General features: G+C 36.3%; 6 protein-coding genes and 1 non-coding gene across 11 annotated transcripts; 4 read left to right on the forward strand and 3 right to left on the reverse strand.

Moving 5' to 3' along the window:
- Window positions 1-58: 58 nt before the first annotated feature.
- Window positions 59-140, forward strand: TRNAS-AGA. The gene has a single exon. It is a non-coding gene; the product is annotated as a tRNA-Ser (tRNA).
- A 35,289-nt stretch (window positions 141-35,429) lies between these two features.
- Window positions 35,430-36,590, reverse strand: LOC116137463. Its single transcript, XM_031423154.1, has 3 exons — window positions 36,370-36,590; window positions 36,104-36,252; window positions 35,430-35,472 (listed from the first exon to the last, which is right to left on the reverse strand). Exons 1-3 carry the CDS (start codon window positions 36,493-36,495, stop codon window positions 35,430-35,432), a joined length of 318 nt encoding a protein of 105 aa, XP_031279014.1. The 5' UTR covers window positions 36,496-36,590.
- A 280-nt stretch (window positions 36,591-36,870) lies between these two features.
- LOC116137466 lies at window positions 36,871-40,108 on the forward strand. 4 transcript variants are annotated; one of them, XM_031423161.1, is made up of 4 exons: window positions 36,871-37,057; window positions 38,030-38,095; window positions 38,603-39,733; window positions 39,840-40,108. In XM_031423161.1, exon 3 carries the CDS (start codon window positions 38,664-38,666, stop codon window positions 39,678-39,680), a length of 1,017 nt encoding a protein of 338 aa, XP_031279021.1. In that variant the 5' UTR covers window positions 36,871-37,057; window positions 38,030-38,095; window positions 38,603-38,663; the 3' UTR covers window positions 39,681-39,733; window positions 39,840-40,108. The 4 variants fall into 4 exon arrangements, with proteins under 4 accessions (XP_031279021.1, XP_031279020.1, XP_031279019.1 ...); XM_031423160.1 differs by having other exon boundaries at window positions 38,030-38,079; XM_031423159.1 differs by lacking the exon at window positions 38,030-38,095.
- A 4,184-nt stretch (window positions 40,109-44,292) lies between these two features.
- Window positions 44,293-47,081, forward strand: LOC116137465 (deSI-like protein At4g17486). 2 transcript variants are annotated; one of them, XM_031423158.1, is made up of 4 exons: window positions 44,293-44,533; window positions 45,662-45,949; window positions 46,338-46,418; window positions 46,555-47,081. In XM_031423158.1, the coding sequence occupies exons 1-4, from the start codon at window positions 44,383-44,385 to the stop codon at window positions 46,683-46,685; spliced, it is 651 nt and encodes a 216-aa protein (XP_031279018.1). In that variant the 5' UTR covers window positions 44,293-44,382; the 3' UTR covers window positions 46,686-47,081. The 2 variants fall into 2 exon arrangements, with proteins under 2 accessions (XP_031279018.1, XP_031279017.1); XM_031423157.1 differs by having other exon boundaries at window positions 46,552-47,079.
- Window positions 47,082-48,785: 1,704 nt separating this feature from the next.
- Window positions 48,786-52,535, reverse strand: LOC116137464 (acyl-protein thioesterase 2-like). The gene is made up of 9 exons (XM_031423156.1): window positions 52,498-52,535; window positions 52,264-52,378; window positions 52,027-52,063; window positions 51,821-51,890; window positions 51,425-51,529; window positions 50,253-50,403; window positions 50,085-50,167; window positions 49,210-49,303; window positions 48,786-49,121 (listed from the first exon to the last, which is right to left on the reverse strand). Exons 1-9 carry the CDS (start codon window positions 52,526-52,528, stop codon window positions 49,034-49,036), a joined length of 774 nt encoding a protein of 257 aa, XP_031279016.1. The 5' UTR covers window positions 52,529-52,535; the 3' UTR covers window positions 48,786-49,033.
- A 2,426-nt stretch (window positions 52,536-54,961) lies between these two features.
- LOC116137469 (probable receptor-like protein kinase At5g20050) lies at window positions 54,962-56,404 on the reverse strand. Its single transcript, XM_031423164.1, has one exon. The coding sequence runs from the start codon at window positions 56,326-56,328 to the stop codon at window positions 54,967-54,969; it is 1,362 nt and encodes a 453-aa protein (XP_031279024.1). The 5' UTR covers window positions 56,329-56,404; the 3' UTR covers window positions 54,962-54,966.
- A 3,724-nt stretch (window positions 56,405-60,128) lies between these two features.
- On the forward strand, window positions 60,129-63,726 carry LOC116137467 (protein arginine N-methyltransferase PRMT10-like). The gene is made up of 7 exons (XM_031423163.1): window positions 60,129-60,335; window positions 60,425-60,617; window positions 60,696-60,801; window positions 61,555-61,744; window positions 62,417-62,602; window positions 62,708-62,791; window positions 63,150-63,726. Exons 1-7 carry the CDS (start codon window positions 60,129-60,131, stop codon window positions 63,324-63,326), a joined length of 1,143 nt encoding a protein of 380 aa, XP_031279023.1. The 3' UTR covers window positions 63,327-63,726.
- Window positions 63,727-63,801: the final 75 nt, after the last annotated feature.

Here is a 63,801-nt window from a genome sequence, read left to right on the forward strand (position 1 = left end):
CTCTCGTTAATAATAAATAACGTTTAAATATTTAAGAGTGATGATAAGAATTCACCGAGTGGGCGTGCCGGAGTGGTTATCGGGCATGACTAGAAATCATGTGGGCTCTGCCCGCGCAGGTTCGAATCCTGCCGCTCACGAATTTTTTTTTTGAATTTTATCTCCTTGTACTAGTTTACTCTTTGGTTAGCACAAACAGTCTTCTAATTCGCTCATTTTTGCTCATTATTCTCTGTTGGCAAAGATTTGGGTTACCACTTTAGAACTTTTGTAAGGACTTGGACTAGACATAAGAGAGCATTATTAATTACTTCATCGTCTACCATGCCTAGTAAAGATGCTTACATTATGCTTGTTACACTATTCATATTCATGACCGTACGGGCATTTTGGTTACCCTAATGTCTCATCAAGTAGTTAAATTATTTATCACTTAAGCTTGTTAGCTGAAGAAATTTTCTCAAAATCTTTCATATAATTTTTAATCACAACTTATGATTTAAAATAAACAATAAAGATTGGCTCACAACTCAATCTTACAAACGTTCTCTCACAACCTAAACGTAACAGTTCGTAATTAATCAGTTCGTAATTAGTCAGACATAAAAATTTATCAGAAACCAATTGTGAACTGCCACGTTGAGGTTGTGAGATTAGATTGTAAGTGTAATATTACCTAAAACAAATAAATATATATAGTGTATCCAGATACAAGGAAACTCGACACCATCAGCTTGATAAGCACTTAGCCTACTTTTCCAGTAATGGGCCACGACCCATTTTACTTTTGTTGGATTGTGGTTGTATACTCAGAAAAAGTTTGGAAGCATAGGCTCCGTTTGGTTTATTATTTCTTCCCATATTCCCAAAATACTTGTTTGGCTTGTTATTTGAGAAATATTAGTATATTTTTTAATTACTTTTAGACGCCTAAAGTTTATTAATTTCATAAATACCTCTAGAAAAAAGTTTAAAAATTAATAAAAACACCCCCACCCGCCTATACTTGCTAGATTCTAGTGATTCAGTGGTAGCCAAAATCTGTCAGAACGGCCTACAAACGATCGGAACTGACAGCTAAAGAAATGGTCGTCATTGTCTCGTTGACCACAACGACGGCCATACCCGCCAGATCCGACCGGTCTGGATTGTAACGCCATTTTCAGGCCAGATTCCGGTGGTGGTGTCCGAAATCTGGCACTATGGGTGGGTGGATGAGTGGGGGTGTTTTTGTCATTTTATAAAATTTTTATATATTGGGGTGTTTAATTAAATTAGCAAACCTAGGAAGTTTTTTTTTATAAATTTTTAAATTTTATCTCGTAATACTCCCTATTTAACTACCCAATATTATTCCCAAAACCCTATTTAAAATAATAAAACAACCGGACCCATAAATGTTAGATTGTTTACTGTTTTCAGTATCTTTATCTTGCACATTCTCAACGAATTATTTTGCAGGACTTTATCTGGTATACAGTTTCCTTGAAACTGTGAGTATGAGAAGAAAAAATTTGAAAGATTCATGCGCTAGAAGTTCTTCGAAAGTGAAAGAAGTGGGGGTTTATATTTTCAATTAGTATAAGCACATCTTTCTCCAGAGAGTGAAAAGAGAAGACCTTGAATCACACTTGTTATTAATCTGTTTTTTGACAGGCAGCTTATGGGGCCTGAGAATCAGATCAACTTCATCTGCTTCAAATTCTCCTCTCGATATCAGCTAACTCAACCTACAGCTTTTATGGCATCTATTTAAACCTGAAAGTACAAGAAAGAGAAAATGTATAATGCAGATTCAAGCAGCCATGTAAATTGAAATAACTTGATAAATTAATTACCAGATCTTGGGGGCACCAAATTTCACAATGCACTTCCTAAGAAGATTATCTTCTTCATCCGTCCATGCAGCATTAAGAATTCCTGAAGAGCCAGCAATATATAAAGTATAAACCCCGAGTAATATTTGTTATCAGAGATACGTATTCAGCTCACTTAACCCAAGTTTTGCGCCACCAAGACAGCAATCACCTGGGTCTAGCTTCTTACAAAGCTGCGGCCTGTTACATAAATCATCTTAAATTAATTGTAAACTTTAAATGCATTTTTAGTAGTTGATCAAGGTCAATACAAATTAATTATTCTAATTAAAAGATTTTCATGGATCAAATACTAGTAGTATAACTATATATCTATGCACATGTTGTCTAACTTCTTACATAAAGCTAATAGTGTTGGCTTCTAACATGCAATAATACAACTTTAATTGAACTGTATAAATGCATAATTAGTAGTTGATCATCAATAAAAATTAATCTTGAAAGAATTTCATGGATCAAATAGTTATATATCATGTCTTATTCTTGTGACTAGTAGGGAACGAAAACTGATGCCTAAGTCAAAAAAATTAATTTAGATCTTTTTATATCTAATAAAAGATTTTTTTTTTTATAAGTTTATATTGAAATTTAATATATATATACACACACACACATACACACGCACAAATCATTTTTATTATTTAGAGAATACCATTCATTAAAAAAATGAATAATAAATATTATTTCATTATATTTCAAATATTTTTAGATTTTTCAACTAAAATAGATAATCTTATGTATAATATTGGAAGGATGTGTTGAAGAAAAAAATTAAAAGAAGAGAAACAAATATTAGAGTTTTGAAAAGAAATATTTTAAATAAACTTTCATTAACATTTAATTAGAAAAATAATCTTAAAGTGATAATATTTTCTCTAAAAGGAACTGTATAAATATAAAGAATTAGCCTTTAGTAATAGCTTATGGTCGTTGATATTTAACAAGAGAAAAAATAATATTATAGATATTATTTAAAAAGAATTAAACATTTTTTCGTCTTAATTCAAGAAAAATAAGTCAATTAAATTTATAAAATTATTAAATACGTATTTTGAATGAACCTTTTAAGTCAACGGATTTTAATTACTAAATACATATTTTGGGGCCTTTTAAGTTTTAACTCAAGGGAGGCCCAAGTACAAGCGCGAAGCACATAATACCATTTAATTAACGGCCGAACGACTTGTGCATACCCAAGATTTGCCATAACGATAAGTTGATACCCAAAAGATTTTAAAACGATAAATAGGTACCTTCCGTCATGTTCTGTTAATAATTTCTGTTTATTAATAGTGAAAAGACTAAAATGCCCCTGGAAGTTTGAATTTTAGTTTTTTATAAATTTATAAATTTCTAAAAAACCCCCTAAGTTTACAAATTTAACTAAATACCCCAATATATAAAATTTTTGTAAAATAACAAAAACACCCCCGCCACCTGCAGTGCCAGATTCCGGCCACCACCGCCAGAATCTGGCGACGTGAATTCGCCATTGAAGGCAAACAGTAGCTTCAGTTGGAGGGTGGGTTTCTCGGGAACAGAGAGAGAGAGGTTCTATTCATGGCCAAGATGGTGGTTGGTGTCGTACTTCTGCTTATTATAATGTGTGAGGCGGTTTGAAAGTTTGGGTTTGTTTTGACTAAGTTACGTTGTTGCCATGATATCAGTGTGGTTTTCTGTTGGGATTTGAAGTATATTTATTACTTTATACCCTTGCAACTGTTTTAATTACCGCTTTTTGTTTGTCTTTCGTTTGTTTATAAATTTCATATTTTATGCTGTATTCGTCTAAATAATAGTTGGTTTGGTCGTTTGTTACCAACCTAAAGAAGCGCAAGATATAAATTATTTGCTTCTTTACCCTTGCTGCTGTAGATATGACTACGAGCTTAAGAAATGATATCAAAATCTGGTCCAGAATGCTTTTTGATAATATATATATATATAATCTATAAAATTATAGTCCCATTAAAACGATTAGACTATGATCTTAATAATAAAGAGAAAGAATTGAGAACATTGAACAGTTGATAAAGAAAAATAATCACATGAGACTAAGTATGAGATTCAAAATAGCTGTGGAAACGGGTAAAGGATTTGTCAAATCCAACAGTTTCTAATTTTATGCATTAATACATAAAGGGAGAAAATTCCAAGCTTCGTGTCTATTTCTATATCTAATTGTCTTTGTACAGTGCACTCACGGATCATACCATGTTATTCCAAAGCTTTCGTATATTAATGGTTTTCAATTTATTTTTTAATTGGTCCATTCAGACCCTTCAATAATTCAAATTGGATCAACATAAGTCTTCAATCTTGCATCAATTGTTCGATAGAAATAAAATTAAATAGATTCAAGAAATTTAAGTTGACATGGCGCCAATAGCATGCCAGCCGCATAGTATCTTATACTGTACATCACGTTTACATATTCTCTAAAGTCCACGCTGGATAGCTGTGAGATTTGGAACGTGGCCCAATTTGGGATAGAATTGATATCTCTACAGCCACAAGTTAGTGATGGGCAGAGTCCAGATGATTTAATTGCATACTGGAGCATTGAGAATACCGTAGCCGTGTTTAGGCCTTTCGGTTAAGGATCCACAGCCACAAGTGAGCTTTTGGTCAGAATGGGCAGTTCCTCGGATGACTGCCACGTAACGACATAAGGGTCTAGTGAAATGTGGGTCCATTTTAATGCTTTTTGTAACACGGGGAAATTACTTTTGGGCATTTGTTGGACAACGTTTTGAGTCAGATTCTCTGTCAATCCTAGTAACTGCACAAGTAGGTCAGCGTTGGACATAAGCCCACATCGAATAATTATCATTTGGGATGGACCTTCACGACTAATCAGGAGCAAACCAAACAGTTAGATTGTTTATTCTACAATCGACTAATAAGATAAAGTCGAAATAATTTAAGGTAAAGAATAAGTTTTAAGTATAGAGATTCTTGATTGTAGCTCTTCATAAAAGGTTGGAACATTAAATACAATTGGGAATTGAATGTGGTTATAAAAGGAGTAACAGGTCTGAATAATGCAAATGGACAAGCGCATGGGTAGGGGACTGATCGTTGAAGGTTGCGCAATGAATTAGTTGCCACATATATGATATGCATACAATGAATCATGTTTCACAGGAAAAATTGACGAGCTGATATAAAGGTAGGAGTATAGTTTCCACTAATGTACAAAAACGGAGTTGGATATTGATGAATCAATCATTTGTATGGTTAAAATAACGTATAGTCATTGGAAATTGGATCTCAACATGATCCAAAATTATAATATCATCACCACAAATATGTAATTGAGTTAAGGTGTGTACCAAACAGATATTAATCATAAAAAAAAAAAAAAAAAAAATTTGAATAAGGCAAACAGTTTGAGCTGGGACCTAAGTATGCGCAACAAGTCATAAATCAACGAGCCTACAATAATGTATACTTATGTATTAGAGTTATAAAAACGAAGTTGTATGGCATCAAAAAGTGCTGAAAAGAAAATATCGCCCCATTCATTTACACACGAATTTGGTTCACATCTGACATATTTAGATTAATTAATTTCAGTGGAGTAGGGTACATTGTTCTGTATCGTCAACGGATTACAGATTGATGACAATAAATAAAACTAATAAATTGCATGATTTCATCACCTTAGAACACCTTTATCTTATGAATCTACCGAAATCACAGAGTGAGTGGCAGCCTAAACGGAAATCACACAAGTTTGATGGCCGATGGTTATCGTTCACGTTCAAGGCTTTATTGATTCAACTAATCCTCCATCACCTCACATGATTTTTAGGCACTTGATAAGCTGCATTCATGGTCTCTCCTCTACTTCAGGATGTGGAATCTGGAAAAATAGATACGAGAGCGTGGAAATTTGCATACGCCACTTAATATTGTTACTGGATCTTTGTTTAAAGAATGGAACACACTCAACTCCCTATTGGCAAATGTCTCCAGCCTGCGTACAGCACAGTGTTACCAAACAACTTAAAAGACAGATTGTTGCCTTGACAAAGAGAACAGAACTGGATTACAAAGAATTATATATTAATACTCCATTGTAGTTTATTGACGCACATATAAAACGCAAAATGCATACAAGCAAGAAGAGTCTAAATGCCTGTTAGAAGAACTGGATTAAAAATCATTCCTGGAATACCTCTCCCCCCTGTTAAGGTGTTGTGATGGTAGTAAGGAATCCAAATCCATGATGTTGTACATAGGAAACATGGTGAATAAAATAGAACAATGCCAGACAATCTGATGCTTTCTATCGCATTGGAGGTCAACTCTTTAATCCTTTTAAAATATATAGTGCAATATTGTCTAATTATTTGTCCAAGAACTTCACCTACTCTACTATGTGGGAGATCTTTGAAGTAAATGTTCACTGACCTGATACCTCTTATTAGGGGATTTGAGAAGATAGCTTCAGGTTAGGGATCTGGGATACACTGAACGCTACCTGCCCCCGTTGTATCCAATACATACAGTGCGTGGACCTCCACGGCCAAGCAAGACAGATGTAGTTAGTGGTGTATGCTTGACAGAAACATGACAAATTGAGAAATCTCAAATGGATCCGGCTCTGGCATCACATAACAGTTTTCAATGACAAATGTGAAAAAAATCTAAGATTTCAACCATAACTATAGATTTATTAACGAAGATTTCAGTTTGGTGCCCAACTAACATGTTGTTTCTTTGCTTTGGCAGACACACTATCGTTTCACAATGTATATAACTGAAATATATAAAGACAGAAGACAGGTATTATGCGTTCAGCCCTCCAAGTGCATAGAGCCCTTCCCCAGGACAGTTCAGCAGCGCGCACCCTCTGTTAATATTGAAATATATGTTGAGAAATCATCAAATCAAAGTCCAGCAATCTCCATAAAGATTAACAGAAGCAAAACATAACTAATCACTAATTTATCACCGGCTTGTTATTATGAAAAAAAGCATGCTGAACATCCAGTATTTCCAAACATTTAGTTAAAATTCTTTATCATTTTTTATTGGACTTACCTCTACTCTGGGACTCTGCCTAGACATATTTTCCCTCACCCTTATTAATTGGAGAAACTTATGAAAACGAAAATACAATGTAGAGCAACTAATTTCTGATGTGAAGCTCATTTAATAAAATTACCACACAACAAGCAAAGACCTAATCACAGAGGATTCTGACAATTAAAACTATACTTCATAAACTACAACTGAAAAGGAAGAGATGACTAACATTTATTGTTGGGAGGTAGCCTGCTCCGCATCATCCTTATTTTCCATAACTTCTCTCAGGAAACGAAACTCTAGTTCGGAGAAATGGCTTTCCAGAAACAAGGAACACCCATGGAAAGAAATAAGCAAAAAACCTCACAAAAAGTGGTATATTTGCAAACTGAAAATGTTTACAGAAACCCAAAGCATCGAACACATAAAAAAAGAAGAACAAACACGCACTGAACCTGTTACCCATCACATGTAGGACAAGACAAAGGGTGATAAAAATAGGGCTCAACAAAGGCGGACCACTTTATAGTTGCATTCCTTGTCTAACTACATTTATAAAATCCTTTCCCTTTACAAGACCACAAGGCCCGCGACTTTTTTCATCAAAATGTAAAGCCGACTAAAAACCAATTCACAACCTATCACAAGAACCTCAAACCAGGAACGAAGTAGTGCTTAGAGCAAGACACGATGTGTCTCATTTAGTTTTTACCCGTTTTCGCTTCCGTGACAGGCCGAAGGCCGCACCTAGTGTAATCGTGAAAGCAAATGAGGGTGACAAATCCACCAAGATTATTGTAGCTTGTGCCACAAACTGCAGTGATTTGGTACATCCGTCACACTTTCACTCTCTCCACTTTTCTTCGAACAATTCAGATTGCATACAAACCGATTCAGTTTATCTGGCAGTTGACGACGCACGGGTGAGCTCTAGACTGTATTTTAGAAATGTACAGCAAATCGCACACGCTAGGATATTGCTATCCGTAAAAGTGCCCGAAGTAGTAACTGGTTCAGTATTCAAGGCTGTTCTTTTGAATTTCAACTTGCTGCGTTTATCTACAAATAAAGTATTAAAACTTATGTTAAAAACAATTCACAATCTTAAAAACCTAAATACATTAAAATTACTGGTCTGCACACGTCACTACAATCGAGACAGATGTTAGCCCTATATCTTGTCACATCTTTTCTTCATTTTAGTTAGTAGATGGAACAAATGATCATCCCTTCTCTCTGGAAATCTTACTATAGCACTCTAGCATATCCGGATTGAATCTTAGCTCATCGGCCGTTTCACAGTTGGTAACCCTGATCTAACTCCAGCACCTATCCTATCGATGTCTCTTCTCAACTGAACCCTTCGGGTCTGGTTTCCGATCTCGATTATGTTTACCCTCAATCGCCGAGCACTGATTAGCTAGGTTTTATCGTGTTCTTATCGGATTCGGCGAATTTCCATGCTATTTGAATCCAATTGGCCATGGGACTTATGCCAGTTAAATTTGGCTATTAAACCCTTTTGATTCCCAGTGCAACGAAATTATCGATGTGCCGGCGTAGAGTTCAAAGTGATTTCGGCAGTTTCTTCGTTGCGTTAATGTTGGCCGAGATGCAGTTGATGATGGTTTGTGAGTATGGTCTTTTCAAGGAGGTGGTTAAATGTGCGACTGATTTATTCTGTAGTGGAAATCCGGCAATAGATGTGATATGATTTAACGTCAACGCCGCTGCTAACGTTGCTGCCAGGTAGTTGATGTATAGCATGCAGTGTACGTACTCGACCGTTATGCATTTACCTTTACGTCTCTAAAGTTTTCCTGGCATAAAGTGAATCATCGGTATAGTATATAAACTAGTGTAATGTAGCTTCGTCACCTAGACTGCGTTTTAACCGAAGACCGTCTTTTTTTCAATGCTACAGACTAGGGCCTGGGTAGTAAGGGCGAGCGCTGAATACAAAACTCGCAAAAAAAAAAAATTATCCATAAATAAAATACAAAAGATGACTGCACAGTACGGGATAGCCTATTTTCCTTACCCAGATTCTCTTTAGTCTCGTTTACTAATAGGGCTACTGGCTATCCGTCTTGTCTCGAAATTTCTTTTCGAACTTCTAATTAGATTGGCCTCAATCTGTATCGACATAAAGTTATCTGACGTTAGTTGATTATCTAATGTTGATGTAGATTGTACTTCATCACTATTTGACCTGGTCTGTTTTCCTCTTATTGTGTAATTTTCAATCTTCGAGAGTTTCTGGTTTTTGGTTCTCCATTATCTGCCGAGGCTTGGGATTAGTTATTGATTTTGGCACTTCGAGGTGTAGAATTGGCTGTTAAGACTTGTTCAAAGTTGGTGTGATGTTGTCTTGCTTGCGCAGATTACATTTAATGTTATCCATTCCTTGTTTCATGGCCTAATAGTAAGTTAACGTTGGCTTCATGGTGAGTTACTGAATTCTGTATTGTCATTGTGCCTAATTTATGACAAAATTGATCTTTAATGATTATTCTAATAAACTGTTTGTAGTAGTTGTGTGCCAGTATAGATTAGCCTTGGTACTGGTATCTACAGTATCAATAGTCTATTGAAATATTGTAGTATATGCTATGACTTGTATGGTAGGCAATTTGCGGGGTCTCATCCAATCTATTTGGTTAATATGAGCATTGCGGATTGCTGTCTGTTGTATCTTTAGCAGACCATGCTGTTTCATAATATTGCCTTTAGATGTTTAGCCTGGAAGAATTGCTCGAAAAGGCGATTTGTTAGGCAATTTGATATGTGGGCTATATAGAACAGGAGTGATGATAGTCTTCTAGTTGCAGACTTACTTCTAATTTTGTTCCTATTATAAGATTGAATCTCTATATTGCTGCACGTTCTTGGTAGTCATTGTTTTCCTGTGACACATATGTAAATTGCGTTTGATTGTGACTTTTATGTACTGATGGGACAGATCATGTCTGTATTAATTGACCACGTTCTTGCAGCATTCATGGTCCTTCTATATCTGGGTAAACATGATTCTGGTGCTGCCCCTCACTGCTGACTCGAATGGAATCCACTCAAATATTCCATGCGAGATCTGGATTACATTGTTATGTCGTAGAGTAAGATTTAGATCACTATTATATAGATAATATTTCTGCATGGAATTGTTTCCATTAACTGGTACTTTTTACTTGGATAAGTTTATATTCCTGTTCTTGGTATATAGCTTTTATTTTCTGTCACCTGTTTCTATGCTCCTTGTTCTTCGGTCATGCTTATTAGATGTAGCTTTTTTTGTGAATTTAGACATAAGCATGCATTTTTACATTTTGGTGAGATCTTTTGTGTTTTGATTTTATTCAGTTGCTGCCTTTGATGGAGGCACTGGACTGGTAGAGTGGTTGGGATCTATAATAGAGAGCTCAACAGGCCAAAGGAGAGAGAGGATCGTTCTGTACTCTTTTGAATGAGATGAAGACATCCCTATCCATGCCGCTCTATCTGTCAGAGATCTTCTGCTAAATCCCTTCCGAAATGAGGAAAATTTGGAAGGAATGGGAAGATGCGAGGTGCCTGTGTGTAATGAACATCCTCATAATGCAGTTCTTCTCTTATTTCTTCCATAGAAGGGGTCCGGCCTACACTGTGTGACACAAGCTTAACCGCCCTCCAACTGTCTTGTCAGTTTCCGGAGTCATTTGCTGAAACCTCATCAGGATATGCTAACCACATCCAAGAAGAAGACCCAACCCTACAAACTCATGTCTCAATGTTACTTCCGAGAGTAGCAGTTACGATTGCAAGAAGAAAAGTGAGGAAGGTGCCTCAACGCACATTCTGTGTCTTGTGAAAGAAGCGCCGGGGGGGGGGGCCAAGATAGTGTGCCACTTTGCCGTGGCTCATTTTAAGACTGGAAGTTGTGGAAGATGCTCGCGTTTATGATGAAAAGGAAAGGTCGTCGCTTACTGTAGAACATTGCATTTCAAGTGGCACCTACACAGATCTCAGAAAGCATGCAGGCTGTACATCCTTGTGCGGACCATCAGAAAGCTGACCCGAGCGGCAGCATAAATTGGAGAAGATTGGGGCGCAGAGAGACCTTGGGACTGCTCCACACTCACATCTTCGTTTGGAGAGGTAGGGGCTGATATGATAGTAGTATTTATGCCGATTGATGATGGGGGTTGGCTAACTGTATTTTTCTCATTAGAGTCTTTAGACCTGGGTCTATCCAAGGAGAAGTAGCTGCGGTCCAGTACTTCAAAATCCAGAGCAAACTGAGTTATTAGGAGGAGATCATACCCGACTTTGGGGGAGAGCTATGAAGGAACCCAGGATCTATCTCCAGAGACGACGATAAGACTCTTCGATGGTGGATCAGTTCCACTTAGGCGCATAGTGAGGCAAGGCTGGCAAACAACTCGACAACCACCTTAATGGCTATCCTTTGCTGCATCTGTAGAATCTTTTTGTTGAAGTTCCACTGTACGAAATGATGCAACTTCTGTGCCTTTTTTTTTCCATGTATTTGCTGATGATGGCCAATCAGTGAGAAACGGGGAGGTTTGACTGCTTGTGGTGTGTTTCGAGGTGGTAGCACAATGGAGATAAGAGGAAGTAATGCTCGACGTGTTTGGTCATTTCCACACCTGTGGAAAGACTTGTTGGAGCGTTGATGGGATACTTATCGGAGATTGTGTAAAACAATGTAATTTAAAATGACTTATTAATTCACTAAATCTTTTTGTCTGAAGTAGCTCTTTTCTTTTACTGTGCTTGTTGGTGCTGCTTCTTTCGGAATTGGCTCTTGAATGTGTTTAAAGAAAAATTTATTAATGTTGTGCCGTTCAAACTTAGTGGGCCAATTGGAGTGGTTGCTATTCAGGGGTTGTTGGTGGGGGGTTATGGATTATTGGGTTTAAGTCATCTATACTTACTGTATTATCAATTGGTGATTATTAGTAATATAAGTCTCATGTAATCTTCTAAATCCAATAGTGGTTACGTGTTGAAATATGTTGAGGTAATCTATACCTTTTTCAAATTTGTGTAAGGATTATTTTAGGCTATATTCTTTTTTTTACTTTATCTTTGATAATTATTTCCATTCTCTCTATTAATAAAATTTAATAACAATCTGTCTTATTTTAAATTTATTTCATGAAATCTTGTTTTACCATTTTCACCTTATTTAATTATTTTTTTGGATAAAAATACCTCTTTGAAATCAAAAACAAATTTCAGCTTACCTCGGCATTCACCCACTCCTAGCCACCTGTTGTTGCTGTTGGCAGCCAAAACCAGCTAGGCTTCGCGGGAATTGATTGGAAGTCACGCGAGTCGTCGTGACAACCATATGTGATGCAGAGGCCCGATATGGCCACCGTTTTGTAGATCGATCTATTTCCAGCAAGATTTTGTTGCCTATATCGGCCAGTTTCAGCAGATATGGCCAAAACGACTCAATCAGGAGCCCGCGTGTCCGTGAGCTATCACGGCGACTTGCGGAGACTTCGAGGCTGGGGAAGCAAGGGGGCTAGTACCATGGCAATGGTGGGGGGACGGGACGCTGGTCTCATTCACGCGTACCATCCTCGCCTCAAAATCACTCCCCCCCTCGCCCATGCCCTTACGGGATGACAGGATTCCCTTCAAACCCGGCTCAAAGGGGAACGTGAGAGGCCGTCCCCACCCTGTTATTTTAATATAAAAACATAAATTAATTTGAAACATTACCAACACATATAGTTAATTTTCGGCCACATAACACCACTATAATAATCGTTTAAACATAATATAACTAACAAAACGGTTTTAGGGTGTTGTTCTTGTTGCTTAATTGTTTAGGGTGAGGAGAAAATTGGGAAAATAAGTGTTATCTATAGGGTAGATAATTGTGTAATTAAGTGAAATATATAGATATAGTGAAAAAAGTATATAGATATATTTTTATTATATATAGCCGGTGGGAGCGAGGGTGGGGTCGGAGAAGGCAATCACCCACCCCCGCCCCCCCATCCCCGTTGACGGGTGATTAAAACGCCCCCTCAACCCTCGATCCTCCTGAAAACCGAGCTCCCTGCCCCTATGGGACGGGGCAGGTCCCGTAATTCCGGGAAACATTGCAGTGTCCACGGTGGTAGGGTGGGGGTGATTTTGTATAAATTTAAAGTTTGTATAAAGCGAGAGTAGTTTTAGCTAAATCTGAAATTGGCGGGTAAAAGAAATTAATTCACAAATAATATAAAAATATATTTTTAAGATTTAAAAGTGGCATTTAATAATTTAAAATAACAACATACCAATTTATCTCCCTCTAACCACATATTAAATATACATACTCACCACAATCAAAAACATTTTGTTTGTAAAGATTCATAATAACTTGAAGGTAATATAAGATTCCTAGTACTCAACATCCTCTACACAAACGTCTCCCATATTCTGGACAACACTAGGTTCATTAAGGAATAATGATGTTAGGGCCTATTTTCAAGGAGATGAGGATTTTGTATATCATATCTCTCCTTGTCAATATACACATTTGTTTCCCTATTTGGAAAATTTATTTATTTGTATTTAATATTTAAAATGCTCTCTTAGTGTTGTTAATTTACTAACAACAACAAACAAAAAGTTCTAAATGATTAAAAAACTTCCAACCACACACATTTCGATTTCGACCACCATCGCGGCAGGTGGTCGAAATCCTGGTATAATGGGGCATTCACGTCGCCTTGATCTATGGTAGTAGCGTCAATCTAAACCTTTTGGGTCATTCACCATTGATCTGCCTTGAAGCCAGATTTGGGCGAGCTAAGTCGTCAACTGGAAGCAATATGGCCATCGTTGACGACAACGCGGCCAGATCTGCCTCAAACAACTAGATTAGCTATAGATTGGCCTTTCTAGTAGATCACAGGGCTCTAGCTAGAAAATGTTAAGATAGGACACGGGACCGACCAGACCCTGGCGGGGTTGGTCTGCCAATACGGGACTCCAGCCACCTTCAATGATGGTGGCTGCTGCTTGGTATTTAATGGGTGGTTGAGTAGTTTTGTTAATTTTCACGTTATTACAATGGGTGTTTTATTAATTTTCAAATCCTATTCGTAATAACCACCCAACTCTTACTGTTTTCAAAAATCCTATCAAAATAAATAAGGGGCGTGTGGTTCAGGAAGTTAGATTACTGGGAATGTTGGATTACTGGAAGATATTTTGATTACCTGGAAAGATTACTGGGAATCTTTAAGAAAATGTGTTTGGTTAGTTAGGGGGTATGTTATATTAATATGTTGGTTTATGGGGAAAAATTGGGGGGTATGTTTTAAATACTAAAATGTCACCTTTACAAATATAATATAATACTATTTTTATTATTAATTTTGAATATGTCTTTTTTAACCCCCCAATATTTCAGATGTAGTAAAACACACCTGCTTATATAAAACGCTAATTTATAAGAAATCACCCCCGCCTCTGCCGCCACGCAGAACACTGCGGAAGTCTCCGGAAAGTCCCCATCAGCACCTCACCGGGACAAAGAGGCTTGATATGGCCGTTGCTGCCCATTATGAATGGCCGACAAAGGCATATCAGGCCAGATCTGGGCAGAGATCGGCCGATAATAGGCCAGGGATCTGGCCGTTACAATCTGGACTGATCAGGGCGTGGTTCGGCCAGCAATATGGGCCGAAAACGGCCATAACGAGGACTCCACGGAGCCTCCACCGAAGCGTTCTTTCCTGCTCTTTAGGGACTACGGCGAGTTTCCGAGGCGTGGGCTTTGGTGTTGTTGGCCGCTGTAGGCGGCGGTGGGGGCTGGGGCCAGTTGGTTGGGGTGGCTGAGTGCAGTGTTGTTAAATGTTTTAAATCAAGGACCTTATTGTCCAAAAATTTTAGTTAAATAAGGGTAAATGAATAGGATATTATTAAAATGTATTTTAAAAAGGAGGGCATTATTGTCCAAAATTTTATTAATACAGGAGTAGAATTGTAACAAAAAAAAGAATAACATCTGGTAATCTCAAATACCTAAGAAAATGGAGTAATCAGATTAGCGCCCATATTATCCAATAGTATACTACTTTGTATTTTGAAGAGATTCCGTACATATTCGTTATATTACTTGAACAAACTGCAAGTGATAAATCAAGTTAATATCAGTGACATTATCCCAATAATACGATATTACCGTCACCAACGCCCCTTAAAAACAAATTACCCTGGCATAGTCCTATTGCTTTACCAATAATGGTTTTCCTGTAATATGTCCATTTAAGAGTAAAGAAGTAACATGTGAACTGGTTAACGGTACAGTGATAAATAAATGATATCGAAACGATCGCAGTAATGTAATATTCAAATAATACAAAGCTCGTGGCATTTGATGGAAAATCAACGGACATAGACTTTGACCATGTGCAGATAAAAAACCGCCGCATTGGTTTGAAAATAAGATAAGGACGATTACACATTATACACAGGTGGATTTACTGATCAAACGCAGGCAATTTAAAAAATTTAAAAGCACATGCCACGTTGATGTGCGTTTTGTGTAATCCCAATTCTTGGTGTTATGACTTTTGGTCCCAACTGTTCTTCTCTTGAATAATGTGTAAGAAAGTTGTGAAATTTTATTTTTATCTTGACTGTGGATTACAACTCTTTTATCGAATATTAATTAACAATGTATTTTGTGTCGTTTTTTTTCTTAGTATATTAGCTTTTTGGGTTAAATTGTCACTTATTAAAAGGAGCATTATTGGAGTACGCACCATTATTGGTACACAATATACAAATGATCTCCCACCGTCTTAGCTATACTCTATTTACCACATTTTCATTTTTTGTAAATATATATCTTTAAAAGAAAAAGGAAAAAAACCCCCGCAAAAAAGAAAAAAGGAAAAAGATGGTAAAGAAAAGAGAGAGCTAACTTTCTTTTTCATTCATTTCCTCAAAAGTCCCAAACCTTTCTGGACTGTCCAACTGCTCGGAGAATGGAGACGCATCTCTGAGACGAGAAAGAAGAGATTTGTAGTTGCGGGGCCCTTTAGAAGTTTATTTCTTTGTGGAGTAGTGTGAAGAATAGTTGTATGAGGAAATGGGATCAGCAGCATATCCAATTCCACTCTAGAACATGATAATGTGACAACAGTGGACACCCAGGTGGTTTTTAATGTTTACGATCTCACCCCTGTCAATAATTATCCCTATTGGTTTGGTGTTCGGGATTTTCACTTCCGGCATTGAAGGTTGATTCTTTTTGCTTGAGTTGGGTTATTCTATGTGGTATTCACGTTCTGAATTGTTTTTCACTCTTTTCGCTTTTAATTTTACAGCTTACTAATTTGGGATTTGTTATATTTGTTAGATTCTTATGGGGCAAAGTTTTTTTTTTTTTTTCCGTTTGCTGATTAAAGAGTCAAAAATTTGAATTCATGTGGTAATTCAGACTTCAACTGTATGGGGGTCGGTGTTGCATGATTGATTTTCATTTTTTGCATGGATGTAGACATGCTTCTCAATGTTTACAGTTCATCAAGCCTTCTCTTCTTATTTTTCGAAAAAAAAATGGGCCAAAAAAAAAGGGGAAGTTTGAGGGCTGGTCATTGATGTTAAACTATTTTTTATTACTGTAACTTCCCTATGGACTTTATTTAACAAGAGCGAAAGAAGTTTTAATTATCGTGCCTAAAAATCTCAATCTTGAAGCCAGGTAAAATTTGTATGCTTCATCAAAGCAATAGAGTCAGTTGCCTTGAAAATATTTGGTGCCTAAAACAATGAGTTTTGGTTCCAGGTTTGAGTGCAGAAATGGTGAGTTGTTTGGATTCAACAGGGACAAAATAGTATTTGAATTGGGCTAATGATTAGAGCCTCAGACAATGGATTTAAACTTGTTCTCATTGCCAAACTTTAAGTATTTTATCTACTCACAATAGTGGAAGAAGTTGTGGATCCTGTGACTTGGATATGGAATGAATAAATTGTTATGGTTGATGTGGGCCCTGGAGGAAGGCATGGTAGAAGTGTGGAACATATAATGGAAATTGGGGGATGAAAGTGAATCTGATACATGTTGTAGATTCACGAAAACGATATTAATTAGAAACTGATATTGCGTTGAATTGGGGAGAGAGTACTGAGAACATTTCATCATGATCCGCTAGAGTCCATATAGGGAATGTTCATCATACCAGAGAGTTTCTGATCAATTAAATTCATTGTGATATACACTAGGCCAAAAATGAAAGAACTCTTATATTGTGAATTTTGGTTCAATACATTATTGTTTCTATGGCCTTTAAAGCTCAATACACTAGAACATCTGAATTTATTGTGTGAACAGTTAATGGACGGAGTATGGTTTGGGAGCAAATGATTTTTTTTTTTTCAAGTTAGCCCGGAGTTTTGAAGTAGAACCAAAGAGCTGACCTGATTATTACCGATCTTACATCCATGGGTCGCTTAAAATATGCCTTCCTCTGAACTCCCGGACGTTATTGAGTTCTGCAGCTTCTGAGTACAGGGATACTTATTAATTATCATTCAACGAATTGCAACCATTTTACTGATCGAAATAATCGCATGGACATTACAGGCAAACATATCCCTGGGTGGGGAAATCGGCTGGCCCGGATAGGTACAAAAAGTTCATTCCTGTTAGTGATCTTCCAATTCCTGTAACACATTGCAACTTGACAACTATAATACCACTTTGGAGATGGTATTGGCCTTAAAACCAAGGGATATGGGGCGTGAGTAGCTGCACCTTGGAGGTCTCAGCCAAAGGATTTCGTTACCGACGCCAAATTGGGGATAATATGCCCAATTAAAGATATATCATCAGAATACATTGAGTTTCAAATTATGGGCTTTGATCTGCCTTTCCTAGATTTTCAAACGATATAGCCTTAGTTTAAGGAATTGAAGTTTACTGTTCTTTTCCATAACTAGTTAACAATTCTTTACACACTCAAAAGCTGAACCATCTGAAAAATTTAAATGAAGGCACACGTCTGTTCCAATTCAGGTGTTTGTGCGGTTGTCTTCTCCTGAAAGCCTTCAATCTACTTCTGTTAAGCAGCTACTGGAGTACCACGATAGTGTAGGGTAAATATGATATATCATGAATAGTTTTCTCGAATAGTGTTCAATTAAAGTTTAGTCAATTGTTACTTTTCAACTGGTCTAATATTGGCCATACATATGGTTTTGCCTTCTTTCTGCATTCTTTCCTGAAGAAGATGGTACTGAATCACTGTCAAAGCCCCACCCTCGTGAGTCATTGAAATTGCTTGATGATGGAGAGAAACTATTGGTGTCACCACCAGCTGGCCAGTGGGGAAGTGGCTTTTGTAAAGAAAGGGGAGAAGTGAACTGTGGTTGCTTTCAAGGGAAACAAATTGCCCTTGACCGATTATTATCATATTAAGTAGATACTTGCTTCGGAATGGCCTCTTGCACCCATTTGGGAGGTAAAGTTACCGGAGATCATTTACCATCGGTAGCACACGTGAGTGCTTGCTGGATGTTGTTGTTTTCCAAATTATCATTGTTTCAATCATTTTTCTTATCTTTCCCATTCTTCTTTGGTTTGATGGGGTGAAGAATTTGTTGAACAGAAAATACTTGTTTTTTGGTAAATTGATTTTTTGTACTAGTGTTTTGTAGAGCTCTTGTGAAGTATGAAACAATATATCAATAACTGTTCAAATGTTGAATAGTTCATGATTTGAAGGCATAGACATTTTTCATAAACATATGAAATGTTCAAATTGCATGTAGTTTCTAGGGGGACCGTGATACCGAGAAGCTCGCCAAAAATTTACATGCTTATCAGGGCACCTGAAGGAATATAGTTGCTCCAAATTAGTGTTGCAATGAACAAGTTGGAATCTAGACGAAAATTTTGCATTATATTTAGAGTACATGACATTTTTCCACACCCAAGGTTGTGTGAATCGGCAAGTGTACACCCTGGTTTCATAATCCAGATTCCCCTTAAATGTAATAGAAAATGTTTAATCTAACAGTTAAAAGGGTTTGAAAATTGTCATTTCAAAGATGAAAAAAATTAGAATGACTCTTTACTTCTTAAATTCACCCCACCAGAAAATTTTAAAAAATAAACCCTCACTCCAAAATTCACCCAATCGGCGATTGAAGACATTTGACCTGTTTCTGGTACAATCGACTCTCCTGATACTACATGACAAAAACCCGTCAACCTTTCACATCAAAACCCCATACCGCCTCGCTTATTGAACCCCCTCCAAATCGTCGCCGTCGCTTTTAGGTCAATCGGCTTCATCCAAATTTAGTGGTCCCACATCGGGAAACCACCCCAAGACCACAATAGCTCGTTGGCTTCCCCCAAACAAAGCCCCCAACCTCGCTAGACGCAATGTCTGTCGACGTCATGCCTCTCCCTTAGGTTTTCGCGTTTTTCACCTTTCCAGCAAATTCCTGGCACTCACGAGGTGCAATAGATGAGTGGAAAAGTTAAGGGTTTGGTGAGGAGATAAGGGGAGATGTTGATGATGGTGTCAGGGAGGTCCAATGGTGTCGGAATTAGGCCTGGGATTTGGCCTTGGCCGGGATCTCCTCTAGGGGTATTGAGAGAACTTTGAGATGTGGGGGCTTATTTGAGAGAAAAGTAACATAGATTAATGTTAGGTGGTAGAAATCTGTAATGTAGGGAAAGTCAGGTTGTGGTTGTGGAGAACTGCCAATTCGCCAAACCTTGGGGGGGGGAAAATGTTATTTATCTATATATTTATAAGCAACTGTACAACTTACGGTAATTGATGCCAGTCCTCAATATGTAAGTGATAAAACTCTCGAGGCTCCCCCTTACATTCTTGATGGTTGGTATGAACTATGAAACTTTGGCTCCAACGTAGTACGTATCAAACTCTTCAGGCTCAAGCCAGTAACTACAAATTCAAACAAATAGGGGAGAGTGGAGGTGATTTTTAGGCAATCGTTTTACTGAGGGCATGGGCTTTGAGGATGACCGATTACTATGGTCCAGGTTTTTATTTATTTAACAATGTAGTCTGGCGGTTGCGAAATTCAAACGCATATTCGTCCTTTAATATGTCCATTTTTATTGAAAACGGAGGTCGTTTGGCAATGATAGAGAAACTGGCAAAAGCTAAGTGCCACTTAAGAATAAGATAGTATATTCCTGATGAATGCACAAGATAAATAGCTATGCCCAGTTTGCACCATAATCTTCATTCCCTATTACTGAAAAAGGTGGCAAAAGAAAACAGAAATATGAAAAAGTCAAGAAGAAAATGTAGTCCCTAGAGTTGTTATAAGTCCCAATTATTTTATTTTATTTCTTCACGATCACGGCTGATACAAAGAAGGTTGGCAAGGCAAATAAAAAAAAATCAGCAAGTCACAGCCAGCTGCATGGAAATGAAAAAAAAAGACAAGTTAACACCATAGCATCTTAGCAATAACCGTCCAGGAACTTCATGACAAGCAAGTCTGACCAGTTGATGACCAAAACGACACACCTCTAAAGATTACCAATAGGTTCTTGTAGATCCAACAGTTAAAAACAATCATGAAATAGCCAGGACTAAATAAGGGAAAGCATGGACCAAGTTCGCTATAGCATGTATACCAAACCAGAACATTTTTGAAGCTAATAATTTGTATCTTGAAACCATCAACAATTTTCGCTTCCTCTTCAATTTATGAAATCAGAGCTTTGCAGTGTGTCACGTTATGAGAGCTCCCCTCAAGTACCCAATTTAGAGGTGAGCCAAGCACAAACCTATCCATCTCTTCAGGGCTTGTGTAGGGCCAAGCTGATCAGTCAAGTAAGGAAAAAGGCATCAGATTTTACAATAATTAAGGTATCAAAACAAACAAGAAAGACGTCGTCCTGGGGTACATACCCATTGTAGATTTGAATGTCAATCCCGAAACCCATTTGATTCAAGGATATGAGGACTTTTCACAAATTTATATTGAATCCACGTCTCACCTGCAACCAACCATGCCAAATCAATGTTGTTAAGACCGGCAATTGTCACCATAAACTACACATGGCCAGTGCTGAAACTAGGGCAAATCGTCAATTAGGGTTGAAGACGAGACCATGAAAATGGTGATTGAACATCTAGAGCACCGGATGCAAACCATTGACTCATTGCTTGACAAAGCAAATAAAGGAAGAAGATATATAAAGTAGTAAAAATCAGTTCTTGTTTCTTCCATTACAAAAACCAATGGGGAATGTATTATGAAATAATAAGTTGCGCTGCTTTTATGTGACGTATTGTAAAAAAAAAAACATGCAGATGGCATTATTGATGCTGAATACACATTGCATCCCTACGGGAAGCTCTAATAGCTGAAATTTATGAGAGGTTTTTGTCAATGAAACAAGAATCATGAATAAAACTACACAAAGACATTAACTAGCCAAGGGACTATCTAAAATGATATGCAAAATGAGAGGATGTATATGGCCACAAATAGGATTAGCTTTGACCGCATTAAAGATTTTAGCCTCCCCCCCCCCAATGACCATATATTGACACGGGCATAACATATTCCAATAAGCAAGGCCCCCCAGCAACAAAAAAGAAGATAAATAATGAAAAGTGGTGAATGGTAAGGTTTATGATCATCTAAGTTATATTCTACTAATAACACAATGTGTTATCATAGAAAAAAGAAAGTATACCCTAAAGCCAAGGATATAACATAAAACCCTTTCAATGAATATAAATTTTTCACGACAAAAAAAAACCAGCAGTGTTCCTATGTGGAGATAGTTAGGACGGACCTTTTGCCATGGACAAGCAAAGGGGCAAGATGAAGCCCGTCTGCGCTTCCTTATCCCTCTTAATTTGCTATTCAAAGTCCTGGAAAAGCAATTAAATTAGGCACCATAAGCAAATGGAAATATTCTAGCAAGTATCAAGTTGAGGTAAAATATGAAGACAACTTGAACAAGGAAGCCAGCAATTAGTCCCACAACTGAACTAAGTTGGCAGGGTATGGTATTGCCCTGTGTATATTTTCCTGAGCGAAGCAGCGTTGCAGAGTATAGTGACGTTGGCTGACCCTACTGAAGCCTCCAATACAAGTTACAGCGATGAGGAAAAATTATGATAATATTAGAACTAGAAACAAGGCAAAGTTGCATTTCAAATGAAATTAGGAGTAATTAGTACATTGCTTGGGTTGGAATTAATCCATTGTTTCCCCCGTTGCTTTTTGAAAAAGAAGTCACCTCTAAGGGTACATTCATATGAAAAAACCTGGTGGAACCACTATTAGTGATATAAGGAGAAAATAGGATCCATTACACAAAAGCAATGCAAAATACTTGTATACATGCAAAAACAAAGCCTCTTAGTTGAACTTAATCCGTGCGACACAATGCAAGGTGCTATGCCCATTGAATCATCAAAAGCTATTAGTTATGAGTAATTTGGAAGCAGAATCCATAAATTAACTCGACGTAACCGATTATGATATTAAGTTTGCATGAATGTATAAAAGAACAAGCCTTGGAATTACAGATTGGAAAACATATGTGTGGAATTGTGCTCCTATAAATGACACGACTGACACGAATGCCTGTCTATGTTACAAAAGTCTCGGCTCAGAACAGCTTAGAGGATATGCTCGCACTCTGTATTAGATAGCTAAGATAAAATATGCAATTTAAACTGATATTTGGCATCTTGAAGAAGGTAAACATTTAAGCAGCTGTGGCAGGATATTAATTTTCTCATTCACTCTGTTGGTGCCTAACAAAAGTCACACTGATATCAGTCAAAAGTGCCTAAAAAACAAAGTGTACTACGCTGTCAAGCCAATACTGCCTCAAAGATATTTTTATACCACCTGATCTCAGTTTCCACCCACGATAAGGCTGAATGAGAGCTCTCCATGTGTCAAGGCAACCCAAGTGTAATTTCTAAGACTCTCTTAGCGAGAGTGTTGGTGTCGAAATCACGCATCAACAAACTCAACAATCAAAATGCTTGAAAACATCCAACGAAAAACATCTAAAAGAATAACTTTCCAAACTGATGAAGCATTGCCAAATGGATAGCATCATCAAATACCAAACGATCTGAAAGAAGAAACTTACTGTCAGCAGGCTCAGGTGAAACAAAAATTGGCACAGCAGGCTGCAGCAATCTAAACCATCTAGATCATCGGCCCATCTTCGAAAGATCTCCCACATCAAACCTGATTTAATCACATAAGCGTTTCAGGTAAAAAGTAATTAAGGTCTCAAAACAGAAGATTATGTTGAAGCAAATTTTCATTCTAACACTCCAAAACTGAATCTCATTTCAAAGATGGTAACAAAGATGAGAGAGTGGAGGTTGGTATAGTTTATATTGTAATTATTTTTTTCTTTCATTTTTCAAGGTGCCTAGGGAAATATTTGTACAACTTTTGATAGACAGCAACATGGCGTATTATGTGATTTTTATTTAAAAGAATAATTACAAATAAGGGCAACTATTTACAGCAGTGGATGGAAGCCACAACTACTAGTCATTGTTGGAGTAGGGGCAGTAGGGCCAAATTCCATTTAATCTGAATCATCCACGTTACAGTCACAACAAGTACGAACTTCTCAAGGAAACAGAACACCTCTTCCAAATAGAAAGTGAAAAAGGATAGTTTAGTAATCAAGTTGCTCCCAAAAGAATGGATTGCGATTCACTCTTACATTGTTTTTGGGGGGAAGAGAAGAGTCTCCAAAAGAGCTGTGACCAGCTGCAAATAGGATCAAAGATAAATGAAGTACTACCATTTCATATACAGATAGATTAACCTATATAATTTCAGACACTGCAACCTACATTTGTTTTGCTAAAAGTTTGCCAAGCGAGCATGCATAACTAAAACCAATAATTGATCTTAAACAATATAACAGAATTACTGGAGAGAAGCCAAAAAAAAACAAGCAATGAAAATTAGACAATACCTCGAACCATTGTCACCAAGACCATGAAGCCAACCACAGTAGTTGGGTGTACCTTTGGGCCTGATTCACCTTGGTCCTTCCAAACTCAAGAGCTCTTCTAAACAGTTTACCCCCTTAAAAGGTGTTTGAATAAAATTCATTAATAAAAAAATGCTGAAGATTATAAAAGAACTTTCATAGTAACCCATCACTTTGCCAAACAGTAAAACGAGGAGCAAAAAAAAAACTAACCGGAAAAACTCATGGAAGGGCCAGTAAGCTCATGTAACCCTCAAAAATTATCAGTAAGAAGAGATCGAATCCTGAAATAGATTAGGACCAAGATAATAATTACCCTGAAGTAAATGAAGTTAATTCAATGTAGCACTCTTATCAATTTGACGATGTTCCACAACAACATATCATAAATGAGCTAATAGAAAAGGTTTGTATTCAACATTGGTAATATCAAAAATGAAACCAAAATTATAGATAAAACAACCCCAAAAAATATAGAACCATAATTAGACCCAAAAAAAGGGGGCAGTAATCTAATTAATAGACGACAATAACCATATAATTAACAAAAGGCAACTCAAGAAAGATTTATGTTGAAACAGAGGATAACAAATGGAAATATTTTGTAATGAGAATCAAAATTAGAGGAAAATAGGTTTAGGGTTAAAGAGATACCTCGAAGGGTAGGTTCGATATGATAACTCCAAGAAAGACGAGCTGTCTGGGCTTTGATCTAGCCGGTTCCCCAAACTTTCTGGTCTGATAATACTTGTCTTCTTCTGTTGTTTTGTTTGTCGTTTTACGGATGTTACTAATATTTATGTCTGATTATTGTCGAACGTTGACGTTGATCAATGCGTATAAAGTTGTTCATAATCGTTTATTTATAAAAAAATAAATTTCATATTTATTTATGTCCAGTCCATATCACTCATTGATATCATTGACAAATCAATAAGATATTTTTGCTAAAAAGTAACGGAAAAAAGGTAATTTAATTAGTTATATTTATTATCAAATGTTGTGGGAAAGGTAATATTTAAAATATAAACTCTCTTATCTCAGCTATGTAAACACTAATGTAAGAAAAATTTAAAAAAATAATGAGAAAATACTGTGTTGTGTGTGAATTTTTCCACAAGCTAGGGTATTGCGAGGATGTAGCTCGACCCAAATCAGTCCGACTTAACCTGTTGTCTCGACTAACATAAGTTCGTCAACATATAACTCGATCCAACACAAGTTAGTCACGAACAACTCGAATACTCATTCAAATCAATTTTCAGATAACTTCAAATCTCGATATTGCGGGAATAACTAGATCAACAACAATCTTGGCGCAATTACAGTCCAATTGCCGAGAATCCTCGGAATGTAGTTCAGACACTTGTAATATTTTTATTATTTTTCGCTCTTTCCTTTGTACAAAGCTTGTAGATAAACCCCCAAAAGATGAAAAAGGGGTTTACGACCCTATCCCACCCAAATATCATTGTAAGCGCTCACAGCAAATATGAAACACAGTGGACGTAGGCTCAAGATTTTTTACCTGGCGAATACACCTGTAAAATTGTTCATGCATTTACTTTATGCATTCAATATTGTCTATCGCGATTATCCATAATACGTGACAATCCAGTCTGATCCTGCCAAGGTTCGATTGGAATTCTTGGTTGATACAGACTTTGTATTAACAACTTCACTAAATAAAGATGGATAATTTAGTAATTATAACATTAGAATAAAAAAAAAAAAGTGAAGTATGGTATATCAATTTTCAAAAGAGAAGATATGATGTCAAGTCAAGATGGAAAGAGTCTTCCATCCCAATTTGTTTTATAAGCTACTTACAAAAGAGGGTTAACATTTAAAGAAGTAAGAAAATTAAATTAAATTCAAACAATTTTTAATAAGTAATGATATTATTAAATTTAAAATTTATAATTATCATTATCATTTTGAAAACAAAAAAGGTTACATTTTAATTGGTAGTTAGGAACCCAAAATTGATTAGATGTGGTGTAATTTTGTTTTGGACTAAAGAATATATGGAAAACTGGAGCTTTCAGTTTGTGGTGTTTCTGATAGAGTATTTACATAAGAACAAGGATGGGGAAAGAGTTGACTTTAATGCGTGGTCCAGTAAATAGAAATATCCCTCTCAAATCCAAGTAAAGTACTCAATAAGCCAATATTATTAGGACTATTGGGTTGTTGGATAATCATTTTGTACACATCTTCCTGCACTGTCACTACCTTTGTTTGCCAACTGTTCCATAGTATGATGCTGCATAGCAAGAAAAGCTCGATTAATCTTCTCAACGTTCTATTACTTGATTTGGTGAAAATGCTGCTTTGTGTTATATTTTTGGGGGTAAGCTTTCCTTTTTCACTCTTCCCATTCAGTTTGTTTTCTATGGTCCCAGTGAGCAACTCTAGAGTTACTGTACAGGGAAATGAAATCAATAATTTTTTACAGGAAAGCTATTTAGATTTGTTTTAACCAATATAGGATTGGACAAAGTGACATGAGAATCGATTCAAAGATCTGGTATTCTATAATCTTCATATTTCCATAACTTTTGTCAGGAAAATAATATGTAAAATATCGATGGAAACCTCAAAAAGAAAATTAACAGATTACCAAAAAGAGAACCAAAGTCAAGCAACATCTTAAAGCTACCTTCCGGAAGGACTGACATGGCGTAAGAGCATGTTGATGTAGTGGGAAGAGTTGTATCAACTTCAGGTGGACAATCATGCAAGCTTTTTCCTGCCATGGTCACCACAATCAGGTTGATCTTCTTCAGCAATGATAACAAATCCAACAATAAACATTTCGGTCTCCGTGTGGCTCATCTACTGTTACCACGCCCTTCGAGATTTTCCACTACCCGAGCCATACTAGGACTCAGGGCTAGCCACTATCCGTAGGCAACAAAAAGCCGACTAACTCAATCTCTTTCAATGCCTCTCATCAATTTCAGTCCAATTTCAATCTAGTCTATTGGCAACAAAACTCCATAAGAAACTTCCTTCTTTTATTTTCTACTTCCCAATTGTTCGGAAAGTATTCCATTCCTTTAGGACTTGTCAATTGCCTTGTTCAATCAGGCAAACCATTTCTTCGCCCTCCTTATCATTCTAAAGAACCATCCCATAACTCAAGAATATCAGATTTTCCGAAATTCCACGCTCAACAGCCATACGCTGGGGCTAAAAACCTCTTGTGCCCGGACGTTAGTATACCAACTCTGCTTTCATATTCGCATTAACGTGATAGAAAAGTCTGCACGATTGCTCGATAATTTCATCGCTAAGTATGTTTTCTGGCTTGACGTCAAGATTGTAATATCTGACTGCAATCATGATGAAGCTAAGGAAAGTGCCTTGGCCAAGCAATGGCAACTCTTACCTTAAATTACCACGACAAGCAACCCCCTCGGAATTCCCACCACTTCTTCTTCCAGGGAAGAATCCAATTATCAAGTGAACCATTTCAGGAATGAACTCATAACCAAGGTGCGAGGCCCTCCAGGTAACATACAGAAACCAAGAAGGCGTACCCGATTTACCATGGTTGCACACTAGCAAGGCTGAAACTTCTGATTTGATTCTTTTTAGCCGGCGGTGTTCTCGCCGCGATAATCTCACAGAACAGGCAGTACCATCATTTAGTATGCCTTGGAAAACAGAAGCGGATTGCTCCTTGCCTAAAAACGATGGGAAATTGTCGGTGGATTCTTCAAGTTCCTTGAATCTGTACTTTATGGGAACGCATGCAACTCTTCGAAGGAAGCAATTATTCTATCCGAAGCTCTCGCATGCTGAGTCAGTTGTGCTCCACAACTTTTTCTGCGAATCGTACGCCTTTGCATTAGTAAATAGGCGAAAAACAAAAAGGATCACTGCGATATCTTTGCCCTGCCAATTAGGAAGAAAACTTTGGAAGTTTGAGTGAGACACGAGCAAAATGATAACTAAGATGAGGGCCACGACTGTTGAAGCAGCAATTATGTTAGTTCTTGTCCTCATTAGAGCTAATTCTAAAGATTCTCTTAGTGTATTAATTGTTCTCTGACTGTCCAGGAGAAAAACCAATGTTGACTGTTTGCTTTCCTACAGAAAAGTAAGGTGTATCCATTTTTATGTTATTTACTATCAATAAGGCAAATATTTTCTTCTATAAATCGTCAACTGTGAAGTTGGGGGTGAGTTCAATTGAATTTGAAACATCTAAAAGAAACACCAAGAACTGTTCACCTAATCTTCCTGTGTTCATTTATTTCAAAGGGTAAGCCGTCCTTTAACAGGATCTTCTTCATAAAACTATAAAATTCTCGATTTTTTTTTTAAAGCTCTGAAATGTCAATAGTGTATGATTATATTTTATTGGAGGAAAGTAAGTCTCCCAACGAGTAAAGGACCCAGCCAATGTCTTAAACTGCACGTCGTTCTTAACATATAGGACGCTTTTCACATAACCATTACCTAAGTGAAAGAAAATGTTAGACCTATGCGTCTTGTCATGTTTTTGTGTTGTCTTCCGGACCGGGGGCCGATTGGCTACCACATACAGTATGATGATGAAAGCAAACGGGAAAAAAACACAAATCTTATTGGGGGAAATACAAGAAATGTACAGATTTTTTACTTCTTGTCTTTCAAGATTTAAAGTATAATATATATATATATGTTAAGGGTCATGATAAATAAACTATAGTGCTCGACAAAATATATCTCAAATCATCGCCATAATCAAAGGTTTTTACCACTCCTATGAGTTTATACTTACTATTGAATCATTCAGAATCTTTTATTTTTATAGAACCAAGTCAAGACACGACCTCATAGAGATTATCAAACCTCTATCTTCTAACATGGTTGACGCCCTTCAAAAACAATTCGCACTTGTTTGTTATTACAACAATATACATAAGGGTAAATAAGGCATAAGATCGGTGAAAATGAAAGATAAATTTTTTTTTTTCCCCCCCAAAAGAATCAGAAGAAGTCACTATCATGAATATACATCATAAAAAGCATAGGCCAAAAAACCGACCCGTCGAAGATTCTAGATCCAGGAGAATGATTCAGAACAGTCATTATCTTTACTTCTGTAATGTCTCCGTGTTTAAAAGACTCTTTTACCTGAGGTTGGTGTTTAATTCGAAGAATTGATACATTTCAAAGCTTAGTGCTGGTAATAGTTCCTTTTAGACATTCGCAGCAAGGTTTTAATATTTCAGTTGGAAGAGGGATAAATGAAGTGTTTGGTTAAGGAATGCCCATTAACAGGCATTGACCTGATATGCCATTTGCAGGGCTTTAGTTTTTTTTTTTAATACATTGACCAAATTGTGAGACAAGGACTAAACAAGGTTTCGGGATATTCTTAAGACTTCTTCAATCCAATTGCCTTAATAAAAAATGGAAAAACAGCATGTGATTAAATAATAATACATTGATACCAGTTGGCTAAATTAAATGCAGACAGAATAGCAACATAATGCTACTCTAAATTCAACACTAAACTGAATATTTAGTCAATATTAGGACGTTGAGTTTTGTTTGTTTTGGATAGAATTTGAAAATAGTTTGGGAGTTGAGTTAGAGTGATTATTACGAGGTAAAATTAAAAATTCACAAATATGCATGATTACCAGTCGATCCTCCTCCAATGAATCTTCAGTGAAGCAGCTTGGTTTCATCCTCTTAATGGCGACATCAGATCCCCTCCATTTTCCATGGAAAACAGTTCCAAATGTACCCGATCCAAGTTCTTTTATATATTCAAGATCAGAATTTTTTATAGTCTGCAGAACAGTACAGAATTACAAGCTGTCTTCATATTCCATTTAAATGATAAAAAGAGACAAATCAGACATGTTTGACAGGCTACCTGCAGCTCTCCAGCAGTTAAATGAGCGAAGAACGGTGTCAGGTGACTAGAGATTGCACCAATTATCTTTGGAGATTTATAGCTCAATTTGGTGTCACCCTAAGAAAAAAAAAAAAGCAATTAGTCAATCAAGCCAATGAGAACCGCATCCAACTATCAATCAATGAAACTAGTGAGCACATAATATTGCCTCATTTGGCTCAAATCATCATATATCTTTAAGTAATACCTTTCCTTCGGGGCATAAACCAGGATCCTTCTGAACTTCTTCTCCATGCACAGCAACTCTTCTTGCTTTAGCTGCATTCTGCGAAGAAGAACTAGATCTGAACCTGTTTGATTCATCAACTACAAGGCCTGCACTGGATAGTCCTTCATCCACAGGATCTAAAGGCTTTGGTTCAGACTTCAACAAGGCATCAGAGACAACACTGCCAGAAACAGAAGAATTCTGGGGAGTATCAATTCCTTTGGATGATGACAATGAGAGGTTATACAAAAGATCCATAGAAGATGCAATTCCGCCCTGCAAATTTTTAGTGCCATTTGTCAAGTTGCGTCCTAGTGCTGCTTCATTTCTTTGGTTCATTTCATTTGAAGGACCAGAGATATTAGCATTCTCCAGTGAGCCAACCAGGAGTTTTTCAGTCTCAAGATCACTACAATTGGATGCATAATTGGTGGACATTCGATGAAAATTCACATGGAGAGTGTCATATAGAGCTTCATTCTTCTCAAACTCAGAGCCAGTCAATAGATCTTCCCGAGGTTCCATCACCCTTACACATGATGATGGAATCTTAACAGCATCAGATGACAGGAAAGATTGATTAACCAGACCATTGCAGAAATCATGGTAGGCTAAATGACTCTCCTCCGTATTTGAATTTCCATACTGTAAAATTGCATGCGCATCCTGCTCTCTAAAAGTCGCCTTCCCATATTGGATACCAAAAGGGAAGATGCCTTTGTTTAAGCAAGAAGCCATCATGCTCGCCCCACCCTCCAATGCATGCTCTGCGAAACCTGGCCACAGCTTCAACAAACTGGGATCATATAATCCCATAGACTGCTGTTGCTCTGAGATGTTTGAATACGGCTTGATCCCAAGATAACATGTCCCCACCGTGCTATCAAGTCTAACACCTCTATGGTTTCCTGCCTCAACAAAATTGTTCCTATGATTTCTCATATAATAAGGATGAATTCGATGATTTCTATAATCATACACACCAAACCTATGGTTTGGAATTCCATTCTGACAAGAACCTGAAACCCTGTCACCAAAATAGGAAGATTTCCCAGGATAGTTACTCCCAACGTGCTGATTGTTGCAATTTGATGGCAAGTGAGTTTTCACTGAACAACAATTCACAGCCCAAGGCATAATGTTTTCCCTATTGAAATTACTGGTTAAGACCTGCCCCTTACTGTTAAAATGCTTACCATCAAAACCATTACGCACAGAAACCACACCACAATCATACAATTCCTTTGACGGCAGTGAAGACTGACCTGTATTCCCAGTTTTACCCCCGCCCCCATTACACAAACCTGAACTAGACCGCCCCACTAAAGGTTCCATTGGACCATTTGTTTCCACTCGCAGATTTCCATCCCTCGGATTCAATGGATGCAAACGGTCATTTCCCATTCCATTAAACAAGAAAATTTTCTCTCCATAAGGATCCCTTTGTATAGTTGAAAACTTTGGTTGGGGTCCTAAATGCGAATCCATAAATTGATGCTCATAATCCCCTTTAGTTTGTTTTGCTAATAAGCGTTGTTTCAAAACCATTTTTCTTAACAAATCTTCGTTACCTCCTTTCTCAATCCTACTATTATTACCACATTCAATTTCACTACATACAAAAACCCAAAGCCTCCCATGCTTACCGCACAGTTCCAGTTTATCATACTCATCAACCATGCACTTGACGTCATCGTCCGACGCGATCAACACCACAGGCATCTCGTCGTCAGCCTCATTGTCTTTACGCGAACGGCCGGTCAAAGGAAGCTGGTACCTGAGAGTGAAGGAGCGAATGTTGGGGCATATATCTGAAATCTTTAAACGGAGTTTGGAGAAAGAAATGTTTCGGTCAAGAGAGACTATACGCGCCTCTCCGCCAATGTAGCGGAGCTTATTGGAAAGCGGTCTGATGTGGAATTCGCCATTGAAGCTACAAACTAGCTTCAGTTTGGAGGTGGGTTTCTTGCGGATACGAGAGAGAGAGTGTTCTTTCATGGCAGAGATGGTGTGTGCGTTTGTGTGCGTACTTCTTGCTTATTATATATGTGTGTGAGGCGGTTTGAAGTTTGGGTTTTGTTTTTAACTTAATTACGTTGTTGCCATGATCTCAGGTGTGTTTTCTGTTGGGAATTTGAAGTGTATTTTTACTTAATTACCCTTCAACTTGCTTTTAAATTACCGCTTTTTTGTCTTGTCGTTTTGTTTATAAATTTCATATTTATTGCTTGTATTCGTCTAAATAATAGTTGTTTGTCGTTTGTACCAACCTAAAGAAGCTGCAATCAATAAATTATTTTGCTTCTTTACACTTGCTGCTGTAGATATGATACGAGCTTAAGAATTAATATGCAAAATCTGGTCTAAGCATGCTTTTGATAATATATATATATATATATATATATATAACATAAGATTATAGTCCCATTAAACGTATTAGACTATGATCTTAAATTAATAAGAAGAAGAATTGAGAAATTGACGTTGAAAAGAAAAATAATTCAACAATGAGACTAATGTATGAGATCAAACATTAGTTTGGAAACGGAGTAACGATTTGTCAAATCCAACAGTTTCTAATTTTATTGCATATAAATACATAAACAGGGAGAAAATTCCAAAGCTTCGTGTCTATTTCTATATCTAATTTGTCTTTGTACACTGCATCATTGATCATACCATGTTATTCCAAAGCTTTCTATATTTAATTGTTTTAATTTGATTTTTTAATTGGTCCAATTATACCCTTCAATAATTCAAATTGGATCAAAATATTCTTCAATCTTTTGATCAATTGTTCTGATAAGAATATAAATTAACATAAGGATCAAGAAATGTTAAAGTTACATTGGCGCACAATAGCATGCCAGCTGCATAGTATCTTATACTGTACATCACGTTTAGCATATTCTCTAAATCTGCACACGTGGATCCTTGAGATTTGACGTGGCCATTTGGGCATAGAATTGATTGATCCACGGCCACAAGTTAGGTGTTGGTCAGAGTCAGAATGATTTAATTGCCTACGTGGAGCATTGAGAATACACGTAGCGTTTTAGGCCTTTCGGTTAAGTGATCCACAGCCACAAGTGAGCTTTTGGTCAGAATGGCAGTCCCTCGAGATGACTGCCACGTAACGACATAAAGGGTACGTAGTGAAAATGTGGGTCCATTTTAATGACTTTTTTTAACACGTGGAAATTACTTTTGGGCATTTGTTGGACAAGTTTTGGTCAGATTCTGTGTCAATCCTAGTAATGCAACAAGTAGGTCCAGTGTTGGCCATAAGCCCACATCGAATAATTATCATTTGGGATGACTTCACGACTAATCAGGAGAAACCAAAAGTTAGATTATTATTCTACATATCGATCTAATAATATAAAGTCGAAATAATTTAAGGTAAAGATAAGTTTTAAGAATAGAGATTCTTGATGTACTCTTTCATAAAAGGTTGAGCATTAAATACAATTGGGAATTGAATGTCGGTAAAAAAGGAGTAAAGAGTATGAATAATGCAAAATGGACATGACATGGTTAGGTGATGATCTTGAAAGGTGGCCAATGATATTAGTTGCCACATATATGATATGCATACAATAATCCAATGTTTCAATGAAAAATTGACGGACATGATTATAAAGGTTAGGCAGTATATGTTCCAATAATGTTACAAAAACGAGTTGGATATGTGATGAATCAATCATTTGTATGGTTAAAATAACGTTATATCATTGGATATCTCAAATGATCAAAAAGTTAATAATAATCATCACAAATATGTAATTTAGTTAAGGTGTGTACAAACAGGATATCTTAATCATAAAAAAAAAAAAAAAAAAAAAAATTTGAATAAAGGCAACAGTTGAGCTGGGACACTATAGTATGGCTCAAGCAAAGTCAATAAGATTCACTAGGCCTACAATATATGTATACTTATATTAAGATTTAAATAAAGAAGTTGTATTGGCATCAAAAAGTGCTAAACGTAGAAAATATCGTCACCCATTCATTTACAAGAATTTTCAACATCTCACATTAATTTAGATTAATTAATTTCAGTGGAGTAATGGTACATTGTATCTGTATCGTTCAACTGATTATCAGATTATGACAATAAAATAAAATAATAATTGCATGATTCTCATACCTTAGAACACCTTTATTTATGGAATCTACCGAAATCACAAGGTGAGTGGCGGCCTAACACGGAAATCACACAATTTTGATGGCGATGGCTTATCTTTCACGTTCAAGCTTTACTTGACTTCAACTAATCAACTCCATCCACATCACATGATTTTGCACTTGATAATGCTGCATTCATGGCTTCTCCTCTACTTCAGGATGTGGAATCGTGGAAAAATATGAGAGCCGTTGGAAATTTGCATACGCCTACTTTAATTTATTTGTTACTGGAATCTTCTGTTTAAAGAATGAACAACTCAATCTCCTATGGTCATAATGTCTCCAGCACTGCGTACAGCACAGTGTTACCAACAACTTAAAAGACAGATTGTTGCATCTATGACAAAGAGAACACAGATATCAATGAGTAATTACAAGAGAAAATGTTATATATATATATATATATATATATATATTACTCTCCATTTGTTAGTTTTATTTGCTCGCACATATTAAAAACGAAACAATGCACCTTACAAGAAGAAAGAGGGTCTATATATTTTGACTACATTGTTAGAAGAACTGATTAAAAATCATTCCTGGAATCTGGTAATGGTTGTTGTATGGTAGTAAGAATTCCAAAATCCATGATTTTGGTACAATAGGAAACATGGTGAATAAATAGAAACAATGCCAGACAATCTGATGCTTTCTGCATTGAAGTCATGACTCTTTAATCCTTTTAAAATATATGAGTGCAATATTTCTAATTATTGTCCAAGACTTTCACCTATCTATCTATGTGGAGAGATCTTTGGGTAAAATGTTCAGGACTGATACCTCTTTATGAATGGGATTTGATAAAGAAGAGTCTTCAGGTTAGCGGGATCTGGGATACACTGAACCGCTACCTGGCACCCCGTGTATCCAATACCAATACAGTGCAGTGGATCCTCCACGACCAACAATGACAGATGTAGTTAGTGTGTATGCTTGACAGAAACATGACAAATTGAGAAATCTCAAATGGTATCCGGCTCTGTCAATCACATAACAGTTTCAAATGTACAAATGGGAAAAAATCTAAGATTTCAACCAATAACTATAATTTATTAACGAAGCTTTCAGTTGGTGCACCAACTAACCATGTTTTTCTTTGCTTTGGCAGAACAATATATGTTTCACAATTTATAAAATGAAATATAGAAAACAGAAGACCAGTATTATGCGTTCAGCCTCTCCAAGTCAATAGAAGCCCTTCCCCAGACAGTTCAGACAGCGCTGCACCCTGTAATATGAAATATATGGAGAAATCATCAAATCAACAGTCAAGCATCTCCATAAAGATTAAAGAAGCAAAACATAACTAATCACTAATTTATCACTCGGCTTTTATTAGTGAAAAAAGCATGCTGACATCCAGTATTCCAAACATTAGTTAAAATCTTTTATCACATTTTTTCATTGGAATTACACTTACTCATGGGACTCATGCCTAATGACATTATTTTCTCATCCTTATATTAATTGGAGAACTTAATGAAAACGAAAATACAATGTAGAACAACTAATTTCTGATGTGAATCTCATTTAATAAAATTACCACACAACAAGAAAGAACCTAATCACAAGAGTATCTTACATTAACAACTATACTTCATAAACTACAATGAAAAGGAAAGAGATGACTAAAATGTTATTTTGTGGGAGGTAGCTGCTCCGCATATCCTTTATTTTCCTAACTTCTCTCAGAAACGAAACTATAGTTGGAAGAAAAGTTGCTTTCCAGAAACAAGAACACACCATGGAAAGGAAAAAAGAAAACCTCACAAAAAGTGGGTATAGTTTTGGCAAACTGAAAATGTTTTCAGAAACCAAGCATCGAAAACATAAAAAAAAAGAAGAACAAAACGACTAACCTGTTACCATCACATGTAGGACAAAGACAAGGGTTGATAAAAATAGGGTCATACAAAGGCGACCACTTTATAGTTGCATTTCCTTTGCATAACTTACATTTATAAAATCCTTTCCCTTTACAAGACCCACAAGGCGCCGCGACCTTTTTCTACAAAATGTAAAGCCGCAAAAACCAATCTCATCAACATATAACAATGAACAACTCAAACAGGAACGAAGTAGTGACATTAAGAGCAAGACACGATGGTTCTCATTTAGTTTTTACCCGTTTCGCTTCAGTGACAGCACGAAGCGCACCTAGTGTAATCGTTGAAGCGAAATTGAGGGTGACAAATCCACCAAAGATTATTGTAGCACTTGTGCCCAACACCTGCAGTGATTTTGGTATCATCGTCACACTTTCACTCTCTCCCACTTTTCTTCGAACAATTTCAGTGCATACAAACCGACTTCAGTTTATCTTGGCAGTTGACGCCTGACGGTTGACGCTCTCAGACTTCGTATATTTAGAAATTTCCAGCAAAACGCACCGTCTTAGTTTATAATTAATTCGTCTATCCAGTAAGACTTAGGTGGGGCCAGCTGGGTAAGTAGCAACTAGCAAGGCGCTGAAATTACAAAACTGCGCCGACTTAAAAAAAAAAAAAAAAAAAAAACAATTCAATTCAATTCAAAATTTAAAAATAAAAATACATTAAAGAAGCCGAGTCTGCCACGTCAGCTCCCATCGAGACGAGACGCCCTATATTTTCCTTAATCAACATTTTCTCTTTCTTTCTAGTTTCTCGCTTTAGGTAAGGAGTAAGGAACCCTAAATGAGCTGCTCTATCTCCTTCTCTCTCTTCGAAAATCTTTCTCTCTCTTCGAAAATCTTTCTAATTAGTCACTTCTAGGCCTTCAAATCTGTTTAATCTGAATCATAAATTATTCTATCGGACGTTTCAAAGTTTCTGGTAATGATCTAAATCGAATTATTATGATTTGTATCTTTTCTCAACTTTTGACCCGTTTCGGGGTCTGGTTTTGGCCGGATCTTGTCGATTGATGTATATTTAATTCAATCCTTAGATTGAACTGGTTCTTGACTTTTTATTGGATTCGTTCCATGTATTTTGATTTCTGGCCATGTGGACTTTGGGATTATGTGTTTTTGCTATTAATTTTGGATTCGAGGTGAGAAATTGGTGGCTGTTAGCTTACTTTAAAAAAGTTGGATTTGTGAAGTTTGATCTTCGTTTGCGATAATTTAATGTTTCCAATAGTTGCTATGGTTACTTTTATTGTATATTCAAAGTTGTTAGCTGTGATTTTAATTCCTGTATTGTATTGGCAATTATGAGCTGTTGAGTTTTACTGTTATTCTATATCATCTAGGTTGCTGCTGGTGTTGATGTTATAGTCATCAGATTATACTTGAGTTATCTGTTCTATTATTCATAGAAGTTATTTTGGAAATAATTTCGGTATAGGTATTACTTGCTAATGAGTTTTGTTAATGGGAAGAGCAAACAATTTGGGGACGGAATAAGTTATCAATTTCTTGATATTGGAGTTTTAATGATGTGACAATGGCGATGGCTATCCATGTGTTGATTTTAAATGGAAGACCAAAAGGATGTGAACTTGGTTGTGAGACAATATATTGTTGTTTTATGGTTTTAGCTGAAGATTTTGCTCCCCAGAAAAGGATTTTGTTTGGCCAACTTTCAAGTGGTTGGGCTTTAAGACATGTTAAGTTGTGTAGTTTCTTTTGGCAGATTACTTCTAATTGTAATCATTCCTTTGATTGAGATAGAAGATTGAAATGGTGGTGGTCTTCATGGATGAGTGACTGCAATTCTTGGGTTATGTCATTGTTGCTCTTAATATGACAAAAATGATCAAATGCTGTTTTAATAATGTGATATGTAATTGTTGCCATACAGATCATGCCTGTACTTGGGACTCACCAGCTATTCAATGGTCTTAAATCTTGGTAACATGACTTGCTGGTGCTTTTCTCCCTCCCTCCCTTTCTGCTAATGCCTTTCGGATTTTATGTTGATATCCACCCTTTTTCATTAATATTATTTCCTAGGAAGTATGCCTGGGAGAATGCTGAGGAGATGTAGCAAGGGTATTGATATTTATGTCTATAGCACAGGGTGAAGAATCTTAGTATCACTTATCCATTTTATCCTATTTAAGATAATATTTCTGCTCTATGGAGTCATTGTTTTTCCTTAAATTATGTAATCTGTGTACATTTTTATGATACTGATGGGAATTTGAGAGTTCTTACTAATTCACACATGTTCTTGCATAGTATATTCATATATCTATTTCTTTCTGTAAACACTGTAATTCTCTAAGCCTTGATTCTCTGTGTTTGATATACTTTCGTGTGCCAATTCTTTTCTTTTATTAGACTTGTAGGCCTTTCTTTTGATGAATTTTTAATACATAAAGCATGCATTTATTACATTTTGGTGAGATCTTTTGTGTTTTGATTTATTCAGTTGCTGCCTTTCTGGAGGCACTGGACTTTAGAGTTTGTGTTGATATAATAGAGACTTCAACATGCCAAAGGAGAGAAGAGATCGTTCTGTCTCTTTTGATAGATGCAAGACATCTCCTTATCCATGCAGCTCTAGTCATGCTCAGAGATCTTCTGCTAAAATCCCTTCCGAAACTGAGGAAAATTTGAAGGAATGGGAAGATGCGAGGTGCCCTGTTTGTATGGAACATCCTCATAATGCAGTTCTTCTCTTATGTTCTTCCCATGAGAAGGGGTGCCGGCCCTACATGTGTGACACAAGCTACCGCCACTCCAACTGTCTTGATCAGTTCCGGAAGTCATTTGCTGAAACCTCATCAGTGATACCACATCAAGAAGAAACCCAACCCACAAACTCAGTCTCAATTGTTACTTCAGAAGTAGCAGTTACTGATTTGCAAGAAGAAAGAAGTGAGGAAGGTTCCTCAACGCCACATTCTGTGTCTTGTGAGAAGAAGGCGCCGCCAAAGATAGTGTGCCCACTTTGCCGTGGCCATATTAAAGACTGGATAGTTGTGGAAGATGCTCGTCGGTTTATGAATGCAAAGACAAGGTCTTGTTCCTGTGAGACATGCAATTTCAGTGGCACCTACACAGATCTCAGAAAGCATGCTAGGCTGGAACATCCCCTTGTGCGGCCATCAGAAGCTGACCCAGAGCGGCAGCATAATTGGAGAAGATTGGAGCGCCAGAGAGACCTTGGGGACTTGCTCAGCACACTTCAATCTTCGTTTGGAGAGGAGGGGGCTGATAGTAGTATTTTGCCAATTGATGATGGGGGTTGGCTTACTGTATTTTTTCTCATTAGAGTCTTTAGACCTGGGTCTAATCCAAGGAGAAGTAGCTGGTCCAGTACTTCAAGAGCCAGAGCACACCTGAGTATTAGGAGGAGATCTACCCGACTTTGGGGGGAGAGCTATGATGGGGAAACAGGATCTTCTTCCAGAGACGACGATAATGACTCTTCAGATGGTGGATCAGTTCCACTTAGGCGCAGTGAGCGCTTAAGGCGGCAAACAACTCCAGACAACCAGCCTTAATGGCATATCCTTTGCTGCATCTGTATGATTCTTTTTGTTTGGAAGTTTCCACTGTAAGAAATGATGCAACTTTCTGGTGCTTTTTTTTTTTCCATTATTTTGCTGATGATGGCAATCAAGTGTGAGAAACGGGAGTTGACTGCTTGTGTTGTGTTTCAGGTGGAGCACAATGGAAGAAGAATGGAAGTAATGCTCGAGGTTTGGTCTATTCCACATCCTGTGGAACAGACTTTGTTGGAGTTGATGGATACTTATCGGAGATTTGTCAAAATGTAATTTAAATGGACTTTTAATTAATCTACATATCTTTTTGTCTGAAGCAGCTCTTTTCTTTTACTTGGCATTTGTTGGTGCTGCTTCTGTCGGAATTGTCCTTGAATTTGTTAAATAAAAATTTATTAATTTGTGCCGTTCAAATTAGTGGCCAATTTGGAAGGTTGTTGCTAGTTCAGGGGGTTTGGTTGGGGGGTACGTAGGATTATTGGGGTTAAGTCATCTTATATTACTTGATTATCATATTTGGTTTGTTAAGTAATATAAGATTCCAGTAATCTTCAAATACCAATAGTGGTTATTGTTGATAATATCGGAGGTAATCTCATTACCTTTATTTTCTCAAGTATTGTAAGGTTATTTAGGCTTTTTTTTATAATTCTATTCTTTATTAATAAAATTTTAGATAATAATGTCTTTATTTTTAAATTTATTTATATGAATCTTGCTTTTACCATTTCACCTTATTTAATTATTTTTTTGGACAAAATTACCCTTGAAATCAAAACAAATTTCAGCTTACCTAAGGCATCACCCCCACCCACCTGTTGCTGCCTGTTGCCAGCCAAACCACTGTCGGCTGTCGCGGGAAGTCATTGGAAGTCACTTGGAGTCGTCGTGAGCAACCTATCGTGATTGGGAGGCCCCGATATGGCCTACTGTTAATGTTTAGACCTATCGATCTGGCCATTTCTAGCAAGATTTGACTTGTTATGGCTGTTTTCGGCCACCAATATGGCCAGAAACGACCATATCAGAGCCTCGTGGTCACGGGGAGCTACTCACGGTGACTTTCGAAGACTTCCGGCGGTGGCAGCAAGTGGCGGCTAGGCATGGCAATGGGGCGGGGCGGGACGGGGATCTCATTCACCGTACCCATCCTCGCCCTCAAAATCACTCCCTACCCCTGCCCCATCCCTATTACGGGGATGACAGGAATTCCCCTTTTCGGTTTCAAAGGGGAATGTTGAAGGCCCGTCCCCACTCCGTTAATTTTTCATAATCATAAATTAATTTGAACATTACCAAACACAATAGTTAATTTTCGTCCACATAACAAACACTTAAATTAATCGTTTAAACATAATTAATTATACATAAAAATAGGTTAGGGTTTGTTCTTGTTCAATTGTTTAGGGTGAGGGAAATTGGGAAAATATAGGTTTATATAGGTAGGATAATTGTGTAATTAAGTGAAATATATAGATACTAGTGAAAAGTATCTATATATAATTTTATATATTATATATGAGGCGGGGTGGGGCGGGGTGGGGTCGAGGAAAGGCATCACCCACCCCCGCCCCATCCCCGTGGACGGGGATTAAAACGCCCCCCACCCTGATCCCCAAAAAAACCGAGGCTTCCCTGCCCCATATGGGACAGGGCAAATCCCCGAAATTCCGGGAAACATTGCCATGCCTAGTGGCAATAGGGGGTGAGGGTGATTTTGTCATAAATTAAAGTTTTATAAAGCGGAGGTATTTTAGCTAAATCTGAAATATTGGGGGTTAAAAGAATTATTCAAAAATTAATAATAAAAATATATTATATTAATATTTAAAAAGAGGGCAATTTAATAATTTAAATAACATACATACCAATTTATTCCCCTTAACCAAACATATTAATATAACATACTCACCAACTAATCAAACACATTTTTTTAAAGATTCCCAATAATCTTGAAGGTAATATAAAATTCCAGTAATCCAACATTCCTTACCAAACGTCTTCTTCATATTACTCTGGCAACAGCTAAGGTGTAATTAAGGAATAATGATGTAGGACTATTTTCAATGGGATGAAGGATTTTTGTACTATCATATCCTTATCCTATTCAAAATACACATTTGTTTTCCTATTTTGAAAATTTTATTCTATTTTATTTAATTATTTTTAAACCCTTTAGGTTTGTTAATTTAACTAAACAAAAAAAAAAAAGTTCAAAAATTGATAAAAAAACTTCCACCCACTCACATTTGTCAGATTTCGACCACCATCGTCGGCAGGTGGTCGGAATCTGGTATAATGGTGCATTACTGGTTGCATCTAGTTAGTAGTGCGTCAATCTAACCTTTTTCGGTCAAATTCACCATGGATCTGGCCGTTGACAGCCAGATCTTTGGTCGTAGCTAATCGTCAACGGCAGCTAAGATATGGCCATCGTTGACGACCAAACGCGGCCAGATCTGGCCGTCAACAACTAGATCTAGCTATAGATCTGGCCTTTTCTAGCTAGATCCACAGTGGATCTAGCTAGAAAATGTTATATAGGCACACGACCGACCAGACCCTGTCGGTTGTGTGCCAATACGGCGACTCCAGCCACCTTCCAATGATGGTGGCCGGCTGCTGGTATTTAATGGGTGGGTTGAGTATTTTTGTTAATTTTCAATGTTTTATTACAATGGTGTGTTTTTATTAATTTTCAAATCCTATCTCGTAATAACCACCCAACTCTTACTTTTTCAAAAATCCTATCCAAAATAATAAGGGGCGTTTGGTTCAGGAATGTTAGATTACTGGGAATGTTGGATTACTGGAAAGATAGATTACCTTGAAAGATTACTGGGAATCTTTAAGAAAATGTGTTTGGTTAGTTAGTGGGTATGTTATATTAATATGGTTGGTTATGGGGAATAAATTGGTGGGTATGTTATTTAAATTACTAAATTGTCCCCTTTACAAATATTAATATAATACTATTTTTATTATTAATTTTTGAATAATTTCTTTTAACCCCCAATATTTCAGATTTAGTTAAAACACCCCTGCTTATATAAAACTCTAATTTATTAAGAAATCACCCCCGCCTCCTGCCGCCACCGCAGACCACTGCCGGAAGTCTCCGAAAGTCCCCATCAGCAACTCACCGTGACCAAGAGGCTTTGATATGGCCGTTGCTGGCCATATTGATGGCCGAAAACGGCCATATCAGGCCAGATCTGGGCGAGATCTGGCCGATAATGGCCAGGGATCTGGCCGTTATCAATCTGGCCTGATATGGCCGTTTTCGGCCATCAATATGGCCGAAAACGGCCATAACGATGACTCCCGGAGCCTCCCACCGAAACTCGTTCTTTTTTAGGGACTCCGGCGAGTTTTCCGAGGCGGTCTGTGGTGGTTGGCCGCTGTAGGCGGTGGTGGCTGGGTGGCAGTGGTGGTGGTGGCTGAGTGGCAGTGGTTTGTAAATTGTTTTAAATTCAAGGACATTATTGTCCAAAATTTTAGTTAAATAAGGGTAAAATTGAAATAGGATATTAATGTAAATTTATTTTAAAATGAGGGCATTATTGTCCAAAATTTTCATTAATAAGGGATAAAATTGTAACAAAAAAAGATAACCATGGTAATCTCAGAATACCTAAGAAAATGGAGGTAATCAGATTACCTCCAATATTATAAATAGTAGTTACTATTAGTATTTGAAGATTACCGAAATCTTATATTACTTGACAACCAAACGTGATAATCAAGTAATATCAGATGACATTATCCCAATAATCCGATATTACCGTCAACCAAACGCCCCCTAAAACAAATACCCTCGGAAGTCCTATTTGCTTTACCAATAATTGGTTTTCCTTAATATGTCCATTAAAGAGTAAGAAGTAACATTGTGAACTGTTAAGGTCCCAGCTGGATAAATAAATGATATCGAACGGATCGCAGTAATGTAATATTCAAATTAATACAAAGCTCTTGCATTTGCTGGGAATCAACGGACTAGACTTTGACCATGTGCAGATAAAAAACCGCCGCATTGGTTTTGAAAATAAGATAAGAAGATTACACATTATACACATGTGATCTTACTGAATCAAACGCAGGCCAATTTAAAAATTTTAAAAGCACATGCCACGTTGAGTGCGTTTCTTGTAATCCCCAATCTTTGGTGTTATGACTTTTTGGTCCCAACTTTTCTTTCTCTTGAATCATTGTGTTAAGAAATTTTGAAATTTTATTTTTATCTTGAATTTGGATTACAACTTCTTTTATTCTGAATATTAATTAACGAATGTTATTTTGTGTCGTTAATTTTTTCTTAGTCTATTAGCTTTTGGGTTTAAATTGTCACTTATTAAAAGGAGCCATTATTTGGTACGCACCATTATTTGGTACACAATATACAAATGATATCCACCGTCCTTAGCTATACTCTATTTACCCATTTTCATTTTTTTTAAATATATATCTTTAAAAGAAAAAGGAAAAACGAAAAAAGAAAAAGGAAAAGATGGTAAAGAAAAAGAGAGAGCTAACTTTCTTTTTCCTTCATTCCTCAAAAGTCCCAAACCTTTCCTGTGACTGTCCAACTGCTCGGAGAATGGAGACGCATCTCTGAGACCGAGAAGAAGAGATTTGTAGTTGCGGGCTTAGAAGTTTTATTTCTTTGTGGAGTTAGTGTGAAGAATAGTTTTATGAGGAAATGGGATCAGCCAGCATCTCCAATTCCAGCTTAGAACATGATAATTGTGACAACAGTGACACCCAGGTGGTTTTAAATGTTTACGATCTCACCCCTGTCAATAATTATACCTATTGGTTTGGTTTCGGGATTTTTCACTCCGGCATTGAAGGTTTGCTTCTTTTTGCTTTATTTGGGTATCTCTATGTGGTATTCACGTTGTTGAATTTGTCTTTCAATCTTTTTCTCCTTTAATTTTTTACAGCTTACTAATTTTGGGATTTTTGATATTTGCTTAGATCTTATGGGGCAAAGGTTTTTTTTTTTTTTTCTTTTGCTTGATTAAAGAGTCAAAATTTGAATTCAGGTTTGTAATTCAGACGTCAACTTTATGGGGTTCTTGTTGCAGATTGATTTTAATTTTTTGCATGTATGATAGACGTGCTTCTCAATGTTTACAGTTCATTAGCCTTCTCTTCTTATTTTTTTCAGAAAAAAGGGCAAAAAAAGGGAATGTTTGATGGATGGATCATATGATGTTAAACTATTTTTTATACTGTAACTACCCTTGGACTTTATTTTAACAAAGAGAAAGAAGTTTTAATCCATTAGTGCCTAAAAATCTTCAATCTTGAAGACAGTGTAAAATTTGTTATGCTTCATACAAGCAAAATGAGTCAGTTGCACTTGAAAATATTTGGTCTAAACAATGAGCTTTTGGTTCCAGGTTTAGTGCTATTGCTTAGTGCAGAATAGGTAATGTTGTTTGTACTTCAACAGGGACAAAACTAAGTATTTGAATTGTCTACTGATTAGAGCCTCAGACACTGGATTTAAACTTGTCTCATGCAACTTTAAGTATTTTATATACTCAAAATAGTTGGGAATAAGTTGTGATCCTTGGACTTGTATAATGGAATTGAATAAATTGGTTCATGGTTGATGTGTGCCCTAGAGGAAGGCTGGTAGAAGTGTGGAACATATAATGGGAATTGGGGAGAAAGTGATATGCTGATAAATGTTTAAGATTCACGAAAACAATATTAATTAGAAACCTGATATTTGCTTGAATTGGAGAGAGAGTGACTTGATGAACTATTTCATCCTGATCCGTAGAAGTCCATATAGTGAATGTTCATCATTACCAGAGAGTTTCCTGATCAATAAATTCATGTAGATCTACAACTAGTCCAAAAATGAAAGAACTCATTATATTTGAATTTTTGTTCAATACATATTGTTTCTTATTGCCTTTTCAGAGTTCAACTAACTAGAACATCTGAATTTATTGTGTGAACAGTTCATGGTAAGGAGTATGGTTTTGGAGCACATGATTTCCCAGTTAGCGGAGTTTTTGAAGTAGAACCAAGGAGCTGCCCTGGATTTATTTACCGATCTTCCATCCCATTGGGTCGCTTAAATATGCCTTCCTCTGAATTCCGGACGTTTATTGAGTCTGCAGCTTCTGAGTACCATGGAGATACTTATAATCTCATTTCCAAGAATTGCAACCATTTTACTGATGAAATCGCATGGAGATTGACAGGCAAACATATCCCTGGGTGGGTAAATCGGCTGGCCCGGATAGGTACAAAAAGTTCTTCCTGTTTATTGATCTTCCAATTCCTGTAACACATTGCAACTTGCAACTAATAACAACTTTGGATGATGTATTGGCCTTAAACCCAAGGAATATGTGGGGTGAGTAGCTGCCCCTGAGGCTCAGCCAAAGGAGTTACCGACCGCCAAATTGTGTTATAATATGCCCAATTAAAGATATATTCATCAGAATACATTAGGTTTCAAATTATGGTCTTTGATCTGTCCTTTCCTAGATTTCAAAAGATATAGCCTTTAGTTTTAAGAATTTGAAGTTTACTTTTCTTTTCCATAAATAGTTACACAATTTCTTTGACACCCTAAAAGCTGAACAATCTGAAAATTTAATAGAATGCATCACGTGTTCCATATTTCAGGTGCTTTGTGCGGTTGTCTTCTTCCTGAAAGCCTTCAAGCTACTTCTGTTAAGCAGCTACCTGAGTACCACGAGTGTACGGGTAAATATTCTATATCATGAATTATTTTTCTTCTGAATATTGTTCAACTTAATGTTTAGTTCACTTGTTACTTTTAACTGGTTCTAATATTTGCAACATATGGTTTTGCCTTTTTCTCTATTCTTTCCTAAAGAAGATGGTACTGAATCACTGTCAACAGCCACTCCTCGTGAGTCAATTGAAATTGATGATGACGGAGAGAAACTCTTGTTGTCACCACCAGCTGGCAGTGGGGAAGTGGCTTTTGTTAAAGAAAGGGAGAAGTGAACTGTGGTTGCTTTCAGGGGAAAAAATTTGGCCTTTGGACCGATTGTTCTCATCTTAAGTAGATACTTGCTTGGAATGGCCTGCATCCCATTTTTGGAGGTAAAGTTACAGGAGATCATTAACCATTGGTAGCACGCGTGATTGCTTGCTGGATGTTGATTTTTTTCCAAATTACTCATTTTTTCAATCATTTTTCTTCTCTTTCCCCATTCTCTTCTTTGGTTTGTTGGGGTGAAGAATTTGGAACTAGAAAATAGCTTGTTGTAATTGATTTTTTGTACTAGTGTTTTGTATGAGCTTCTTTGAAGTAGAAACAATATCTCAACAACTGTTCAAATGTTTGATATAGTTCATGATTTGAAGGCATAGCCATTTTCCCAAACTTATGAAATGTTCAAATTGCATGTAGTTTCTAGGGGGACCGTGATACCCAGAGAAGCTCTTCCAAAAATATTACATTGCTTATCAGGGCACCTGAAGGATATAGAGTTTGCTCCAAATTAGTTTGCATGAACAAGTTTGAATCTTAGGGAAATTTTGCATATATATTTAGAGTAAACGACATTTTCCCACCTAAGGTTTGGTGAATCTGCAAGTTTCCACCCTCGGTTTCATAAATTACAGATTCTCACCCTTAAATTAATAGAAAATTGTTTAATCTAACAATTAAAAGGGTAAAATGGTCATCTCAAAGATGAAAATTTTGAAATGACCCTTTACTTCTCAAATTCACGCCACCAGAAAATTTTAAAATAACCATTCACTTCTCAAATTCACCCAACCAGTGATTTCAGGCCATTCCGACCTGTTACCTGCACAATCGACCCCTCCCGACACCACAATTACAGTCCCCTCAACCCTCACATCAAAACCCCTAACCTCCTCGCTTGATTGAACCCTCCAATCGTCGGTCGTCACTTTTAGTGTCAATCGACGTTTCATCCAAATTCCGGCAGGTCCTGGCATCGAAAACCACCCCCAAGACCACCAATAGCATTGTCGGCTTCCTCCCACCAAAGCCCCAACATCCCGACTGCAATTGCTCATCGATCGTCATCGCCTCTTCCTTTGGTTTTCGCGTTTTGTCACCCATTTCCAGCCAAATTCTTGCACCTCGTCGAGGCGCAATCGAGTGGAAAAGTTAAGCATTTTGGTGAGGAGGATAAGGGGATGTTGATGGTGGTGTCAATGAGGTCCAATGGTGTCAAAATTAGGCCAGATTTTTGGCTTGGCCGGGATCTCTTCTGGGGGTTATTTGAGAGAAATTTGAGATATGAGGGTTATTTTGAGAGAAAAGTAACAGTATTAATTTAAGGGTGGAAATTGCAATTTATGAAACCAGGGGCGGGAACTGTAGATTCGCCAAACCTTGGGTGGGAAAATGGCGTTTACTCTATATATTTATAAGCAACTGTAAACTTTACTGGTAATTGATGGCAGTCCTCATCATGTAAGTGATAAACCTCGAGCTCCCTCTTATATTCTTGATGGTTTATATGAACTATGAACTTAGGCCTCCAACGTATTACGTATCAACTCTTCAAGGCTCAAGCCAGTAACATAAAATTCATACAAATATAGGAGAGTTGGAATTTGATTTTAGGGCCTAGTTTTTACTGAGGCATGGGCTTTTGAGATGAACTATTACATATGGTCCAGGTTTTTATCACACTTATTCTTAATCATATGTAGTCTGGCAGTTGCGAAATTCAAACTCAATATCGTCCTTTAATATTGTACATTTTTTTGGCAATGGTAGGCAAAAGCAAGTTGCCACTTATGTAATAAGATAGTATATTCCTGATGAATGCACAAGATAAATAGCTATGCTCCAGTTGCAACCATAATCTGTCATTCTCCTGATTACTGAAAAAGGTGGCAAGAAAACAGAAATATGAAAATTTCAAGAGCAAATGTAGTCCCTATAGTTGTTATAAGTCCCAAATTTCATTTTATTTATTTCTTCCCGATCACGCTGATCCAAAGAAGTTTGCAAGGCAAATAAAAAAAGAATCAGCAAGTCACAGCCAGTTGCATGGAAATGAAAAAAAAGACAAGTTAAAAACATAGCATATTAGCAATAACCGTCCAGACTTCATGACAAGCAAGTTGATGACCCAAACTACACACCTCTTAAAGATTTACCAATAAGGTTTCTTGTAGATCCAACAGTTAAAACAATATGAAATACGCCAGGACTAAATAAGGGAAATGCATGGACCAAGTTCGCTATAGCATGTATACCACAACCAGAACCATTTTGAGCTACTAAATTTTTATCCTTGAAACCATCAACAATTTTCTCCTTCCTCTTCAATTTTATGAAATCAAGATTTGCAGTTGTCACGTTATGAAGAGCTCCCCTCAAGTCCCAATTTAGATGTTAGCCAAGCACAAACCTCATCCATCTCTTCAGGGATTGTGTAGTGGCCAAGCCTGACAGTCAAGCAAAGGAAAAGGAATCAGAATTTTACAATAATAAGTTATCAAAACCAAACAAAGAAGTCTTACTGGTGTTACATACCCATTGTAAGATTTGAATGTCACATCCCGAAACCCATTTGAATTCAAGGATAGTGAGGACTTTTCACCAAATTTATATTGAACCACGTCATCACCTGCAACCAACCATGCCAAATCAATTTGTTAAGACCTGCAACTTATGTCACCAATAACTACAATGCCAGTGCTGAAACTAGGGCAAATCTTCAATTAGGGTTGAATACGAGACCATGAACTGGTGATTGAACATCTAGAGCAACGGATGGCAACCATTGACCATCTTCTTGACAAGCAAATAACAGGAAGAAGATATATAAAGTAGTAAAATCATTCTTGTTCTTCCATTACAAAAACAATGTGAATGTATTATGAAATAATAAGTGCGCTGCCTTTTATGTGACTTCTATTGTTAAAAAAAACATGAAGATGGCATTATGCTGCTGAATTACACATTGTCCATCCTACGGGCAGCTCTAATAGCTGAAGTTTGATGAGAGCCGTTTTTGTCAATGAAACAAGAATCATGAATAAAACTACACAAAAGACATTAACTAGCAAGGGACTAAAATGATATGCAAAATGAGAGGATTATATGGCCACAAAAGATTAGCTTTGACCAGCATTAAAGATTTTAAGCCTCCCAATGACCATATATTGACACTGGCATAAACATATTCCAATAAGCAGCAACAAAAACAGAAGATAAATAATGAAAGTGGTGAATGGTCAGTTTATGATCATCTAAGCTTATATTCTACTCATAATCACAATTTGTTACTCATAGAAAAAAGAAAGTATACCCTAAAGCCAATGATATAACATAAAACCTTTCAATTGAATATAAATTTCACGACAAAAAAAAACCAGCATGTTCCTATGTGAGATAGTTAGGACGACCTTTGCCATGACAAAGCAAAATGGGCAAAGATGAAGCACGTCTTGCAGCTTCATTATCTCCTCTTAATTTGCTATTCAAAGTCCTGGAAAAGCACATAAATTAGGCACCATAAGAAATGGAAATATGCCTAGAAAGTATCAAGTTGAGGTAAATATATGAAGACAAACTTTGAACAAGGAAGCCAGCCACTTAGTCCCACAACTGCACTTAAGTTGGCAGGGTATGTATTGCCATTTGTATATTTTCCCTGAGCGAAGCAGGTTGCAGAGTATAGTGAGGTTGCTGCACCCATACTGAAGCCTCCAATACCAAGTTTAACTATGAGAGAAAATATTATGATAATATTAGAACTAGAACAAGAGCAAAGTTGGCATTTTCAAGATTAAAACTTAGGAGTAATTAGTACATTGCATGGGTTGGAAATTAATCCATTGTTCTCCCCGTTGCATTTGAAAAAGTAAGTTCACCTCTAAGTGTACATTCATATAAAAACCTGGTGTAACCACTATTAGTGATCATAAGGAGAAATAGATCCATTACACAAAAGCAATGCAAAATACTTGTCTCACATGCAAAACAAGCCTCTTTAGTTGAACTTATCCGTGCGACACAATGCAATGGTGCTATGCCCATTTGAATCATCAAATATCCTATTAGTTCATGATGTAATTTGAGAAGCAGAAGTCCATAAATTAACTCTACAGTAACCTGATAATGATATTTAAGTTTGCATGAATGTATAAAAGCACAATCCTTTTGACTTACAGATTGGAACATAGTGTGGCAAATTGTGCTCCTAATAAATGACACAGACTGACACTGCAATGCTTTCTATGTTACAAAAGTCTAGCTCAGAACAGCTCTAGATGATATGCTCTCACTCTGTATTAGATAGCTAAGATAACATAAGCAATTAAACTGAATATTTGGCATCTTGAAGAAGGTAAACAGTTAAGCAGCTGTGGCATGATATTAATTTTCTCATATCACTCTGTTGTGCCTAAAAAGTCACACTGATATCAGCTCAACAAGTGCCTAAAAAACAAAGTGTACTAGCTGTCAAGCCCATACTGCCTCAAAGATATTTTATACCAACCTTATCTCATTTTAAGATAAGGATGAATGAGAGCTCTCCATGTGTCAAGGCAACCAAGTGTAATTTCTAAGACTCTCTTAGCGAGTTGTTGGTGTCAAAATCAAGCATCAACACACTCCAACAATCAAAATGCTTGAAAACATCAACGACATAAACATCTAAAAGAATAACTTTCCAAACTGATGAAGCATTGCCAAATGTATAGCATCATCACATACCAAAGATCTGAAAGAAGAAACTTACTGTCAGCAGGCTCAGTTGACAACAAATTTGCAACATGCAAGGCTGCAGCATCTAAACCCTCTAGATCATCGGGACCATCTTCCGAAAGATCTCCCACATCAAACCCTGATTTAATCACATAAGCGTTTCAGGTAAAAGTAATTAAGGTCTCAAACAGAAGATTATGTTGAAGCAAGATTTTCATTTCTAACATCCAAAACTGAATCTTCATTTTCAACAGATTGTTAACAAAGATGAGAGAGTGGAGTCTTGTTATAGTTTATATTGTAATTATTTTTTCTTTCATTTTTCAAGGTGCTTAGGGATAATATTGTACAACTTTGATAGACAGCAACATGAGTATTATGTGATTTTTCATTTAAAAGAATATATTACAAATCAGGCAACTATTCTTACAAGCAGTGGATGGAAAGCCACCAAATATAGTCATTGGTTGAGTAGGGGCAGTAGGACAAATCCATTTAATCTGCATCATACAATTACAGTCACAACAAGTTACGAACTTCTCAATGAAATCAGAACACCTCTTCCAAATAAATTGGAAAAAGGATAGTTTCGTTAATGCAAGTGCTCCCAAAGAATCAGGATGCGATCACTCTTACATTTGGAAGAGGAAGAGTCTCCAAGAGCTGTGACCAGCTGCAAATAGGATCAAAGCATAAATGAAACTTACATTTTCATATACAGATAGATACCTATATACATTTTCATACACATGAAACCTACATTTGTTTTGCAAAAGTTTTGCAAAGCGAGCATGCATAACTAACAAAATAATTGATCTTAAATATATATAAAGAATTACTGGAGAGAAGACAGCAATGAAAATTAGACAATACCTCGAACCATTGTCACCAAGACCATGAAGCCAAACCACAGTAGCTTGGTGTTTACCTTTGGGCCTGATCACATAGGTCCTTCCAAACTCAAGAGCTCTTCTAACAGTTTTACCCCCTTAAAAGGTGTTGTAATAAAATTCATTAATAAAAAATGCTGAAGATTATAAAAGAACTTTCATAGTAACCATCAACTTTGCCAAACAGTAACTGATGGAGCAAAAAAAATAAACTAACCGGAACTCATGGAAGGGCCAGTAAAGCTCATGTTAACCCTCAAAAATTATCAGTAAGAAGAGATCGAATCCTGAAATAGATTAGGACCCAGATTAATAATTACCCCCTGAAGTAAATGAATTAATTCAATGTAGCACTCTTATCAATTTGACGATGTTTCTCACAAACAACATTATCATAAATGAGCTAAAGAAAAGGTTTAGTATTCAAACATTGTTAATATCAAAATGAAACCAATAATTTATAATAACACCACAAAAATATAAGAACCATAATTAGACCCAAAAAAAGGGGGCAGTAATATAATTAATAGAAGACAATAACCATTATAATTAACAAAAGGCAACCTCCAAGAAAGAATTTGATGTTGAAACAGAGGATAACAAAGTGGAAATATTTAGTAATGAGATCAAAATTAAGGAGAAAATAGGTTTTAGGGTTTAAAGAGATTACCAGAAGGGTAAGGTTCGATATGATAACTCCAAGGAAAGACGAGCTGTCTGGCTTTGCTCTAGCTCGGTCCCCAAACTTTTGGTCTGATAATCCTTGTTTTTCTTCTGTTTTGTTTTTTGTCGTTTTACGATGTTACTAATATTTATGTCTGATTATTGTCGACCGTTGAATGTTGATCAATGCGTATAAGTTGTTTATAATCGTCTTATTTTATAAAAAATAAATTTCATATTTATTTATGTCCAGTCCATATCACATATTTGATATTACATTGACAAATCATATAATATATTTTTTTCTAAAAGTAACGGAAAATAAGGTAATTAATTAGTTATATTTATATATCAAATGTTGTGGAAATTGTAATATTTATAAATTATAAACTCTCTTTATCTCAACTATGTTAAACACTAATGTTAAGAAAAAATTTAAAAAATTAATTGAGAAAATACTTCTGTTGTGTGTGATTTTTCCACCAAGCTCGGGCTATTGCGAGGATGTAGCTCGACCCAAAATCAGTCCGACTTCACCTGTTGTCCGACCTAACATAAGTTCGTCAACATATAACTCGATCCAACACAAGTTAGTCACGAACAACTCGAATAATCATTCAATCAATTTTCAGATAACTTCAAATCTCATATATTGCGGGAATAACTAGATCAACAACAATCTTTGCGCAATTACAACGTCCAATTGCGAGAATATCGGAATTGTAGTTCAGAGCAATTGTAATCTATTTATTTTTCGCTCTTTCCTTTGTACAAAGCTTGTATATAAACCCCCCAAAATGATGAAAAAGGGGTTACGACATTCCCACAAAATTCTCATTGTAAGCTCTCACAGCAAATATGAAACACAGTGGACGTAGGCTCAAGAATTTACCTTGTCGAACCACTTTAAAATTTTTCATTGTCATTTACTTTATTGCATTCAATATTTGTCTATCGCTGATTATCCATAATCACGTGCACATCCATTCTGATCCTGCCAAGGTCGATTGGAATTCTTTGGTTGATACAGACTTTTGTATTAACAACTTCACTAAATAAAGATGGATAATTTAATAATTATATACATTAGAATAAAAAAAAAAAAATGAATGTATGGTATATCAATTTCAATAAGATAAGATATGATGTCAAGTCAAAAGATGGAAAGAGTCTTCCAATCCCAATTTGTTTTATAAGCTATCTTACAAAAGAGGTTAACATTAAATAATTAAGAATAATTAAATTAAATTCAACAATTTTTCTAATACGTAATTATATTATAATTTAAAATTTATAATTATCATTATCATTTTTTGAAAACAAAAAATGTTACATTTTAATTGGTAGTATGAACCCAAAATTGATTAGATTTGTGTAATTTTTGTTTTGGGACTAAAGAATATATGAAAACTGTGTTTCAGTTTGTGGTGTTTCTGTATACGCGTATTTACATAAGAACAAGATGGGGAAAGAGTTGACTTTAATTTTGGTCCATTAAATAGAAATATACCCTCTCAAATCAAGTTAAAGTACTCAATATAGCCAATATTATTAGACTATTTGGTTGTTGGATCATCATTTTGTACACATCCTGCACTGCACACCTTTGTTTTGCCAACTGTTCCATAGTCTGATGCTGCTAGCAGAAAAGCTCATTACTCTTTTCAACTTTCTATTTACTTGATTTTGTGAAACTGCTGCTTTGTGTTATATTTTTGGGGTCAGCTTTCCTTTTTCACTATTCCCATTCAGTTTTTTTCTCATGTTTCCAGTGAGCAACTCTAGAGTTACTGTACAGGGAAATGAATCAATAATTTTTTACAGGAAAGCTATTTAGCTTTGTTTTAACAAATATAGGATTGACAAAGTGACATTAGACCTATTCAAAGATCTTGTATTCTATAATCTTCATATTTCCATAAACTTTTGTCAAGAAAAAAATTTAGTAAAATATCGATGTAAACCTCAAAAAGAAATTACAGATTACCAAAAAGAGAACCAAAGTCAAGCAACATTCTTAAAGCTACCTTCCGGAGAGAACTGACATGGCGTAAGAGCATGTTGATGTAGTGGGAAGAGTTGTATCAACTTCAGGAGACAATGATGCAATCTTTTTCTTGCCATGGTCACCACCATCAGGTTGATCTTCTTCATCAATTGATAACAAATCAACAATAACCATTTCGGTCTCCGGTGGCTCATCTACTGTTACACGCCCTTCGAGCATTTCCACTACCCGAGCCATACTAGGCCTCAGCCTAGCCCTCTCCTGTATGCACCAAAAAGCTACATAAATCAATCTCTTTACCTGCCTCTCATCAATTTTCAGTCCATTTTCAATCAGTCTATTGTCAACAACTTCCATAAGCTTCCCTTCTTTTATTTTCTCCTTTACAATTTTCGGAAAGTATTGCCATTTCCTTTTGGACTTGTCATTGCCTTGTTCAATCAGGCAAACATTTCTTCGCCCTCCTATCATTTCTAAAAGAACCATCCCATAACTATAAATATCAGATTTTTCCGAAATTCCACGCTCCAACAGCCACTCTGGGGCTAAATAACCTCTTGTGCCCCGGACTGTTGTAACAACTCTGCTTTCATCTCTTCTCATTAACTTTGATAGACCAAAGTCTGACACAATTGCTCGATAATTCTCATCGATAAGTATGTTTTCTGGCTTGACGTCAAGATGTAATATCCTTGACCTGCAATCATGATGAAGATAAGAAAGTGCCTTGGCCACATCAATGGCAACTCTATACCTTAAATCCCACGACAAGCAACCCCCTCGGGAATTCCCACTTCTTCTTCTTCCAGGGAAGATCCAATTATCAAGTGAACCATTCGGAATGAACTCATAAACAAGGTGTCGAGGCCCTCCAGGAACAATACAGAAACCAAGAAGGCGTACAAGATTTACATGTTGCACACTAGCAATGGCTGAAACTTCTGATTTGAATTCTTTTTCGCCGTGTTCCTCGCCGTCGATCCTCTTCACAGCAACAGCAGTACCATCATTTAGTATGCCTTGGAAAACAGAAGCTGATGCTCCTTTGCCTAAAAACGATTGGAAATTGTCGGTTGCTTCTTCAAGTTCCTTGAATCTGTACTTTATGGGAACTCCTGCAACTCTTCTAAGGAAGCTATATTCTATCCGAAGCTCTCTGCCTGCTGAGCTCAGTTGTGTCTCCAACAACTTTCTTCTGCGATCGTAACGCCTTCTGATTATTAAATAGGCGAAAACAAAAAGGATCACTGCGATATCTGCCCCTGCAATTAGGAAGAAAACTTTGGAAAGTTTGAGTGAGACACGAGCAATAATGATAACTAAGATGAGGGCAATGACTGTTGAAGCAGCAATTACGAGAGCTTTCTTGTCCTCCATTAGAGCTTCATTCTAAAGATTCTCTTTCTGTGTATTTTCATGTTCTCTGACTGTCCAGAGAAAAACCAATGTTGACTGTTTGCTATCCTAGAAAAGTAAGGTGCATAGCATTTTTATGTTATTTAATATCAATAAGGCAAATAATTTTCTTCTATAAATCGTCAACTGTTGAAGTTTCGGGGTTGAGTTTATTTGAATTTGAATTAAAAGAAACCACCAAGAACTTCACCTAATCTTCCTTGTTCATTTATTTCAAAGGGTAAGCCTTTTTCAGATGGTTTCTTCATAAAAACTATTCAAATTCTTTATTTTTTTTTAAGCTCTGAAATGGTCAATAGTGTATGATTTATATTTTATTGAGAGAAAGTAAGTCTTCTCCAAAGAGTAAAGACCCAGCAATGTCTCACACCTGCACGTCGTTCTTCACATAATAGACTGCTTTCACCATAACCATAAACTAAGTGAAAGAACATTTTAGACCTATTCTGTCTTGTCTGTTTCTGTTTTGTCTTCCGGATCCTGGGCTATGGCTACCCACATCCAGTAGTGATGATGAAAGCAAACGGGAAAAACAAATCTTATGTGGGGGAAATACAAGAAATTTATAGATTTTTTACTTCTTGTCTTTCAAGATTTAAAGTATATATATATATATATATGTTAATGGTCATGATAAATAAAATATCAGATGTCCTGACAAAATATATCTCAAATCATCGCCATAATCAAAGGTTTTTACACATCCTATGAGTTTATACTTATCTATTGACTCATTCAAATCTTTATTTTTATAGAACCAAGTCAAGACAAGACTCATAGGATTAATCAAAACCTCTATCTTCTAATGGTTGACGCCTTCAAAACACTTCGCACTTCGTTTTGTTATTACAACAATATACATAAGTGTAATATAATGCATAAGATCGGTGAAAATGAAAGATAAATTTCCCAAAGAATCAGAAGAAGTCCACTATCATGAATATACAAATAAAAGCATAGGCCAAAACCGACCCGTCGAAGAGTTTCATAGATCCAGTAGAATGATTCAGAACATGTCATTATCTTTTACTTCTGTAACTGCTCCTTGTTAAAGACTCTTTCTACCTGAAGTTGGTGTAATTCGAATGAATTGATACATTTTCAAAGCTTAGTGCTGCTAATATTCCTTTTAGACATTCGCAGCACTGGTTTTAATATTTCAGTTGGAAGAGGGGATAAATTAAAGTTTTTGTTGTTAAGGAATGCCCATTAACAAGCATTGACCTGATATGCCATTTGCAGGGTTTAGATTTTTTTTTTTTAAACATTGACAAATTGTGAGACAAGGACTAAACAAGGTTTGGGATATTCTGTAAGACTTTCTTCAATCCATGCATTCATACAAATGGAAAAACAGCATGTATTAAAAATAAATACATTGATACCAGTTGCTAATTAAATGCAGGACAGACTAGCAACATAATGCTACTCCTAAATTCAACACTAAACTAGATATTTAGTCAATATTAGGGTCCGTTTGGTTTGTTGTTTTGGATAGAATTTTGAAAATAGTATTGGGTAGTTGAGTAGAGTGATTATTACGAGGTAAAATTTAAAAATTCACAAAAACCCTCTAGGTTTGCTAATTTAACTAAACACCCCAATATATAAAATTTTTGTAAAATGACAAAAACACCCCCACCCATCATAGTGCCAGATTCTGGCCACCACTGCCGGAATCTGGCGTTACGATGCAGGCCGATCGGATCTGGTCGGTCGTGCATCGATCTGGCCTTTTTCGGCCAAATCCACCACATATCTAGCCGAAAAAAGCCAGATCTACGACCAGATCTGGCCGTCGACGACCGCAAATTGCCGGATGTGGCTGTTAGAGACGGCCAAAGATATGGCCGTCATTGACCGTCAAAGACGGCCATTTCTTTAGCCGTCACTGACGGCCACATCTGGCCTTTTTCGGCCATATCCACCATGGATCTAGCCAGAAAAGGCCAGATCGGCGAATTACCGGTCAGTTCCGATCGTTTTTATGCCTTCGTGACAGATTCCGGCCACCACCGACGGTGGTTGCCAGAATCTAGCAACTATGGGTAATGGGGGTGTTTTTGTTAATTTTTAAACTTTTTTTCTGGGGGTGTTTAATTAAATTAATAAACTTAAGAGGTCTAAAAGTAATTAAATATAATATAATAGTATTTCCTAAATAATGAAACAAACTATTATTTTGGGAATAAGATGGGGGATAAGGTAGAAAATAAAGAACCAAACGGACTCTTAGGTTTCACGTTTAAGCCAGCTACAAGGTTGTTTTCCATAAACCATTCCTATGTGACTTAACGGTGTAAAAAATAAAAGGAGGTTATACTTATATGAGCTTTTAAGTTCGAGTTCTCCCATATACTAATAGGAATTACTACTAGAGCTCTTACTTTGTCAGTTCTAAGGTCTTAAAAGATTGAATGACATGATGATAAAAGAGTAAAAAGGGATTTTATGAGCTCGGGATTGTTTTCCATAGGGCTATAGTTGTATTCATTGTATTTTAATCCTATTATTTTTGTGGTGTAGCTGTTTAATTTAATCTTTAATCAGTGTTTAATCATCTCTGCCCTTAATTAAGAGAATTGATTAGATTTGCCACATTCTCTGTGAAACAAATTGAATATGTTCTTTGAATTTTAAACTTATTAGAGCATCTTAAAAAACTCTTTATATGATCCAAACTCTTTATTATAAATAGTTTATCTATAAAAACAAAAGTCCAACTAACTATTTATCTTTAAAATATAAATTAGACAGTGAGTTTGATTTTCCACATTTAGAGAGTTAAATTTCACTCTTTATCCTAATTTTAATTAATAAACTATAAGTTCTTATGCATTTTATTTATTAATTCTCTCTCCCATTAAATCTATTTCTTAAAAATAAAGAGTATCTTCGTTAAATTTAAAGAGTCTATTAGATTTGAATAAAAATTGTGTTCTTTATATTTTAAAATTTATGAAGATGCTCTTTATTTATATGAAAGATGCTCTTCGAAATAAAGAGCAAAATTGGAGATGCTCTAATGATGCTCTTTATTTTTAAAGAACATATTTTAATTTTATATAAATAAATAGCATCTTTATTGATTTTTAAATATAAAGAACAAATTTTTTATTCAAATCCAATAGACTTTTTAAATTTTAGGAGATAAAATATATTTTTTCAAGAAAGAAACTTAATAGAAAAGATAAATTATAAATAAAATGCATAGAAACTTGTAACTTATTATTTAAAATTAGGATAGAGAGTAAAATTTGACTCTATAAATATGGAGAGTCAATCTTACTCTTTAATTTATATTTAAAGAATAAAAAGTCTGTTAAATTCTTATTTCTATAAATAAACTATTTATAATAAAGAGTTTAAATTATATAAATAATTATTTAAAAATACTTTAAATGTAAAGAGTTAAACTCGTTCTTTAATTTATATTTAAAGAATAAAAGGTTTTACCCTCTTGCTTATATGAATAATAAAGAATTTGTCGCGGAGACGGAAATGCTCTTAATGTACAATTATTGGGGCCAATTTACGAAACTAGGTATTTTCCTTTATTCCGTAATTCCGTACACGGGGGATAAAAGTGTAAATGGACCTCAATGTAATTCCAATAACCAATAAGCATTAAGCAGTAACAAAAGTTGAAGTACAATAGCTATTAGGTGAGCCCACATTTATACAACGACGTTGCCCTAAAAAATAAAAATCTCTCTTTTCCCTCCCTTTCAGTGAAAGACAGTGAACCGAGTAGAGGAGGCATGGGGAGCTGCAGAAACGGCGTCGTATCTGGGGGCAGCAATGGAGAGATTGGCGGCGGTCCAACGGTGGACAAAGGAGTCGATTTCGCTAATTATTTCTGCACCTATGCCTTTCTCTACCATCAAAAAGAGATGCTTTCTGATCGGGTCCGCATGGACGCTTACTTTAACGCCATATTTGAGAATAAACATCACTTCCAAGGAAAAGTAAGCATTTTTTTTTTTCTACTTACTTATTGTAAGTAGCTTCTGTGAAAATGTCAAATTTTGATTAGTTTCTTGTATTTCTTGTGAAGACCGTGTTGGATGTAGGAACGGGAAGTGGTATACTTGCAATTTGGTCGGCACAAGCAGGCGCAAAGAAGGTGTATGCTGTGGAAGCTACAAAGATGTCGGAACATGCCCGCACACTTATCAAAGCTAATAATCTTGATCATGTGGTTGAAGTAATTGAGGGGTCTATAGAGGATGTTAGCCTGCCAGAGAAAGGTATTAGATTTCTAATCTATTTTTATCATTATGATTTATTGCTGTAAATTCTAATATTACATTTTGGTTAATATGCAGTTGATGTAATTATATCAGAATGGATGGGCTACTTTCTTCTTCGTGAGTCTATGTTTGATTCGGTGATATGTGCTCGTGATCGCTGGCTGAAGCCAACTGGAGTCATGTGAGTGATTGGAGATGCTATGTTTTATTATAGTTGTGTGTCATGTACAATTACATCACTATAGTTTCACATTTTCTTCTTTTGTTTTTTCCTTGTAACGGGTTTTTTTTTTATTACATTTAGAGTGCGAAAACTACATGCTGATGTTGTTTTTTTTTTTTGCAAGAATTACCCATGGTTTCAAGTCCTTTGAAGATTTGACCATATACTGATACGAGATTATATACATTCTGTACAATAAAGGCTTCACTTACACACCCTTGACGGAGACACAACTGTGTGATGTTCTTGCCATCTGCAAATATTTGATTGCTTAAACTAAAATGGTGAAATTTATAGATTTTGACTGGTGTTAGAATGTGGAAAAATATTTTTTCATGATAGTGAGGACTAAATGTGCATATGGTTCAATTTTAGCATAGTAGGTGGCAATGACAATTGTAGGGATTAGGGCAGAAAGTTTTTATAGCAATCCCTTAAATTACTTGAATTTCCACTACCAGGGAGACATTAGAGAAGCAAAATTGGATAATCCATATCTTTGTCTAAGTTAATAATTTATGGTCTCCGCATTGAACATAGTATGATCTTCAATGAATTTCTCACTCTCCTGCGCTTATTTTTCAGTTGGGCTGCAGATTTGATTTTTCTTAACTCCTTTAGTTTGAGCTTGCTCTGTTGTATTTATTTATTACTTATGATATCTGTAAGTTATTTTTGAATGGGTTGATCAGACAAGTTTTGCTCTCTCAGGTATCCTAGTCATGCTCGCATGTGGATGGCACCTATTAGGTCAAGTTTGGGAGATCAGAAAAGGAATGATTATGAAGGATCCATGGACGAGTGGTATAGGTTTGTCCAAGATACTAAGACTTCCTATGGTGTTAATATGAGTGTTTTAACAAAGCCTTTCTCTGAAGAGCAGAAGAAATATTATTTACAGGTAAATTTCAGAATCTGCTAATCCTTTAAGAGTATTAAAATAAGTGAATGTATTAAAATTAATGAAATTAATTTTACTTTTATGCTGCTTCAATTTTTAATCTTGTGCAATCTCATATTTGATATCTTATGATGTTGTCAATATATATTTATAACTCTGATATTCACGGGAAAAATTATACTTGTTGGCCAAGCAACCTATATCACACTCCTCCTTCCCCTAGCTGCCCCCTTCCCAATCCTTCTGAAGTTTTGAATTGGTTAATAACTGTTTCTTTATGTGAGCATTGGCTGAATGGTGTGACCACACCAGCTGGTATGCTGCATATTTTTTTGATGTAATTTCATTGAGGAAAATCTATCTTTGAAAATTTCTCTCATTTTGGAAGGGATTTAGATAAGCTTTTTTGTTGACTTGGTTTTTATTTAAGTTTTCTTTGTGGAATATTTTACTCGTATCAGAACTTGGATTTGCTATTGAGTTGTAAATAATGAAATTAGTCTTTATCTGCTTGCTTATATTCTTTCTAAACCAACTTCATTATAACTTTTTGATCAAGAAACATATTCAATAAAACAGTTTGTTTATCTATTTGACCATTTATGCATGAGACATTGCATGCTCTTTTGTTGTGTTGTACCATCAATAAGAGCATAATATTAATTTTTGCAGACATCATTATGGAGCAACCTTCATCCACATCAAGTTATAGGGACAGCAGCTATTGTGAAGGAGATTGATTGTTCTACTGCTACAGTGAATGATGTCCTTGAAGTCAGATCAAACCTTTTATCATCAATCACTGGAGAGAGGACAAGGCTTTGTGGATTTGGTGGATGGTTTGATGTCCATTTTAGAGTAAGTTGAGCTTCAGTGCAGCTTATTATGGTGCATGCTTGTACTCTGAGGCATCCATGTACTGAGTGGAGTGTATATAACTTTTCTATTGGTCTGGTGCACCAGGGAAGCAAGGTGGATCCTGCTCAGAAAGAGATCGAGTTGACAACTGCACCTAGTATGGATGATAGCACACATTGGGGCCAGCAGGTCTGTATATGAAAAATGAATCTGTTTTTACTTTTGATCTCAATTCTACAAGTTTCTTCATCGTGGCATGTTTTTTCCTCCCCCAGTAAAATAATGGACCTATTCATTTACCTGTTTCTTAGGAGGTTGTATTGTCTGCATCTTCTTCTTGACAAGTTTGCATAGTATTAGTTAATTTTTTGGGATAAGATCTGTTTTAATTTTTTCTGTTGTAAGACTTTAGTTGTGCACCTATCATTCTTGCATGTATTTCCAGACTCTAGTATGAGCAGTCTGCAGTTTTGTGCATTTGATGATTGTTTGCTTCTTCAGTGACACTATTTTCAATCAAATATTAAAGTACTGCCTGTTTTACTAGGTTTTCCTCCTTCATCCTCCTATTCATGTTAGTGAAGGGGATGACCTGAATGTTTCTTTCTCAATGAACCGGTCTAAGGAAAATCATCGATTGATGGAGATTGAACTCAGTTGTGACATTAGACAGTCTTCTGGCAATATTCTTCCGCCATTCAGCAACAGGTTCTATATAGAGTGAGGAAAGAAACAGGTCACATACTTTGGGTACTTTAACATTGGCTAAGGTACATACAGTTACTCCTTTATTTACTAAAATTTCAAAACATGATCTGCCTATGCCCTATGATGTCAAAGCCATAGATTAAAATACTGGTATAGTCTACTCAATTTCAGTCTGTGAGCCTTCTCTTGCTAGTTTATCTATATTTGGGCTTTCTTTGCCCATGGAATTTGAAATCTTTCTATACATGCTAGAACTTCTGCACATACGTGCAACTGGATTTGGCAATAGAATGTATGTCGGTCATCCAAACTTAATCTGAACCTGTTGGTAGCTTAGAAATTTCTTGAAATAGTTTAGCTATATATTATTGGAGAGTTTTTTAACATGTCAAACCTACTTGTAAAAATCTTACCAAGCAACAATTGGGTGGGATTTGATTTAGATTTTGTGAAATATTAATTTAAATGCAATCTGTTTGCATAAATGTTTG

This window comes from Pistacia vera, unplaced genomic scaffold, assembly GCF_008641045.1.
Source record: "Pistacia vera cultivar Batoury unplaced genomic scaffold, PisVer_v2 Contig327, whole genome shotgun sequence".
Classification (NCBI taxonomy): domain Eukaryota; kingdom Viridiplantae; phylum Streptophyta; class Magnoliopsida; order Sapindales; family Anacardiaceae; genus Pistacia; species Pistacia vera.

Bases quoted from the DNA above. Each gene is read 5' to 3' on its own strand.
- LOC116137464 (XM_031423156.1), bottom strand. From the start codon at position 52,528: ATGAGCTTTACTGGCCCTTCCATGAGTTCCG. The intron at 52,064-52,263 runs GTATTGTCTAAT...TCCTATTTGCAG, and splicing joins CTTGGTGACAATGGTTCGAG to CTGGTCACAGCTCTTGGAGA. The intron at 50,168-50,252 runs GTTTGTCTTCAT...GTGCTTTTCCAG, and splicing joins GGCTGGCTTCCTTGTTCAAA to GACTTTGAATAGCAAATTAA.
- LOC116137467 (XM_031423163.1), top strand. From the start codon at position 60,129: ATGGGGAGCTGCAGAAACGGCGTCGTATCTGGGGGCAGCAATGGAGAG. The intron at 60,802-61,554 runs GTGAGTGATTGG...TTGCTCTCTCAG, and splicing joins CTGAAGCCAACTGGAGTCAT to GTATCCTAGTCATGCTCGCA. The intron at 62,792-63,149 runs GTCTGTATATGA...CTGTTTTACTAG, and splicing joins GCACACATTGGGGCCAGCAG to GTTTTCCTCCTTCATCCTCC.
- LOC116137469 (XM_031423164.1), bottom strand. From the start codon at position 56,328: ATGGAGGACAAGAAAGCTCTCGTAATTGCTGCTTCAACAGTCATTGCC.
- LOC116137463 (XM_031423154.1), bottom strand. From the start codon at position 36,495: ATGATACCAAAATCACTGCAGGTGTTGGGCACAAGTGCTACAATAATC. The intron at 36,253-36,369 runs GTAAAAACTAAA...TACATTTTGTAG, and splicing joins CTGTCACTGAAGCGAAACGG to AAAAAGGTCGCGGCGCCTTG. The intron at 35,473-36,103 runs GTTAGTCGTTTT...TTCATATTACAG, and splicing joins CCTACATGTGATGGTAACAG to GGTGCAGCGCTGTCTGAACT.
- LOC116137465 (XM_031423157.1), top strand. From the start codon at position 44,383: ATGGGATCAGCCAGCATCTCCAATTCCAGCTTAGAACATGATAATTGT. The intron at 45,950-46,337 runs GTACAAAAAGTT...TCCATATTTCAG, and splicing joins AAATCGGCTGGCCCGGATAG to GTGCTTTGTGCGGTTGTCTT. The intron at 46,419-46,551 runs GTAAATATTCTA...TCTTTCCTAAAG, and splicing joins TGAGTACCACGAGTGTACGG to AAGATGGTACTGAATCACTG.
- LOC116137466 (XM_031423161.1), top strand. From the start codon at position 38,664: ATGCCAAAGGAGAGAAGAGATCGTTCTGTCTCTTTTGATAGATGCAAG.